This window comes from Puccinia triticina, chromosome 8A (assembly GCF_026914185.1).
Source record: "Puccinia triticina chromosome 8A, complete sequence".
NCBI lineage: Eukaryota > Fungi > Basidiomycota > Pucciniomycetes > Pucciniales > Pucciniaceae > Puccinia > Puccinia triticina.
The window spans coordinates 2,795,828-2,867,605 of record NC_070565.1 but is presented as its reverse complement, the minus strand read 5'-3'; the positions used below and the strand labels follow the sequence as shown (position 1 = coordinate 2,867,605).

Here is a 71,778-nt window from a genome sequence, read left to right as displayed (position 1 = left end):
CATAATCTGAATCAAAACAAGGATAATTCTTAAGATGAAAAAGTTATAAAGTAATTTAGGTGTAATAGAGTAGAAAAGGCAGACTTTAGGCTAGCTGCTCTGGCTTTAATTTCAACACACATTAAGTGCTCTGGTCCTGCAAGCTCTAAATTTTATTGTGGAGCAGACTTATAGCAGCACTGGAGAAGAAAAAAAAGCTGTATCATTTCAATTTCCATCAAGTTACTATTTCTTTCCCCATCTCTGAACAGATGGGGAAACTGCACCACCTAGACAACTACACGGCTTCCTTTGTAATCAATTGGAATCTAGGCCCACCCATGAGGCAGCCTTTTGGTACACAACGCTCAAGCCTCACAAAGGGAAATCTACATCCATAATGCACGAAACAAAATTTCATTGCATCAAAAGAACTTGTCAGACCATACTTGGGTCTACCACTTCCATTGGCCTTGGCCTCCAGACATTGATTTGCGGCAAAATTTACGGATAGTTTTTGGGGGAAGGGTGTTTGGACAGATGGAACAAGCAATAGCTTTTTTTTGGGTTGGGCACAGTTATACTTACAGCAAAGGACACTGTCAAGGTAAATTTTATATGAAGTGGTATTTTATTGGGGAGGAGGGCTGCACAGATGGGGCTCTTGGGGAAATCACATATGAGACGGCACAGAGAAACTGCTGTGGGTGAAGAAAACATAGCAACATGCTATATGAGCAGTCAGGGAATGGGGGAGGGTGTGGGTTGGGTGTGGAGGCTTGATTGTTCATATTGTGGCAGCAAATTTACTTGTTTCTGCTGGACAGTAAGTTTGAAAAATTTCAAAAGCTGTCTGGGTGGGGAGCCAAGGGGTCTGGCCCTCAGGGGTGGAGATGATATGATTTGATTGAGACAGAGAAGCTAGCATGGATCACACTTCTTGAAAACTCAAAAAACCCTGTAGCCCCAGCTCTGGCACTGCTTAAAAAGCACTGTTGAAGTCCAACCTGTGGGTGAAAGCCAGGGCTGGGCCCCCAGGGAAGGGGCTACACTACTTCTGGGTGTTAGTAATGGCACAGTCTGTGGTGACGGTCTGATGACAGAGGTCTATAGTTGTTGGCAGGGCATCCTGATGACGCGGATGGGACACTGAAGTCTTGCTGGGTCACAGGTGTGTAGTGGAGCTGCTGTTGTGACTGGGGACGCCCCAATAAGTGTCATACTAAATTAAATAAGTCCCTCTCTATGTGGAGGGGGGATACTGTCCCGCAGGGACCCTCCAAAGGAGAGACTTAACCCCACGGCCTGAGAGAATTTCATGATGGAAATTTCAAACTTGTTGTAGCAGCACTATTTCTCATTGGGTGATTAGTTAACAGGTAGACAAAAGATGTGGAAGATCATGGAGAATCTTGCCACATATTTTTCAGTTTTTTTGGGGCCTTGGGCCTGAGGGGCACTCAACTTGCATTGTTATGACACTATTGGGTGTGCTTCATCCTGCATTACACATCTTGCACCATACACAATCCAAAACTACTGATATTACAAAGGAGATTGAAGAATAAAGGAGAAGGGTTGGGGATAAATGAGGATAGTAGTAAGTAAGTAGATGAGGACAGCTCAGGTGGTTCCAGAAATGAAAACTAGAAGGAAAAGTTTCCAGAGACAAGTGTGAGAGGTTGATTATGAAAAACTGCCCATCAAAAGTTGAAATGCTCTCAGTCCGCGGGGTCGACATAGCACGTAAGTCCCTCCGTTGGAGGTTGCTTTGCTCCCCTGAGGAGGAAATTAGCTAAGCTTTAGCGTCAGAGGTGAGACGCCAGGACTCCCAGTCACAGGTGCGCCCAATTGGGTCGTACGACGCCATGGCCAATGTCACGTACTCGTGGCAGTCCCGCTGTTTACCCTGGTTGTATATATTCGGATGAGCATGCGGTTGCCCCTGTAATGATCTGCGCAGTATGTTTTGTGCCGTCCTGGGGTTGTCTTGCGAAGTGCTCTTGGGACGGCGTAGTGCACCGGTGGTATAGGTGTATCTGCTTTGATGAAAACATCTTTCAGCACCGCCACTGAGATAAAGCTACCACGCGTCAACTCATCTCGACGAGACTCTTGAATGTACGACCTGCTTGACGATTTTGTTCGGCCCGGTCCAGAATTGAATATATGGACCCGCTCTGCCCATCGAAAGGTCAATCCACCGAGAAGAAACTCACCACAGGGAAGTACGTACTTTGAAAAACCAACAAAAAGATGCTTGCGCAACGGTACTGAACCCGGGTTCCTTGAGTCAAACCAAGTTACAACCAACCAAGCTTGATTAGCTCAAGGCGCTGTGTCATTGAGAGCAGATGCATACGTGGCACACTGATTAAGGGGAAAACATCCAATGGCAAAAGAGCCCCGCAAAGGAAGTCATCCCGGATATCAAAACGAGTTTCTTCAATTCAAAGCAACATGTCTTAGGTCGATTCCAATACATACCAAGTACCAACCAAGTTAGCGATGTGTCAAAGAAAGGTGATACTGCGCATACATGGCTGAGCAAGAGCACCGGCCGGAGCAGATGAAAAATCTTACCGGAGACAACCAGTTTCCTCCAGAAAGAATTTGATTTACGTACAAGATTAGAGCAAAAGCGAGAGCCATATGACGTGGAGGTTCATCTTGATTGAGGGTATAGATAAAAATTGGTACAAGTTTGATGTGGTTTCATTGAAGAGAAGAATTAGGCGCAGGCGGTTCACGCACAATATCCTCTGCAAAAGATCAAGAGCACATGACGACAAACCCGCTGACACTACCTGTAACCTCATGCTATGACCAAGAAGAGTACTTTTAGATTATAAATAGCGGTATTTTCTGACGGTCCTCTTCTTCCCATCACCCTCATCAGCCATTCATCTGCTCGTATCTCAAAACTTAAACATACAATCTTCAATCCATAGCCACCATTAGCCATGTTGTTAACCAAAGTCCTTGTTAGTCTTCAGCTCTTACATTACTATAATGCTTCAGCACTTCCAGTCTCGGGCTCCACACATCTTGTCAAGAGAATGGAAAAAGTTAGAGTTGCTGAAGTCAGTCCAACCAGAGAAGCCGTAGAAAGCTCGGTTCAACGTAATTTTAATTGTTTATCCAGCCTTTTTCTCCCAAGTTTCTTTAGTTTTTGATGTTGATAATAATACTTGTTTGTTTTTGGATGTAGGAGAAGCAATTATTGGTGAACATGGGAAACTTCCAGATGAGAAGTTGGGCCTAACAGAAAAGAGTATGTGCTTTGAATTGTGGCAAATAATGTTTGTTACATCCAAGTTCATGGCAGCTAACTCTTCATCTGTTAAATTCAATCCATCAGCTGATGGAGACACCAGGAAACCTTTTGACAAATCAATGGTGTATGGGAGATCTGATGACATAGAACCTGACTTGGAAGATTATTTCAAGAAGGATGGATTTAGATATAAAGGTCAAGAATCATGCTTTACTATCAGACTCTGTTTAAAACTGATAGCTGACACCATGTCACTTTTTGAACTACTAAAAATTTGACTTTAATGTTGTAGTATTTTCAAATTTCAATCAAGGTCTTACTGATATAATTGTAAGAGCAATACTTGAATATTCAGAAAAGGCCAGAGACAATGAAGGTTTGTGATTTCAATATTGGTGAACAATGTTCTTTACATCAAAGTAAATAGCAACTAACTCTTTATCTGATGTGTCAAATCTATTTGATCCAGAAATGGAAAACACTGTAAAATACACCAACCAGTTACACAGCTATCTCAAAAAATATGGTGAAACATATGAGCAAAAAGTCATACCCTTGAGGTTGGGTAAGGAGTGATCTTCTTTGGGGGAAATTTGTTTGCAACTAATATTTGAAATTTTGCTCTTTTTAATGTTTGTGCCAATTGAAATTTTATTAAAATTCAGCTAAGCAAGCTGAATTAGAAGCAATTAAGAACTCAAGCCAAAGACTTGAGGGAAATACTAGTAAACCTTTTGACAAATCAACAGTGTATGGGAGACCTGATGACATAGAACCTGACTTGGAAGATCATTTCAAAAAGGATGAATTTAGATATAAAGGTCAAGAATAATGCTTTAATATCTGGCTTTGTTTAAAACTGATAGCTGACACCATGTCACTTTTTGAACTACTAAAAATTTGACTTTAATGTTGTAGTATTTTCAAATTTCAATCAAGGTCTTACTGATATAATTGTAAGAGCAATACTTGAATATTCAGAAAAGGCCAGAGACAATGAAGGTTTGTGATTTGAACATTGGTTGACAATGTTTCTTACATCAAAGTAAATAGCAACTAACTCTTTATCTGATGTGTCAAATCTATTTGATCCAGAAATGGAAAACACTGTAAAATACACCGACCAGTTACACAGCTATCTCAAATAATATGGTGAAACATATGAGCAAAAAGTCATACCCTTGAGGTTGGGTAAGGAGTGATCTTCTTTGGGATAAATTTGATTGCAACTGATATTTGAAATTTTGCTCTTTTGAATGTTTGTAATTGCACCAATTGAAATTTTATTCAACTGCAGCTAAGAAAGCTGAATTGGAAGCAATTAAGAATTCAAGCCATGGACTTGAGGGCAATAAAAAAAGGGGTGAGTTAATTTTACATGGTATGTTTTACACCCGTCCGTCCATGCAAAAAATACCCATGTAAAATTGCATTTGACCATGTCCAAAACCAATTTTACATAGATTGATGGTAAACTACCCCATGTAAACACGTGCCGTGTAACACACGGCCTGCAAAACTCGCTCTGGTCGCGCTGAGGCCATACTTTCACAGCCTGAGAGTTTACATGCCCTGTAAGGAGGCATGTAAATCCGCCAAAGCCTGCAGGATAAATTAATTTTACATACTATGCCTTACATCCCCCAGCATCCTCAACGTCTGGATCATCATGCCCATGCACACCCAGGATCAGGATATCGAGTCATCAACCAACTACCCCTCCCTCCGAATGTGGCAGCACAGTCTCACTGACACCGCCAACCGCCCGCGCATCACCCCCTTTGAGCTATGGATCACACCAGCCGCCGCCGCCGCCGCCGCCAACCTCTCATCGCCATGGGCCCCCTCAAGAATGCACCTCTTTCAACATGGTCGCTCACCATCCCCTCTCCCTCACGGCCAAACCTCCATTCCATCATATCTCAATCCACTACCCCCCCTTCCCCCCACCCTTGCTTCACAATCCCTCATTAATCCTACAAGCTATGGCCCGTAAAGCACGCATCAAGCAGGAACCCGTTCCGCTTTCAACCAACCCGCTGCAAGATCCTGCCTCACCGCCGCCACGAGACCCTGTCCCACCGCCGCCACAAGATCCCGTCCTACCAACGATGTCCAATCTTCCAAGATGGCACCTGTGTCTCTCAATCCGGGGAGACGGCCGATACAATTCTAGCGATGCGCTACTGCCTCGAGCGGGGCGCGTTGGATGTGGGAGTGGTCGACGTGGTGGGCTCAACAATTTCGCGCAAGACGCATTGCGGGCTCCACATCAACGCCGGCCCGGAGATTGGAGTGGCGTCGACCAAGGCCTACACCTCCCAGTACATTGCCTTGGTCATGATGAGCATCCAGCTCCCTGTCCTTCTTTAGTTTTTTTTCTATGATAGCGCTGATTGTAACTGTTGAGCAGGCATTCCGAAGGTATCTTGCCCGGAGAATTGAAGCATGGCCCATTGGCTCTGATTGACGAGAAGTAAGCCATTGAACAGAACGCTCAGGCAAGAAGATGGGAGAGACTGACTTTGCACCATTTCCTGCTGTCCCCGAAAGCATGCCGGTGCTCCTGATCATGACCAAGGACTCTCTCTACCCGAAGGTCCAATTGGCACTCCAACAACTCACCACCCGCAAAGGCTCGCCGATTGTGATCGCCAACAAGGGCGACACCGGCTTGATTGCCGCCGACTCCACCCGGATCTTGCGAGTTCCCCAAACAGTGGACTACTTACAGGGCCTCTTAGACTTGACCATCATTCCAATGCAGTTGCTCAGCTACCGCATCACTATGTACATGCCCTATTTCTCTTGTTCTTTCCACTCCCCCCGCAACGATCTGCTTCTCTTTTTGCGCGGCGCTTCAAAGCTTGAGAGGTGTCGACGTCGACTTCCGTAAGCTTCTCTTCCCCTCAATAAGAGTTCCGTTCTTTTTTTTCAGATTGCTTACCTGCCTCTCTTCCCCATTAGCCCAAAACTTGGTCAAGAGTATTACTGTCAAATAGAGCAGCCAATCAGCCAAAAACAATAACACTGCGAGAAATTTGTGTTTTTACACCCGAATAAAAAAGAGAAAACAGCACTGAAACTTCATCAACGACCCGCAGGAAGAATCAAAGGAAGCCGGTGAAGTGATTGGCTTGTTGTCGTGTTTTATTTTCTTATTTTCTGCCACAAGTAAGTGGCTTGTTGCGGTGTTTTTCTTTATATTCTGCTGCAAGTCCATATTTTTCTTGTCCTGTAAACTCGTAGTGTTGTGCAAGGGGGCAAAATGTAAGCAACTTGGGCCAATTTTTCCCACTTGTGCTTTATTTCATAAGTTTCTGAAGTACAATGTTTTTGTGCACCGTGTAAAATTGAATGTTGAGTGTAATCTTGTTAATTTTACATTGGATTCTTTTACATTGTTTGTGAGGTGTAAGGCTGGTGGGGGTAATTATAATTGTCTGGTTCTGATTTGCAAGATTCACATGGTGAAAATTTACATTGGCATGAGAATGTAAAGAAAAGCATGTAATTTCCTCCCTTGCGTGCCCTCAGGTGCACTTTTACATGGCATGCTTTACATTTCATCTTTAACGTGGTGGCTATTTTGGTTGTGTACATGTAAAATTGGTTCACGGGCTTGACATAAATGGGATTTTACATTGCACATGCAATGTGAAACATACAATGTAAAAATCAACATCCCCATAAAAAAATCTTAAAAAAAGAAGGTTGGTGATTTGAATCTCAGTGAATAATATTAAATGCTGACAAAAATTGATCATTCTTGATTTAGCCAAAGTCATGTATAAACCTGCATACTTTCTGGACCAAATTCTGGCATTCAGAAGGTCTAGATAAAGGATAATTCAGAGTTTTGCCTTCAAAATCCCACTGGATGATGGTTTTCACATCCGTTTGCATTTTCACTGAATGCTTATCTCATCCCTCAAATTCAAGAAGAATGGAAATATAGATATTCATCCTCACTATTGTGAGAATTTCAATCAAAATAAATAAAAATGATTGAATTCTTGATAATACTACTCTCCTGCTTGATTTCCTGTCAAATGCTACATTTTTGTATCATATTATAGATATCATTGGCCTTGTCTTTCATCTTAAAGTGTAGATGGATGAAAAACTTGGTTATACTCCTGTTTCATCTTCCAAAGCAAAGGCTACCTTAAGTTGTCACTACACATTTCCCCTTCTTCCCTGTTTGTTTCCCCATTTTTTTTTTTAAAAAAAATATAACAACTTGATTTTGATTTCCTTCTACAGTTGCACCCATTTTAGATCCTATGACCAGTTTTGTTTCCACAAAGGTTTAATTTGCAAACAATATTCAAACAGGTTGATTGCCTCATCTGTTGCAAATAAAAAGCTTCTTATCTTATCTACAGAAACCAATGAGTAATGATTTTTAGAGACTGTAAAATGAAGATGTGTCTGGTGAGAGTCGAACTCACGACCTCAGCTATGCTGACACACATACCAGAGTGCTGCCTTTAATAACTAGGCTACAGACGCTTGTGGCTGACAGCTGGGTGGTTGGTTGGTAGTGGTCATGGGTCGATCCAACAGCCCTCCATACTGTGGTGATACATCATGGTAGCAGACTAACAGACAACTCAACACCCCCCCCTTGCTACATGCAAGGCTGAAACGCTGCGCTGCGCTACAAAAAAGCGGTCTTTTAGCGCAGCGCAGCGGGGAACCGCTGCGCGGTCAGCCCAAAAAGCGGTAGCGCAGCGTCAGTCCCGCTGCGCTACCGCTGCGCTACCGCTGCGCTACCGCTGCGCTACCGCTGCGCTACCGCTGCGCTACCGCTGCGCTACCGCTGCGCTACCGCTGCGCTACCGCTGAAAATAGCGGGGGCCCGCTTTTTCCCCAACGCAAAAAGCGGTAGCGCAGCGGGCGGGGCCGCTCCTTTCAGCGCCGCGCAGCGGCCACCAAAACAGCTGCGCTCTGCGCTGCGCTGCGCTTTTTTGGCTGGCAGCGGGGCAGTGCTACGCGGCCAGCTCAAAAAGCGGTAGCGCAGCAATGGTTCCGCTGCGCTACCGCTGAAAGTAGCGGGTCCCCGCTTCTTGCCAGACCCAAAAAGCGGTAGCGCAGCGGGCGGGGCCGCTACTTTCAGCGCAGCGCAGCGGCCACCAAAACCGCTGCGCTTCACGCTGCGCTGCGCTTTCACCCTTGCTACATGATGGGAAGTGGGGATTGAACCCAAGAGAGAGTGGGAATGAGACCCAGGAAAGATGATCAGTGTAGGGATTGAACCCGTGATCTAGATGTAGGCTTATAGGGGTTTGTGTGGTCTTACAAGTAAGCATTCACAAATTCATCAAGTCTCTATTGTAAGCGAGTTGCGCTCAGGTAGCTCTGGGCTCATAACCTGTAGAGACTGTAAAATGAAGATGTGTCTGGTGAGAGTCGAACTCACAACCTCAGCTATGCTGAGACACATACTAGAGTGCTGCCTTTACCAACTAGGCTACAGACGCTTGTGGCTGCCAGCTGGGTGGTTGGTTGGTAGTGCTCATGGGTCAATCCAACAGCCCTCCATACTGTGGTGATACATCATGGTAGCAGACTAACAGACAACTCAACATGATTTTCTTCACGACTTTGCTTTTTGGATGAATTTCAATCACAGAAAAGAAAGAGAGTGCTTCAAAAATTTAGATGATAATATTAACAGTGATACATCTGCAGAATGCAATCTTAATGACATTTCCCATTTTATCAGGTTAACCATGGCATCTCTGGATAACCTGGGTTGTTCCAGCACATTTTGGAATAAACAATTCCTTTTCAGAGATGAGTTTATACAGAATTGTGTCCAAGGGAATTAACACCTAATTCTTTGGTTTCATTTGTGTAACACAAGTTTTCACATGTCATGTGGTCAAAAATTGCCCGCAAAAAAGAGTGGCACAAAGTCTTTTTTGAATTGGACGTGAATACTTGATGTTTAAGTGCAGGAAATTGGACTATCAAACAAGAGCTGGCCTGTGCGCCCAGGTTGGGTACCTATCTGAATTCTCACCCAGACTCAACACGCGCACCCGCATCTGGCACATGAAAGAAAATATGGAAGTTTCAATCCAGGAGGGCACATACATTCAAAATCAATTGGATCATTCTTCAAGTTTTCCATTTCACCTTCCAACCAATAGGGAGGCTCACAGTGGAAACTTGTGGAACTTTGGAGTCCATTTTAAGGTGTATATGAAAAATTCAAGATTCCGATTTACCATAAACAATTTAGAGATGGCAATTGGGTACCCGCTGGCAGGTACCCGGCACCCGCTGCGCACCTGCCAGGTGGTGCCGGGTGCGGTGCCCGGTGTCAGGTTTTGATGAAAAAAAGCCCCGGTACCCGCCGGTCGTACCCGCGGAACCCGCCACAGGCGCACGACTTTGCTCGGGGATCAGGGCCTCGGGCGGCCAGTACACCCGGGGAGTACCTCCACGCGGGACTGACCCGGAATTGTTGAGGATTCCACGGCTGACCCTTGCAGGGGGCGGACCAGCGGCTGTCAGACTCCTGTCAGTCCACACGCCCACATGGGCCACACCAAGATTTGTGAGGGTGGCCTTGCCGGAATCATCTTGTGGATTCCACGCAAGCCACAGGCATTCCGTGGAGGCGGCAAGCTCTCCTCACCTTATAAACAACACTAGAGGGTCTGTGGCCTGCCATGGCTGCCCCAGCTTCTGACTGGAGCATTGTGTCACTCCTTGGCGAGCTTGGGTCAACTGGTACTATGTAGCTGAACTGAAAGCTGCCCCCCACAGGGTAGCAGCTGCTGCATTATCATGGATAAAAAAACAGATGAGAAGAGCAAAAGACACAATTTTACAACAGGAAAAAAGGATAAAACAATACAAGGAGAGGGGTGGGGGAATGAGATGAAGGATTGAAATGTTGGACAGATCGACATCCTTCAGGGCAGCCGGATGTAAGCCTGTTTGTAGTGACATTTGTGCCGCGCCTTGCATGGCTTTCAAAAATGGCGGCTGATGGACCAAGTCAACTAAATCTGATACCCTCACAGCTGAGCTAAACAGGACGGTACCTTGAGCAGCTAATTCCAATGCCTCGACCCTGGGGAGACACATCATGACTCCTTTATCAATTGCTTCAAGTATTACCAATGGGAAAGCAGGTTCAGAGGCAGAAAGAAAATCAGCACTGCTTCAATCCAACTTGCAAAGCTGTGTAAGGGTAGGAATTACTTGACACGGAGTATTTGGCATTGCTCTGACTACGCAAGTACTGGACAGTACGAGTGATTGAAGCTGACTTGTGGTTGTACTGGCCAGGATGGAAATCAGCAGTTTTTCAGACAATGCTTCCTGGGTGCACCCAAAACATCCCCAGCCATCTGGGTTTTGCAGCTCCCTTGGTAGAAAATGTGGTGGTTAAGTGATCCATTCCAAAAGTGAAATAAGATAAAATCATTTTATGAGCAAAGCACCTCCCCAAGAATTATCACATTGGATTTGGCCACTCAGAGACTTGGACATTGATATCTTCTCTGCCTAGCTCTAGCCAACAATTTTTCAACTTCCGGGCTGATTCAGGTTGCAAAACGCATGTAATAAAATGGTTTGGGATGGAGTCCTCCGGGGAAGGCACATGATCAATTTCTGCCTGGTTTTTTTCAAGATCTATGGAGAGAGCCGGGGTTTGGAGTGCAACTTGCCTGGTCCTAGTCAGGAGGTGGTTGAGGAAGGTCAAGGAGGGCTTGCAGCGGGTTGAGAGGAGGCTGTTGGTTTTTGGGGGCGGGCTCAGTGGTTTTTTTCTGATCAGGCACGGAGGAGTTAAGCAGAGACTGTACAGGAAGAGGGGGAGGGAGTTCAGAGGAGGGGAAGGAGGAGGAGGAGGTAGGGGAGGGCAGGCTTATACTCTGGAGGAGGTGGCATTATGATAATGGGAGGAGAATCAAGGAACTTGGATGAATGGGAGGAGAATTGAGGACCTTGGATGCATATTCAGTCAAAGAAAACCTAACCGGGTTGAGCATGATGAGACCAACAATGAACAGTCATGACCACATACAAGCATGTTTAAGAGCATGATCCTGCCTGGTCAGAGCAGCCGTGGAAAGCACATAGAAAATAAGTGAAATTGTGGTTTCCACAATCACAGAAATGTGTGCTCATGGACTCCACCGGGAGTCCATGACCTAGCGTGGAATCCATGCAGTTTTCCCATCTGAAGGATGAGGAATTCACACCTCTTTCCTTTTCCGACGGGGTGCCCACAATTGCTGTGGCACTTTGAATTCCCCGTTGATTTCACCAATCTGGTGCGACCCGTCGGATCCACACAGCCGCGCGCTAAGAAGTACCCCCGGCATGTACTGGCGATCAAGAGAGAACATACACTCTCCCAAGGGTCAATACCAGCGATTGAAAGAGCACATACACTTTCTCAATAGCCAGTACTGGCCCTCAGGAGAGTGTATGTGCTCTCTCAATCGCTGGTACTGGCCGCCCCAGGCCCAGTACTAGCCATCGAGGGGGTTTAGGAGGTGGGCTCTCCCAATGGCCAATACCAGCCATTGGGAGAGCTTAGGCTTGCACGCAGCTCTCCCAATGGCTGATACTGGGAATCCAAGGAAACTTGGGTCTCCTGATGTGAGCGGGTACCGCTGGTACATACACCGCCAGACGCCCGCCCGGCAATGCCAGGTGCTTGTTTTGGGCTGAAAATTGACCCGGTACCCCCGGGGTCCCAATTGCCATCTATAATCAACATGATATAATTTAAATCTTGTCATAATTTTAAATTTTTGGTCAGAAAGTCCTTGAAGTTACATCCAAATTTCAATTGTGAACCCCCCCCCCCCCCCTAATGGTGGGGGGCTAAACTAATTTCAGTCAGTATTTTAGTGTAGCTTAGCGGAGATAAACTATCAGTGACACATTTCTCCATTAACAGTCGGTGATTACCCGCTCCCACCAACACTGCAACATCTATGCTGCGCGCAGCAGGTTTGGGCACACTTTGCTAGCGCTGTTAGAGCATCCGCATTGGTGCGGGTATAACTCAAGGAGTAACAGATCTGCTTACTCCCAGATTAGCATTAATCTGGGCCGTCAACCGCATCTGTGTGGGCTAAAAATAGGGGCAAGTATGGTGTATGCATGTAAGAATTGGCTATATGTATAAGCTGATTAGTCATATTACTTAAAAGCCGATTCAGACACTGCAAGAAAAGGTCAAGCAACTGCAAACAGTTGACATGCGGGTTACTGCTATTGAACTGCTGTTCTAGCTCCACCCAAACACACATAAGCTTTTTCTGCACAGTCACTGTGCATTGAAGCTTGGTCAACTGTAAGCCTTGACAAAGGCTTGTGTAATACCACAAGCTTGCTTTGAGTTCTTGCATCTCAACTGCTTGCAGTGGGAGTTCCGTGGGAAAGCTGTCTAAGCTTATCTTTAGAACACAATACAGGATAGTTTCTATAATTAGCTTGTCTGCAATATTCTGAAACAAATCAGTTTCTGGCACCTGTAGTACCCTAGTCATTACAATTCACCTACAGCTTATGTAAGCTGTGTTTGTTTCATACTTTTGGGTGAGGAGGGGTGTCTGCATGCAATTCTCACTCCCAGGATTAGCAAGGAGTAAATTTACTCCTCCTTAGTCCAAATTGGACTTAGGATGTAAACGGGTTGGGTTTGGGCCCAAAAAACGTGCCCAAATCCAACCCAACGTTTGTCTTGGGTCAGAATTGGAAATAGGCTGTAAAAATCCAAACCCAACTTGGAGTAGAGAATGTCAATCGGTACCTGTGGCAGGTACCTAGTACCGCTTGGGGGGTACCGCCCGCACCCGCCCCGCACCCGTGAGGCGGTGCCGGGTGCGGTACTAGGTATGTGCTTTTGGCCATAAAGCGGTGCAGTACCCAGGTACCACCCATCACCATGGTCCCGCTGCCGCAGCCGGGTAGCCTGTGAAACTTTCAGACATGAAGATGTCACCAAAGCAGGACCAGATGTCCAGAAATAGTCCATATACCCCTGCTTTGCCCAGCCAAGGGTATATCACCAATCAGCAATAACCATGGCTCCAACCCGCAAAAAACATAAGAACCAATCATCTTGAGCATCTTCAACCCACAATAATCCAACCGATAATCAAACAGATGAAGGAAATCCAAGTCAAGCTTCCACCAAAGATGACAATACCAATGCTTGAGCCAGCACCCAGCCACCATCTGGAGCAAGTCGTATAATCACCGATGAGGAGGAATTAAGTGAGAGCAGTCAATTATTTACATTATATCCTAATCAATTCTGACCAACAACTATTTACATGTAGAACGAGCTAAAAAGATTGCTTTAAACTCCATTAGCTCAAGCTATGGTCAGCATGAGATGCCCAAGCTTTCCAATCAATTGGACAAGCATGGCCGACGGATTATTGCCTATCCTTGCAAGCTGTAAGCCATTTGTATTCATCTCAACCCTTCAAAATATTACATAACTGAATTTGAGCTTCAGATGCGGCACAAAGATCAATCATCCCACCTCAGACTCCTCTTGCAGCAATCTGAACAAGCACACATCAATTTGCCTTTGCAAACACCAGTAAATTAAATCAACACATTCATTGGCTGGTCTAGGAATTAAAGGCACCGGGGAAATCATTCCAAAGGAGGTAAGCCTACATTTCTTTTTTTTTCAGATTGTATAGTGACCAATTAAAATCCCAGGTTCCCCAACTCTGCGCAATATGGTGCGCCAAGGCCGCTAGACCATTCTTGGCACTTGTGGATGCTAGCCACAAAGCAATCCTCCATCCCACGGTCATCAAACATTTACCAAGGCCGCATGACGTTTGTAGGGATATTCACTTACTTTACTCGGCAATACAACAAAATTACCATGATTCTTTAAACGTGAGGTTACCTTTTTTATATAAATTCTTGATTGTTCAACTGTGCAATGGATCAAACTGAATCCTTTTAAACTGTTCAATCTTTAGGCTCACAAAGGAGTGTTATATCTTGGTATTGATGCATGGCAATCACCCAACGGATTTGATATCCTCGGCACGGTGATCTACCGATTAGTAGAAGGCAGAAGCGGTGATATGAAGCTGAAGGCTATGCCTCTTGACTTTCTTTGGCTGTCTTGTAGCCACACTTGTCAGTACTTGGCCAAGACGGTCGCTTTAGTTGTGGAAAAATTTGGAATTAAGGACAAGGTGAGAGGTTTCCTTGAGTTGTTTACTATGATTGCATTTTTTGCTTTCTTTGATACTGAAAACACAATATCTTATTGAGATATGTGGTCTTGTGAGCAACAACGCCAAAAATAACGAAGTAATGGTGAGGGAGCTCAAGAAGCTTCAGTGGCCTCGTTTTAGAGGCAAGGCCAATTGGATACGCTGTTTTGTGCATATCCTTAACCTGATTGTGTAGAGACCGTAAAATGAAGATGTGTCTGGTGAGAGTCAAAATCACGACCTCAGCTATTCTGAGACACATACTAGAGTGCTGCCTTTACCAACTAGCACTACGGGCAAACAGCTGTTGCTGCGGCCTGCAGCGTCACCCAGACGTTGCATGCGGGTTTTGATTTGTATGCAACGTCATCCGGAGCAACAGATTTCCCGCATGCAACGACAGCAGATGAATGGAAACGTCATCCGGAGCGACAGATGTCCCGCATGCAACAACAGCAGATGAATGGAAACGTCATCACGCATACATACACATGCAAGACACTTGTTTGTCGCTTGTGGCAGTGCACATCCACCTCCCATTCAACCTTCATGTTCCTTTCAACATCCTTTATGTATGTAACATCTCACCACACCTACTCATTGTCATGTCCGTTCTCCAAAAATTCTAGTGTATGCCCCTACCTCAACAGACTATAAAACCTCAACTATTCCTGTGTCCGTTCCCGCTCATCTCTCATCCAAATCATCCAATTCTTCCACATCTCTTCATAACCCTAAACTTGCTTTACTCCAACCTCAGTATGGATTCTTCTCACAACGCTTGGGCCTCTTCAACCTCTGTCCCTCCAACTGTCCGTCGTACCAAAAAAAAAAGTTCAACCACTGCCGACAACAGCCAAGCAGCGCTTATTGAGAAACTTGCCCGGGAGATCAAAACCCTCAAAACCAACCTCAACTTGAAAAAGTCCGCCTCGAAGTCAAAGGGCAAGTCTCCTGCAAACTCTGCCGCCCATGATTCCGGCCCGTCCTCCAGCTCTGCCCCGGCTGCCAAGACAAAGGCCCCAGCGCCAACGACCCCAAAAAGAAACCAGCGAGCCACTTCGGCCCCGTTCAAATTCATGGGGCCGCCGAAACCCCGCAAGTCAATTCCTGAGACACCTGCCGCCAAACCTTCCCCCAAGAGACACCCTCAACAAATGCAAACGGGCGACTTTCCTGCAGCCTTCGGACCAACTAAGGTATGAATCTTTTTCTCTTGTCACCCCACATTTCATCGCCAGCTTACTGGCTTGAAATTTTGAAGACTGCATTATTTGTACACATCAAGATTCTCTGGGACCTCCTCAAGCAGGACTTGGTTCCTCGGCCCCCCGAATTAAGCACCCTGGAAGGATTTTACCGACGCTTCAGACGAGCCGAGCAGATCGAAGAGGCCGTCCGATCTGGCTCTGCAAGCCGAGACGTTACCCAAGTCCTATGCTTGAGAGATGCTCAGGGTGGTCGCATCCAATACAGAAAATTGATCATCCACCTCGGAAGCAATTTTGTTTGCTATGCTCAAGGAATCTTGGCTCAGTTGGGCTTAAGTGTCTGGTGCCCCAACTTGGACGAAGACTCGGCTTCCCTCTACAATGCAGCACATCGAATTGCTGCCCTGACGACATTCACCAAGCTTGCAGCGACTCCAGCTTATGCTTATCTTAAAATCAATCCGGTCATGGCTCAAGATATGACTCTACTCGTTCGTGCATACAACCATTTCGTCCATTATCTCCAGGCCGAAAAGTACAAAAAGGAAATGAAGGAGGAAGGAAAGGTTGCTCAAGAAGCAAACAACAAGAAATTTAACAAGAACCGCGAAAGAGTACGTGAATTATTGTCAAGACTCGGGCCAAGGCCCTGAGCAACTCCAAGACTCGGGCCCAGGCCCTGAGCAAAGGAAGCGCAAGGAACTGAACCCTAACCCCGCAAGGGGGATCGGTGAGTCCGCGCGACCCCCAGGCGCATGCATATGCATGACGCTCCTCTCAGGCAGTAGGATCAGGCTAACGCTAAATCCTCTGCTCCCCTCTAGCCACGTCATCAACAGACGAAGCGCCCAAGCGACCCAAGCAAACCCAAACCTTCTCAAGGTGAGTAGGTAAGCTGGGATCGTCAAAGCTAGGACAGCAATGCTGATGAGAGTACTCTCTATGATACAGCACGCCAGCGTCCGACGCCAACCCAGACCGTTCCGGTTCAAGCCTCAGCGACAGGATCACCAGCCCCTCAAGAGGAGGTAAGTCCTGCGCTGCAGTGCCAAGTCAGGATTGCCAGAAGCTGAACGCTGTCACTTGGACATAGAAATCGGCAGCTCCTGCAATCTCTCAGCTCGGATTGGCTAGTGTTGAGCGCAACGCCTACCGAGTCCCTGTAAGAGAAAAACCTCTCAAGCTTACCCTTAGGAAGCCCAGTCACTGACGCCACTCGCAGTGACCATTTGAACATACAGAAAAATCTGTCTTCAGCCATCAACACGTGGTCCAAGCTGCTCTGCAGCCCTTTTTACTCTCAACTCTTTTCTTTCATATCATTACCAGAGTCGGCCTCTTATCCGCTCTTAGGTAATTGTTGTTTCCCATTATTCTCTCAGTCTCTGTGCCTGACAGATAGACCTCTCACTCATAATGAAATAATCTTAGTTCTGTGAAAAATTTCACAGATTTACAGTCTTGATCTCAGAACTCCTCGACCTCATTTTCACGACTAAGAGCGGATCCGAATGGCCGGCACTCGGCAAACGCCTGCTGCTTCCTCATCAAACGCAAACGCCTCCTCTACCTCCAGCGATGAACGTGATTTGTTCAAATGCCCAACATTCGATGGGAAGAACTTTCCTATCTGGCAGCGAAAGGTCAAGACCTACCTCGCCGTCAAGAGTCTCATGAAGTGCATAGAAGAACCGCTAGCCCCCAATGCATCCGAGCAAGTAAAATTGGAGTACGTTCAAGCCGCCGCCATTATCAGCGGCCATATTGAGGACGATATCTATAACCACATCATCACCAATGAAAATGTCAACGACGCCTTCGCCCTGTGGAAAGAACTCAAAGGCAAATATGCTTCAGCATCGGTGCTCGCCATCTATCACGCATGGCGAAAATGGGAGGATATTCAATACAACAACGATATCAACCGCTACATTACGCAACTTGAATCGATGTTGGCGGAGTTTGCAGCTATGGGATTGGATGTTCCTGGCACTATCCTCAGCTGTACTATCATCGCGCGGATTTCCCGAAAAAGGCCTTCGCTTATGGAAACGTTAATCAGCAACGCCGAAATGCTATCGCATCCGAAGCAGATTATCGCAAAACTGCGGGACATCGCTCATCACAACGCGGTTTCGGCAACTATGAATAGGGAAGAAGAATCAACTGCCGGATCATCCACTGCGCTGGCGACGCAGGCGCAACACTCCGGAAATCGTGGATTAAATCAGCAGAAAAAACGGCGCTTCAATCCACACCCCTGCGCTAACAAGCAACATAACCCTCTCGCCACTTCTCACACCGAGGAGAACTGCTGGACGCTTCACCCCGGTTTATACAAAAAGGCAAGAACTGGTGCTCCTCCGACCGGCCTTGTTACAACGGTTGCGCAAGAGCCTACTCCGTCAGCCAGCATTGCACGCCCGACATTTGGATACTTGACCGGTCCAAATCAAACCAAAGGAAAGCTAAGAATGGTCTTGGACTCGGGAGCGAGCCACCACATGATCAACACTATCGACATGTTTGACACGACGACTCCTGTTCGAATCAGTATTGCTACCGGTAACAAATGGGACCGCAACGAGCTTTTCGCGGTAGCTAAGGGTACAGCCACGCTCAAATTTGACAACGGAGCTGTAATTGTCCTAAAGGATGCCCTCTATGTGCCCAATCTCATTTGCTCAGCTGATGGAGAACTCGGCAGCCATCACACCGGCTCCCTGCGGCTTTGAGGTAAAAATCGACGACCTAGCGGCTCTAGCGATTGACACCTCCAACTCAATCTTCGAGATCATTGGACTGCAGGACCTTCAGGAACAACCAATGGCCAATCTCTCTGAAGCCGCACCGGCGTCGAAACCCAACGATTTCGATCTATGGCACAAGAGGATGGGACACGCTAGCAAGAAGCGAATCGAGTCAATGCTCAATAAACCTTTCTCTACTGAGGCTACAAGAGCTTGCGATGCGTGCATGAAGGGGAAAGTCACCAAACTTCCATACAACGGCCACTTCAAAGCGACTACTGCCCCTCTGGAAACCGTTCACGCTGACCTTGTTGGCCCAATATCGCCAGCCACCAACGGAGGCGCCCGCTACTTCTTAACGCTGGTTGATCAGCATACTGGCTATATCCACACCGAGATCCTCAAGCTCAAGAGTGAAGCACCGGCAGCCATCCTCGAATATAAAACTTTCTTCGAAAAGCAAACCGGAAAATCCATAAAAAAGCTCATTACTGACGGTGGAGGCGAGTTTGTGAGCAAGGCCCTCGGCGAATCCCTCAAGGAAGACGGTATTCAACACACTGTATCGCCCCCGTACACTCCGGAACACAACGGCTTTGCGGAGAGAGCTAACAGAACCATAATCGAAATGACTCGAACTCTAATGCTCCAGGCCAACATGGCTCCAGAGTGGTGGGCTGAGGCGGTGAAAACGGCCACAGCCACAACCAATTGCCTACCCTCACTCTCCAAAAGCCGGGCTTCCCCGATGGAACTGATGTTTCATATCAAGCCAAACATGAAATTCTTTAGGCCGTTCGGCTGTAGGGCCTGGATCGTGAAACCGAAGCAAAACCAAGGCACCAAATTCGACTCCATCGCTTGGGACGGGATTATGCTGGGCTACGACAACGAATTTTCGTCCTACCGCATTTACCGACCTGCGGACAAATCCTTTGTAACCTCCAAGCACGTGTACTTTGATGAATCAACATTTCCAGACTGCCCTGCCTTGAACAAAAGCCTAAATGTCTACGGACTAAACAAGCTTCCTGCTTTTGCTGAATCTGATCCCCTTCCCTTCACCGAGGAGGACGAGCGCGAACATCAGCGCCTCTCTGAGGAAGAAGATCAGGAGGAGTTAGACGATATAACTCAAATTCTCAACGAGTTGGCTCCGGGCCCCAGGATTGACAATGATGAGGATGAGCAGGACGAAGAATCAAACCAAGTTCAAGACCCTGCAGACCAAACTCAGCTTCCACAAGAGCCTCCGATCCCAGCGCAATCTATCAAAGTTATAGGTCCTCGACACCCAACAATAATAACCAGTGACATCGATCCCGCAAACATTTGCAACTATTCTAGGCGACAAGCCTTTAACACAACGGTCACAGCTGAACCCAAGAACCACCGCCAGGTGATGCTGTCGGCAGAATCACTCCACTGGAAAGAGGCGGAGCTGAAAGAAGTCGCTAACATGAAACAACACAACGTGTGGCTGCAAAGACCACGTATACCTGCCGACTCACCAATTCCGGCTACGTGGGCATTCCGTAAGAAGCTCGGTCATGACAATCAAGTCTCCGAGTTCAAAGCGCGAATTTGCGCGCAAGGCTTTCGCCAAACCTACGGGATCAACTTTGAGGCCAGGTACGCCCCAACAAGTCGTCCCTGCTCTCTGAGGCTCCTTCTCTCCTTTGCGGTTGACAACGGTCTAGAAATTCATCAACTCGATGTGCGAAGCGCGTTCTTGACTTGTCCCCTGAACGACAAGGTCACCCTTCTGCCGCCGCCGGGACTAGATCTACCGCCGAACACCGTTCTTGAACTGAAGAAAGCTATTTACGGTCTGCGCCAGGCGCCACTAGTCTGGTACAATCGACTTTCTTCATATCTGAAGACCATAGGCTTCACAGTTTCTGTAGCGGATCCGTGCGTTTTCTTCCGGTGGGGTGTTCAAGGAAGGGAAGATACTCTAGTCTATGCTCATGTTGATGACCTTGTCTTCATAAGCAAGAATCCGACGATTTTCAAAAGGGAGATGGAAGCAGAATTCAGAATCAAGTATATGGGCGAGGCAAAATTCCTGTTAGGAATGAACATCGAGCGCTCGAGTGCCGGGCTTCACATCAATCAAGCCCAATTCATAGAGCGCAAACTAGAGGAGTTTGGGCTCGACAAACTGCATCCAGCCACATGTCCCCTCAATCCGAAAGCCTACTTGAGGCGAGCGACGCAGCAAGAAATTGCAGAGTTTCGGAAAACCGGCATCAACTACCGCGCCCTAATTGGTTCTCTCAATTACTTGAGTGTGCTAACCAGGCCCGACATAGCATACGCCGTTAGTTCGCTCTCTCAGTACCTTGAAAATCCCGGCATCCTCCACTATCAAGCTGCAGTCCAGGTATACCGCTATCTCTCTGGGACCAGGACTCTTGGTCTTACTTACTTAAAAAACACCGACAACACTCTCAAAGCATTTGTCAATGCCGATTGGGGGAACTGCCCTGACACGCGACGATCGTCTACCGGATTTGCCATCTTGGCCGGCACGCACTTGCTAACCTGGAAATCATCAAAGCAGGCGACGGTATCCTTGTCGACTACGGAGGCCGAGTATAAAGCACTCTCGGACCTCGGCAGAGAGCTTGCTTGGCTGTCAAATCTAATCTCAGAGGTGAAGACCCACGAAGAACCGCAAAACATCAAAGTGATGGTTGATAACAGAGGCGCAATTGATCTGGCGAAGAGTGAAACTTCCCAGAATAGTTTCCGCACCAAGCACATGTCTATCAGACTGCACTTCGTCCGGGAACTGGTAGTCCGCCGCCTGATTCAACTCAACTACATTTGAACTGAGGCGAACGCCGCTGATTTTCTCACCAAACCAGTGGGCCGCGTCATCATCCGCAGAGCTCTAGAAGTCATCGGGATCAAGCCCTCTTGTCAGGGCGTGCCTCTATAGTGGCAACGCACTGAATGAAACCGTTGATATAATCAAGGTTTGACGGCTGATCTCAGCTTTCACGACTGTCTGTCGGTGCTTGACTTGGCCGCAGCACAAGGAGAAAAGCCGCGCCTCTGTCTGGAGGGGCTGGTTGAGCGAATACAACCGGAATCTAAGAGATTCGAGAGAGAGTCCTTTCTAGGACGGAGAGAGAGAAAAGGAAGAAAAGGTCGACTTACCGAGACGAAGCGCGGAAAGTCGAGGGATAAGTTGGAAAAAAGAGAAAAGGTGGATCAATGGGCCCCAATCGTTGTAAGTCGGCGTTGGTGGTCGAATACAACAATATTGGTGGGCTTGGTAACTGATCTGGGGGATCCTTCCTGGTAGGAAGGTTCCCCAGTACTTATACCCCATCTGTGCTGGGCTGACTTGTGGTCCGGTCTACCGGACCATCTATCCTCCTGGGAATCTCTAAGGAGGTCCCAGGCGGTGTTCACTCGCTCACTCGAGGTCGATACCCGAGTCCTGAGTCATTCAACATCAATGTGCTCACTCGAGGGCTCCAGGCCCTCTCTTACTTGGTTGCGGGCCGCCCTCGCTTGTGGCGGCCCGAGGGTTGTTGTCGCCTGCACTGTCTGGACTAGTAGGCGGCTGACACTCGCCCCCCCAAAAAAGCACTGCTCTGATCGGAGTAGTGCCAGGATTGCGACGCTTGGCGGCGCGAAACTTTCGCAGCAACACGTCTGCGTTAAGGATAGCGTTCTTCGGCAGCCATTTGTCATGGTCCGCCGACAGCCCTTTAAACCTCGTCAGGTAAAGACGACAGTCTTGACCCTGGATCCTCGTAAGCTTTTCGTCGAGGATCCGGAAAGCAACATTGTCGTCTGTCAGCTCAGGAAGCATATCCGGAACCACAGGAGCAGGAGGCTCGCCATGGTTGCCATCAACCACATACTTCTTGAGCAAACTAACCGGGAACGTAGGATGCTTAAGATCAAATCCTTCCGTCAGAACAACCTCGACGGTGTTTCGCCCGTGCAGAGCTTTAACAAAAAACGGCCCCACAAAGGCGTCCTTCAGCTTGCGGTTGCCACCCAAGTTCTGAAAATTTACGGTTGAGACAAGTACTCTGTCGCCAACACATATGTCATGGTCGCGGTGTGACTTGTCCCACCGTTCCTTGTTATACGCAACGGCCTCCGCCAGGCAGGAGCTGGCTTGCTCTTTGTCTTGCAGCATCATCTCCTGAAACCGTGCAGCAGACGGGTGCAGAGTAACTGCCTTACTAAGGACCAAGTCCCGCGGCATATGCGGAATCCAACCTCGTTCAAGCTCAAACGGCGTCTTACCCGTGCTGGAGTGGACACTGGAATTGTACGCGTGTTCCAACGCTGGTAGCAATGAGACCCAATCGTGGGTATAACCCTCACTATCTTTGAACTGTAGCCCAAACGCGCAGTACCGACGGATCATGTCCTCTAACGTCTGGATCATACGTTCAGCCAGCCCGTCGGTCTGCGGGTGGTAGGCCGTAGAGAACGACAACTTTGTCCCCACAAGCTGGAAGAGACTCTTCCAGAACTCAGAGGTGAACTTGGGGTCGCGATCAGTGATGATGACCTTAGGGCAACCGACATCATGGATAACCGAATTCCAGAACAGAAGCGCAACATCCAGCGCAGTGTTCTCCTTATAGCAAGGCAAGAACCGTGCTTGTTTAGAAAAACGGTCCACAATAACAAGAACGGCGTTAAAGCTGTCCTTACCCCCCGGCGGCAGCGCAGTGACAAAGTCCATATTGATCACTTCCCAGCGCTGTTTAGGCTCCTCGATAGCTTGCAACAAACCAAATCGCCTGCCCGTTGCTTTATTAGCTTTCTGGCAACGGTCACAGCTGGAGCAGAACTTTTCCACACAAACGGTCCATCCCGGCCACCAGGCCAACACTCGCAACCGCTCCACCGTCCTTTCTTTTGAGAAATGGCCTGCTGCAACATTATCGTGACACTCGTGGAGCATAAGGCGTATATGCTCTTCTTCAACCAGAACTAACGCACAATGATTGCCGGTGCGATGGTATAGAAGGCCATCCAAGAGAATAAAACGGCCGGCGTCGAAGTTCGCTTTCCAGGGCTCTTCCAACTGGGAAATCAAATCCGGCTGGGGGTACTTAGACCGAAGAATCCCAACCAGGGCCGCCGTGTTTTTGTTCGCGTCGTAGCTACGCTCGACGGAGTCCCAAAACTCGTCAGATAACCCACTGACACTAATAGCCATGATGGGCACCTCTCGAGTAACCTCTTCTTTGTCGGACGCCGGGTTATCGTTGTCATTCGGCAATGCCCACCTGGACAGCCCATCCGCGTTTTTATGGACCAACCCATCCCTATGCACAATGGTCATTGAACCGCGCCATTCTTGTATAGAAATTTGCCAGCGCATCATGTGCCGACTGGGGGTTTTCATGTTAAGTAGGGACTTCAAGGCGACACAGTCGGTAATTACCGTAAAAACGCAACCGTCCAAGTAATAATACAGCTTCTCCAGTGCCCAGACCAGGCAGAGGCACTCCAGCTGTGAGGCACCGTACTTCTTTTCGGATTCCTTCAGCTGCCGTGATAGAAAGCAAATCGGGCCCTCCTGCTCCTTATCACCTACCATCTGAATCTGGTGAAGCGCCGCGCCAATACCTTCCATACAAGCATCGACGTACAGAAGAAACGGCCGGCGCGAGTCCGGGTGGAACAGAAGTGGCGCCGTGGTAAGAGCAACGCGCAACGCCTTATACGCTTCAATCCGCTCAAGCGTCATCTCAAAAGCTACATTAGGGCTGCAGATTTTGTATAAACAGGAAGCCATAAGGTTGAAGTCTTTGATATGGAGGCGGTAATACCCCGCAAAGCCCAGGAAAGACTGTAGTTCTTTAACAGAAGCAGGAATAGGCTTCAGGAGGACAGCCGCCACACGGTTCTGATCAATTCCTAGTGACAGGCCATTAACAATATGCCCTAACGCCTTCAGTTCCGAAAAACCAAAAGAGCACTTAGTCAGCAAAATTTTCATACCCATCGAAATGACCTTTCGGAGAACAATGCGCAATTTAGTTAAATGCTCCTCCCAAGTATCAGTGAAGACAATGATGTCGTCAATGTAGATAATCAGCCAGAGCTCACTCAGTTCCATACGGAACTCCGTATCCATCATGCGTTGGAAGTGAGATGGCGCGTTCTTTATGCCAAAGGGCATGCGCAGGTACTCATGGATTCCCATATGAGAAATAATGCGCAGGAACTGCCTGCTATCCTTGCTAACAGTGTTCTGGTGGAAGCCCTTCAGAACATCCATGCAGGTAATGTACTTAGCCCCATGCAGCTTAGTCAAAGATTCAGTGATCTTTGGCATCGGGTATCGGTCAGGAGTCGTATAGGAGTTCAGAGCGCGGAAATCGCCTACCAGTCGAGACTTCTCCTTGTTCCATACAATAATTACCGGGGTTGTGATAGAAACCCCCTCATTGGATCCTACTTTGCGTAAAATGCCCATCCTGACCAACAATTCCACATGCTCTTCGATAGCCGCTCTGGTGCGCGGGCTGGCCGGGTAGGGAGACTTACGCAGCGCCAGGGGATAAGGCTTATCCACGGTAAGAGTGATTTCGACCTCATGGCCTTTGATCGACCCAAAAGGCTGGTCTGTTGTAGCAAAGGCCGCTTTGTTTTCCGACAAGGCTCGGAGGAGCTCAGACCGTTGCAGCTCGGTGATCTCGCCACTGATCTTGCAATCCCGTAGAGCCTCTTCTTCAAAGGAGAGCGCCACCTCGTGCTCCGGAGTTATCGACTTGATAGTTTCATCAAAGTCAAAGGTGCGGATCCCAATGGTGAAGCGCCGCTTATCGGAATTCAACAGGGAGATTTTATAATGGGACAAGTAATCATTACCCACAATAAAATACCGTGCAGACATGTTGTCCATTACCACGAACTTCATAACCATTCGCACATTCTGTAATACCAAGCGTATATTAACAACACCCAAAGGAACCAGCGCTCCCGACGCGCTGTGGAATTTTACAGGCTGAATGGGCAATATGAACTTCTCCCACCCGGGACAGAAGCGTGCCAAGTAACCTTTACCGACCACCGAGCGGACCGCGCCACTATCCAGCAGGACCAGACAGTCCTTGTCACAACAAGTCATCTGAACCAAATTGTTCCTACCACGGGACTTGTCGACAGCAGCCGTGCTACTAGAGATAGCCCCAATAATTGGGCCGTCACCCTCATGGTCGCTACCTTGTTCTGTCGCGGGGTCAGCCTCGGGCTCCTCGTCGACACTGTTAACATTCTTGGGACATGTGCGGGAGGCATGACCCGTTCCTTTGCACGAATAACACTTAACATCCGACAAGGGAACCTTACCCTTATCTCCCACCGCACTCGGCGGCTTAGCAGGGGCGGCTGGGGAGGTCGGCGTACTCTTGGGAGGGAAACGGCGACGGCCAAGGCGGGTTTTATCGCAGATGTCCTCCAAGATGTTAATGAAGGAGCTCAGATCTTCATCCGGCTTTTTCATAGCATTCTTGGCCGCGTACTCAACCTCATTGTCCATAAGGTTCAAAAGTTTAAAATTTATGGACTCGTTGTCAATCGTCGGCTCAAAGCAACGGAGCCGATTGTACTGGCGCGTGACCCACTGCGCCGGTGCGGTCTCGCCAGGAATGAACCTGTTGGATGAAAAGGCATTTTGCTTCTTCCGTTTCCATGCGGAGTGACCAAACTTCTTACAAATCTCCGTCCTCCAAAACGCCCAGGTAGTGTCATGGTGAGAAAGCCGCATTGTTTCGTACCACGACAGTGCCGTACCCGTGAGCATTGTGAGGATCTTCAGAACAATGACCTCGTCATCCACGTGGCTGTCCTTATGCGCGGTGTCTATCCACTGCACAAAACGTAGGTGATCATACTCACCTTCCCCCGAGAAGGTAGGCCAATCTGACTTAGCAATTGCCATGTTCAGACGCTTCTTTAATTCAGGGTCAATGCCTCCCTCATCCCGCTGGGGAGGCCGAGCCGAGGGGGCATAGGGGTGAGCATGGGCGAGATGGGGAGGGGCATCGCGGCTAGGAATGGATTTAACAGCCGTTTGGACTGTGTCCGACAGGCTAGAGATCTCTTCCCGCAGGCGGGCTCCTTCCGAGCGGTATTGACTCATTACCCTGTCGATTTTATCATTTAGCTTAAGGAAATCAACACGCTGATTCTCACTCTGTTCCTCCAGCTTTTGTTCAACGTCGCTATTGGCCCGGGACTCTTGCGGCGAGGAGCTTCTCTGCTGGAGACGGTCAAACAGTTTATGCTCGAGTTGAAGGAACTTTTGGTCAAAGTAGCCTGTCCACTGCGGGCTCGGTGGTTCAACCTTAGCAGGGGGAGAATCATGCCGCGGTAGGCGCAATATATGTTGTTCTAATTCAAAGATGCGGGCGTGCAAGCTCTGTACCTCATGTATAAGCTTGTCGTCGCTGTTATCGCGGCTCACAATATCAGAAACCGTGATATCAAGCGCATTCTGCACGAAGGCTTTTATCCTAGATTCCATGCCATCAGTGTCACCACTTCGCTCTCCAAGCCTCAGCTTTTCCACCGTATCTTCCAGCTCATTCACCCGTGCATTCAGGGTTTGGACCAACTCAACATTTCCGGTAACAGAAGCAGCAATAGTATTACTAGTTTGAGACAGACCATGAATAGAAAACTTAACAGACTTAAAATTATCGTGTATAATATCTTTAAGAAGGTGAACATTATTAGACACAGGAGTGGAAACATCTTTGTGTACTGATTTGACTAGGGAGGAAATAGAGGAATTGGTGTGAGACATAACTCGACGGGTATTGCCGTCAACAACTTTCTCGATCTCAGCAAACATCTGCTTGAGTATACCTGTGGCGTCCACCAGAGTTAGTGGCGCTAACGAGGCCCTTGGTTTTGGGTCCGCGACTGATCGATCGCCTGATATCCGCCCTGAATTGTTCGGCTCATGCAAAACAGTTCTTCGTATATTGACGTTCTGTAGTTGCAACGGCCCCTCATGCGACCGTTCTGTCCCGGTCCGTTCTGGCCCGGTCGGGGTCGAGCTGCTTGCTGAGCCGCTCCCTGTGGCCCGTTTGCCGGAGGCGCTGGTGGAGGGGCCTGTTGGCGTACAGAGGCTGCTGGGCGGTTTTGGCCCCGAGTGTGTCGGCTGGGGATGCTTGCCGGGTTGTTCGCTGGGTGGTTTGGCTGTCTGTTTGCCGGGTGGTTTGGGTGGGTCACGTGGGGATTCCATCCCTCCGTCAGAGACAACAGAATTTCCCGGCTGATCAATTGTTTGAGGCTGTTGTGAGTCGTGATGGCTTGGTCCCGCAGGAGTATCATCGCCTCCTGGTTGTTGCCCGCGCGAGCCTCCAGGAACACCTGTTTGAAGCGCAGGTGAGTTTGCAGAAGAAGCTCCGTTGTTGGGTTCCAACCGAGGCGGGCCGCTGCCACATTTAAACTCGCCGGCCGGGACGAGGGAGGGTTTCGCGGACCTAGTAGAGGAGGCATGAGACCCAGTGTTACTGCTGGTCTTCTTAGGAGGGGTCATGGTATTAATTTCGAAAAACTAACCTGCCGGTTTGGTTACAACGATAATGGATTCGACGCTATCCGGAGATTCTCCCCGTACCGTGCTGTTGAGACGGATCGGTTCCCCAAGGGTGAGGATTCTTTCGACTTCCGCCGTGGAGCCTCTATTGGATGTCTCGCGGGATCTGACGTCGTCGATTAACCTGGCAATCGCTGGATGCGCGGGACGACTCGCGGTAGAGAGAGCAGGATCGATGCCAGTGGCCACCGGAGATTCCTGGGTTATCGCAGGGTCCCAATGGGCAGTAGTGGAGGTAGTTGACGGGGGTACAGTATCGGCTGTATTACCGGTTCATCTGAACAATCAATCAAAAAGATCCGCGACCTCGGTGGATCCTACTGGGGGAGCTGCTGGAGGAGCTGAGTTTTGTTGGACTTGTTCTTCCCCGGGGGCAGACGCAGGTCTTGGACGGTTCGACTGAAAAAAACTATGCAAGGAAGTTTGTCGTGAAGACACTAGCAAAACAAGATCCTTGTTAGAGTCGGGGTTTCCTGACTTGCGGGAAAAACTAAAACTTACTACTGTTACTGGTAGAAGTTTTCGCGAGAGAATGGGTTCGATTTTGGGACTCGTGTCTTACGATCGAACCTAGAGAGGGAGAAAAAATCAAATCACACTGGTAAGTGGATAATAATCGAGTATATATAGGCTCAGGAAAAGGAAATTTCCCGATGAGGCCCCCAAATGTCAGGGCGTGCCTCTATAGTGGCAACGCACTGAATGAAACCGTTGATATAATCAAGGTTTGACGGCTGATCTCAGCTGTCACGACTGTCTGTCGGTGCTCGACTTGGCCGCAGCACAAGGAGAAAAGCCGCGCCTCCGTCTGGAGGGGCTGGTTGAGCAAATACAACCGGAATCTAAGAGATTCGAGAGAGAGTCCTTTCTAGGACGGAGAGAGAGAAAAGGAAGAAAAGGTCGAATTACTGAGACGAAGCGCGGAAAGTCAAGGGATAAGTCGGAAAAAAGAGAAAAGGTGGATCAATGGGCCCCAATCGTTGTAAGTCGGCGTTGGTGGTCGAATACAACAATATTGGTGGGCTTGGTAACTGATCTGGGGGATCCTTCCTGGTAGGAAGGTTCCCCAGTACTTATACCCCATCTGTGCTGGGCTGACTTGTGGTCCGGTCTACCGGACCATCTATCCTCCTGGGAATCTCTAAGGAGGTCCCAGGCGGTGTTCACTCGCTCACTCGAGGTTGATACCCGAGTCCTGAGTCATTCAACATCAATGTGCTCACTCGAGGGCTCCAGGCCCTCTCTTACTTGGTTGCGGGCCGCCCTCGCTTGTGGCGGCCCGAGGGTTGTCGTCGCCTGCGCTGTCTGGACTAGTAGGCGGCTGACACCTCTTCTCTGATTGCTTCAACCCTACCGGATCGAAGCACGGTGGGCTGTCAAGACTCGGGCCAAGGCCCTGAGCAACTCCAAGACTCGGGCCCAGGCCCTGAGCAAAGGAAGCGCAAGGAACTGAACCCTAACCCCGCAAGGGGGATCGGTGAGTCCGCGCGACCCCCAGGCGCATGCATATGCATGACGCTCCTCTCAGGCAGTAGGATCAGGCTAACGCTAAATCCTCTGCTCCCCTCTAGCCACGTCATCAACAGACGAAGCGCCCAAGCGACCCAAGCAAACCCAAACCTTCTCAAGGTGAGTAAGTAAGCTGGGATCGTCAAAGCTAGGACAGCAATGCTGATGAGAGTACTCTCTATGATACAGCACGCCAGCGTCCGACGCCAACCCAGACCGTTCCGGTTCAAGCCTCAGCGACAGGATCACCAGCCCCTCAAGAGGAGGTAAGTCCTGCGCTGCAGTGCCAAGTCAGGATTGCCAGAAGCTGACCGCTGTCACTTGGACATAGAAATCGGCAGCTCCTGCAATCTCTCAGCTCGGATTGGCTAGTGTTGAGCGCAACGCCTACCGAGTCCCTGTAAGAGAAAAACCTCTCAAGCTTACCCTTAGGAAGCCCAGTCACTGACGCCACTCGCAGTGACCATTTCAACATACAGAAACATCTGTCTTCAGCCATCAACACGTGGTCCAAGCTGCTCTGCAGCCCTTTTTACTCTCAACTCTTTTCTTTCATATCATTACCAGAGTCGGCCTCTTATCCGCTCTTAGGTAATTGTTGTTTCCCATTATTCTCTCAGTCTCTGTGCCTGACAGATAGACCTCTCACTCATAATGAAATAATCTTAGTTCTGTGAAAAATTTCACAATTATTTCTTCTATTTCCTCAAGAATGTCACTAACTTATTTGGTTTTGTGAGTGATTTAGTTGAGGGACGCGCGCCGCGATTTTGCAATTCTCAACAAATACCCAAAGCGCTATCGTGATATCTTGGAGCCGATCTCGGCCCACAGCAATGACGAGAAAGTATAAGGCAAAGGCTTCTACAAGATAAAGACCTTGCCCTACCGCTCAAACAACGCCAATCGCTTCTTCCAACGATTGGACATTGTCATGATGAAGGCGGCGGAGCAAGATCCTCTAGCGAAGTCAAGTCGGCGCCGGGTTCGTCGATTACGAAGGGTGCCACAGGAGTCGTCTTACAAGGCTGCCCCGAAGGGCTTACCTATTTATTTCTACCACCCTACGTGGTTCAACGATCTGGTCCCTGCCCAACAACACTCGATCCCCGACAGGACCCGCATCGCCTTCCTCCCCAATTCAAGCGAGTCCTTACTCCCTAAAGCCAAGAGACACCCGGATGAAAATTCGGCCGACTCCACCTTCACCAAAAAATATTGGGAAGTTGTGGTCGAGCCGTATGGCCTCTTGAACGTTGAATCCTCTGAGGAAGAGGAGTTTGCGGCGGAGACTCAAGGAGCCGGACAAGACAAGGAAGGCGAGGGAATCGACTTGACTCAGCCAAGCAAGGGTTCCGATTCCGACAACAAGTATCATGTTGAGGGTGACGCTGGTGACCTTTATGACGAGGAGGGGGAAGATGACTCATCTGTGGACCAAAGCAACAGGCATGAAGACGATGACAAGGATGACGGCGATGATGAGGATGACGACAAGTATTATGATAAAGCTCAAGGCGGCGGTGGTCTTGACGGCGATCACGCAATGAACAATATCCCTGAGTGCAAGGAGGAATGGTAATTTTGCTCTCATTGTGACAGCTCTGTTTATGAAGCTTAGGGCAAAAAACCCGTCAAATAAGGGTTTTGGGCCCTAGCACTATAACTGTGCTGATGTAAACACTAGTAATGTAAATTACTAAACTTGTTACGTGGTAATTTGGCCACTACAAGGGTTTTAAACACTCTTTAAAAAGAGGAAGATTTATTATGTAATTAATAATATATAATTATCAATTACAGGGAATAAATTTGGCATAGAAAAGTAGATGGTAAGCGCTTAAACTGATTGGCTGCTTGTCAGAGGCGGTGGTCTTACTGCAACTACTTATAAGGATAAAGCTTTAAATATACTAATAAGGGATTTTTGATGATTTAAAGGGTTTAATCCAGTGGATTTTACGTGCTGGGTATGGTTTATAAGGAAGAGTGGCTACAAATGTAGCAGAGGAGAATATTCACGGCAACTTACAGTTTATGGGCGGTGAATGGTCTGGGGGATCTTTTCCTGAGGGCCAAATAGGCCTCTATTTATAGAGGGGACTTCAGTGGGCGTAAACACTGAGTCCTTTTCTCCCTATGGGAGTATCCAGGGCTGTAGCCGTGAAAAGGGCTTGGCTGTGGGTATTTTAATTGTATTAAAATAGACTAATTTCCCTGACTCTGTCACATGACATGTTTATAACCAATTGTCATGTGAAAGAGCTTCAGTAGAAGTCTACATAATACTTTCACGGGGTATTTTTACACGAGTAATATTACTCATTATTGTACAACAGTTTAATTTTATGTACTTTAATTTTTTTACTAATTTTTTGTATGTAATACTATTTTTGGGCGCTTTCTGTGGCCAATTCTTATTTATACATTTAGTACATGAAGGAATAGGAATAAGGGGGTACTTCAAGTGGGTGACCCCCCTTAACTTATGATGAGGAATCTGATTCTGCAATAATAATTTAATTATTATTATTATTTACTGAGTTATTGCAGTCTTTTGGATACTTGATGTATCTCTAAGGCTGACACATTGCGTATGGGAACAAGGGCTTATCTCCATGGTTTTTTTTATCAAATAGCGTATCCGCATTGTATCAGACCCTCAATTATACATTTTTTTTCATTTTGGGTGATCTCATCCTATCCAGACCAACAGCCTACATTGATTTATCAGAAATATTGAATATACAATGCTGGAGTTTTTCTTTTCTATAGTCTTGTGATTCCAACCCCGTTTCCTCTATCTTCTGTTGATTCTTGATTCCAAATCCTCATGTCAAGTCTTTTCTCACATGTTAAACTGATCCAGTTGTCTTGGTCGTGTGTGCAAGCAATTCAGTCAAAGATTACTGTGAGATGGGTGTCAGCCTCGAGCGTGTTAAGGATGTTCCTCAAAACACGCCATAAGGCCGCAAAAGACCTATGCGAGAGCCATAGCGCTAAAAAGGGAATTAGCTATTCCCGTTAGAGAAAATAGCTTCTTCATTGAGATAGCTAACCGAGCGAGACGCGTTGGTTAGAGATCACTTAAAGGAGGAACCTCCTTGGCTGGAGGATTCCCCAGTTCAGTTTTACCGGATACTCTCGGAATTGAAACTCTACCAAGCCCAAACTATTACGACTCTCGTCGTGATTGGGGCTTTTTCTCTATTTATATTCTCTTTCTTCCTCCCTTCTCCCTTTCTCCCTTTCCTCTCTCTTCATTGCTTCATCTTATATTCCTCCGAGTTGTATCCCTTCCTCCCTTATTTGCCTCTCACACCATTATCTTTGTATCCCTTATTCTTGGTCCACGTCAGTTTGCATTCAGAGGTTAGTCACTTTAGAGACTACCCCTGACAATGGGTCTCTTGAGTTGGTCCGTTGAGAACTTGAAGTCTGCGCTTGAGAAACGGAGGAAATTTGACTCTGCTTGGTGGATATGTGTGCTATGAACACATGTTTGCAGTGGAGATCATGCAAATACAATAAGCATGAAATGTATATACACCAAAGACATTTTCAAAAAGTTTCCCAGGGCTCTGACCCCCGGTCAGAGCATTGGCAGCCAAGTTTTGGAAGAGGTCAAGTCTCCGGGGCTCTGAGTCCTGTGCGCCGTTGGTGAGGATAAAGGAGTGTTAATTTCAAAGGCAAAGATGTGGGTGGAGTGTAGACAAGCGGATCAACGAGGAAAGTGGGGAGCAGGAAGGGAAAGACACAGGTGACGGGAAAGATTACAGAGGTAGCAAGAAACTAGGAAGCTATTTGGAACCGGATATGTTGAGATGGGCATCGTATCCATGCGGAATCAGTGCTATCTCGTTCTGATCAATGGAGAAAGTCCCCTTTTCTAGTAGTCAATACGCCGCAAGGTACACCACATGAGAGGGCACCACCACCTCTTCTTTATCTTGGACCGTCCCCACCACCATTCCAAACAGGAAGAGCAAGTACCGGAACGGCCGAGTTGGAATCGCGTTTGTCGCCTTCGGGTATTGGTTCATAATGGGTGAGACGACCATGAACTCCTTCATCTCCCCCCCCTTGTGCGGATATTTGTAACACTGCTGGACCAGGTAATACTTAATTTGGCCCCCCACCTTTACCACCACACAGTTACAAGGGGCCATTGAGCCAAAAGTCACCCCATTGTAGGTGAGTGATTGTACCGCTTTCACATTTCCAGACAGAATCCAACAGCCCTGTGGTACCGGAAAAGTCTCGCAATCAACCACTGACGTATCGTAACTCAAAACCATGTTGTAGAGCAGCTCGTACCTTGATGATAATAGCCTTATAGGCTTTTTTTGGCGGACCGGCTCTGTGTTTTGCTTGTCTTCGACCTTGGTCAGTTGAGTATAATCCGGATCCGCCATCATGCGTTGTAAGCGACAACCACGGGTTATCATGCTTCGGTGCATTTCATCTACAGCAAAATCAACTCATCAATAAGCTGAGCACAGGATGAATGTAATATGGGACTGACCAATCTTGTTATTAGTGTTAATCTTCTGCAAAAATCCTATGAGGCGCTCGCCCGGGAACTCAGCCACGCCAGCCAATGGGCCCCAAGAAGCCATTTGTTGTGGAATGTGCAGTGAAAAGTGGTGATTTGGTTGGACTTTGACACCTTTGAATAGCCCACCAACCAAATCCAAGTACTTCTTGTAATGCATTTCGAATCGCTTAATGTCCCCCGACTTAAATCTTTGAGCAAATACTACATTGGTACATGCAACAAGGTGAGCTGTATTTTCCAGAACCCGGTACCAATTTGAACGCACATCAAGAGTTCCTACTTCGTCCACGTACATCTCACACAGCACTAAAGGCACAATGAAGACAAAGAGTGCATGCCATTGAGATGCACTTAGTTTTCCGTGTTTCACATCCCCAAGATTGTGAGGTAAATGTGGGACACCGGGCGGTAGTACTACGTGTGACATGCCAGTGCGAAATGTATCAATGTCATTGGCAGAAAAGAAAGTGCCACCAAGACCGCCTTCCAGTAAGATATCTTCGTCATCTTCTGATTTGTCGGACACGTCTTTATTGTCAATCCACATGGCCAATTCAACGGTGTCCATTTTGGCACGCTTTCTGGATTGACTCGCTGATTGTGATTCACACCGGCGATGTTTTTTTGCTTCGGCTGCTGGGACCGACCCAAATCGCCATTGAAATCTCCAGTGACCTTGCAAAATACCTTCAAGCCAATTGTGCATAACACCCAAGACAAGGTGCCGGCTAGGGTCCCAATACACCAGTCGATTTAATTCCGACCATCGGACACCCGTCTTTTTCAAAATCTCCTCTTGTGCTGTTTCGGATTTTGCGTTTTTTGAGTTGGATGCGGAGTGAATTGTTTCTGCTTTCTCTCGTCGTGCGGATAGTTGTAACTGGGAAATTTTTGATTGTAGGGCATGACAGAATGAGCAGAATTTGGTCGCCAAATGAGGAGCATAACCAACAACCTTCTTGGTTGCAAGAACATCCCCGTAGACACACAATAATTTGATGTGAACAAGTCAACCAGCTGGGAATTTGTAAGTTGGGATGACGATACCGGCATCTAGTGTGATTAGTTCGTCCACAATTGAGGTCAAGAGATGGTTGAATGAGTGGGGGTCAGGCGAGTAGGGCCCGGGGGTGATTCCGGCGATACACATGTGGGAAAGCTTGGTGGGAGATTGAGGCAGGAAATTGCAAGGAGCCCAGTTGACTGTACCTTGCCACTGATCTTGTTTCCACGAGGATTGAACCAATCAACAAACAACGACAATCCTAGTTTCAGACTATTTGGTTTGTTCTTCCATTTTGTGTTCATAAAAGCCTCGCCATGTTGTATATTGGAAAAGTAGCCTTGATCCTTGAGGTCTTGATTGGTTTGAATCCAGTCATCAATAGCTTTCTCAGTATCGGGCTTTGACAAAAGCCATGTCATCCAGGTTAAAATACTTTGAGAAAGGTAGACACATCGAGGTGTTCCAACTACACTGGGAGGGAAATTGGGTGGTTTGGAATGATACGCAACATCACCAATGTCTTTATTGCCTTGGTAGATCTTTTTTTTAACAAACAATTCTTCATCACAAGGATTTGAGCTGTTGAATTGTTTGTAGTCGCATCGCCAAGGGCTACTAGGATGGAGATCAAAAAGTTTAAAGCAGACTCGACAGCATATTTTTTTGGAAAGCTGAACATTGAAATCGGCTCTTTGAATTATTGTTCGAGGATTGCTTGGTATTGCCACAACGTCTGGAATCAAATTCGGATGTTTTGCCGCTAGACTGAGAATCTTGATAATCATTTGAATAGCGGTTGTACATTGTTCTTGGCTAACGTTACAGAAGAGATGGAGTCACGTGATGAAAAGGATGAAATAGACTAGAATTTAACCACGGGTAAGAAAAGTGAGCTGTGATTTTGAGGGTTGAGAAAAGAGAGAAACTTACGACCAAGAGGATTGTTTGTCTCAACGATGGAAGAACGTTCACTTGCTGTTTCGGATGGGGGTGAGCTTGAAGAACTGGACGTGATTCCCTGAGATGGCATAGGAATGATTGGCTTTGCTCGGTCAAAATCAGCTAGTCAATGTTTGGCGACGTTTTGGGAAGATAAGTAGCGACCAGGTCTTTGTTGTCCATCTTGGCTGAGGATTTGAAATTTGAGGCATACGGAGCATTCACAGATCTCCATTATTTGTTTCAAGAGGTGGTTGGATGGGATGAGGTCAATAGGTGATGGTTTGGAAGTTGTATGGTGTTGGGGGGTGGCGGTGTGCGGATCAGAATTGTCTACTGTTGTTTTGGGGGAGCAACTGTTGTTGCAGGGGGGGCAATTGACGCTGCGGACTTGGGTTTCACAGGTTGCACGAGTCCAAGTTTGCTTGTGAAACGTCAGGTGACGCTGCAGCGCGCAACGTCAGCTATTTGCCCGTAGTGTAGGCTACAGACGCTTGTGGCTGCCAGCTGGGTGGTTGGTTGGTAGTGCTCATGGGTCAATCCAACAGCCCTCCATACTGTGGTGATACATCATGGTAGCACACTAACAGACAACTCAACACCCCCCCTTGCTACATGATGGGAAGTGGGGATTGAACCCAAGAGAGAGTGGGAATGAGACCCGGGAAAGATGATTAGCGTAGGGATTGAACCCGTGATCTAGATGTAGGCTTATAGGGGTTTGCGTGGTCTTACAAGTAAGCATTCACAAATTCATCAAGTCTCTATTGTAAGCGAGTTGCGCTCAGGTAGCTCTGGGCTCATAACCTGTAGAGACTGTAAAATGAAGATGTGTCTGGTGAGAGTCAAACTCACAACCTCAGCTATGCTGAGACACATACTAGAGTGCTGCCTTTACCAACTAGGCTACAGACGCTTGTGGCTGCCAGCTGGGTGGTTGGTTGGTAGTGCTCATGGGTTGATCCAACAGCCCTCCATACTGTGGTGATACATCATGGTAGCACACTAACAGACAACTCAACAGATTGTTCAGGCCATTCTATGGCCGTTTTGTAACAAGAAGCAAAAAAATACGGGGTCAATGGATGCAGATGTTGAATCCAATGGGTCACAAAGTGGAGAGGATGACGCTGCAGATCAAATCCAAATGTGAGTCTGACTCTCATTCCTCTCTAATGAACCTAATATTTGCTCAATGTTCTTGGATGCTACTCTAGTCTTTCCCGAGGCAAAAAGGATGATTCAACCCTGATACCAGATGAAGATACCAAGGCCAAGGAGGAATCCCTCTGTGCATCAGATGATGACAATTCACTCAGTGAGGGCGGCATCAAAAGAGCTAGTGAAGAAGACGATAATGATAACTATACAACTGATAGTTGCAAAATAACACTGGCTAAGGTGCATAATTGATTTCTCTAGATATTAGGTTGCTTGAATGGTACTTGCTAACACCACCCTCAAAATGGAGGCAATGTGTGCACATTGCCATGCTTATAAAATTGATATTATGTAGGAATTACTAATATGATAGCCTTCAGTTACAATGACATGACTAACTTGTAACTCTGATTTTTCCTTCAGTATAATTTCAAGGTACAATCCACAACTACATTTTTGACTTGAATCCAAGATTTTGCTTTTTTAGATATTTACTAGACAGTATTAATTGTTAAACACTTATTTTTCTTTCCTGCCCAAACCCTGTAATATGTAAACTGATTACAATTTGACAAGGAAGGAGCTGACATGCCCATAGAGTTAAATACCACCCATTAATATTTTGTTGCCAATTTTTAATAATTTATTTCAGTATAACTTTACATGAAAAGAAATGATTTTGTGATTCCAAAATATGTGGCAAGATGAAGCCTCAAATGCCTGTTGGATTATGATCAAGATGAAATGATTTTGGCTGTTGTATTTTGATAAGTATGAAATTCATGCCAGGACTGTAATAGGGTATTATACATAGTCCTGATTTGATGTGTGCTAAAAAGGACAGGCAGGCAATTGTGTCATGAAGTTTAAACTTATCAAGCTACAAATAAAGTTTTATATACATACCTGAACATCTCAAAGAAGCCAAATGTATGTACAACTTAATCTAGCTGTCAATTTTTAAGGAGGATTCAGATCAGCTCACAGAATATTTTGTGAATTTTTAATATCACAGTATGCACTTTGTGTTGTCTTGAAGCCATGTCTATGTATCAGTTTCAGTCACGCTTGCTCATGGAATTAGAATTTCTTCATTTTTTGCTTTGAGATTCACTGACTTTAACCTATGCTTACAAATCAAAAGGAAGCATAGGTTGATGTCATATCACATTTGAGCCAAGAAAATACCACCAGCAAAGTTTCAAACCAATCACCAAGCTTTCAGCCCAAGCTTCACATTGGAACTGAGTCAACCACTCACTTGACCAAAGCTCACCACACAGGTCATCCGAGATGACCGGTTGAAACAAGATATGTATTTTGTCTCTTGTTCTCATCTCTCTCTTATTATCCCTCTATCATTAATCATTACTAAAATTGACTGTTTCTTCTCTTTTGCATCAAAATGAACCCAATCCCAGAGCAAAATACCCAACGCGAAAACCCAACAGACCTCGAATGTCTTGGGACGATTTCCGGTAACTGTGTCATGGTTGATGGCCTTCGGAAATCAATCAAATACGCAAGCCAAACACGAGCCCTCCTTCAAAAAGGAGCCAACAGCATCAATGTTTTTACCTGGCCAGGGGCGCAAGCCGGTCTTGTTGCCGAACCCCTCTCTGGTGTCTTGAGGAAGTTGCTTGTAGGGCCAATTGGCACGGTGTCAACGGAGCTGAATGCCTTTTTATCTCGCAAGACAGACAATCAAAGCTTGCCCGGGACGTCACTGCCAACAGTTATTATGGATTCCACCCTTCTCGCTTCCCCCACCCCCACACCTACTCTGAAAGTAATATTAATGCTGTTTGTCGCTTCTGGACACACTCCTGAGGTACTCAAAATATTTGAAGAAAGCGGGCTGAAAGTCAAAATCATCAAAGGCTACCGTCCAGAAAACTGCTCGGGGATTCCCCATTCTTTGCATCTTGAGGTTGGGCAACGCTTGGCCCTAGCAAAACCTATTCACGGCTGCAAAACAGCCCTCTTGACGCACCAGCAACAAGCCCTGGAGTTCATTCTGGAATTAGAATCCCCAGAATCATCCGCACTTTCTGCCTTTTGGAATTCGTCGACCTGCGCGTGGCTGAAGCAATTATTTGATCATTCAGCAAACACCGGTAAAACAAAGTGTTATATTAATCATAAAAATCAAGGGTCCATCCTTGCCGATGATATGGGGCTCGGAAAAACTTTAACATCCCTGGCGCTCATTGTGACTTTGAAGGATGCGGCTGAATTGTTCGCTAATACAAACGAGCGACATTTGAAGGCAACATTGGTGGTATGCCCCTTATCAACTTTGGCAAATTGGGAGGCCGAGATCTATAAGCACCTGGACCCGAGTCTAACAAAATATGCTGTGTATCACGGAGAAGAACGAAAAAAGTGGACAGCACACATGCTTTGGGGAAACAATATTGTTCTTGTTACTTACGACACTGTAGCCAATCATTACAAGTCCAGGTGTGATGAGCTTTTTGGAACAATCTGGTTTTGAACCATATTGGATGAGGCCCAGTAAGTCGATATAGCAGCTTGGAATTGTGTAGAAAGCATTATTGATTGGTATTTTTTGTGAGTAGTGTGATTCGCGACCAAGCAACCAAGCGAAGCCGGGCCATTTTAGCCTTAGAGTCTCAACAAAAACTCTGCTTGACCGGAACACCGCTGCAAAATCACTTGAGTGACCTGTACACCCTACTTCGATTTATCAGACTGGACCCGTGGTTGAGGGACAAAGTGTGGCAGACATTCATCAAGCCAAACATAAGACAAAAATCAGAGAAGGCAATCCAATTGCTTCAACAGTTTCGTTAAGGAGGCTGAAAACGGATGTGCTCCAATTGCCGCCAAAAGTAGAGGAAAAAGTAGGCCTACCTCTACAAGAACCTTGGGACGAAGATTACCGCCGGCTATATCACGATTTTGCCGAACGGTTTGGAGTAGACAGAGGCAGCGAAAGCTGGGATTCTGCGGAATTTTTTCAGCAACTAACGACACTCTGACTATATTGCGATCATCCAGCATTGGTAGATCAGAGCCAATATGATCTACCAAAGCAGCAAACTTCATGGCACGATAGTCCGAAGATTGTGCATCTTATAGGAGATCTGAAAGCACACTTAAGGTCGGAGCAAGGTGGACAAATTGCGAAGGCGGTGGTTTTTTCTCAGTGGACGCACTTCCTGGGGATGTAAGTGCTACATTTCTTTAGGAAGTTACACCAGGAATGAATAATTTGTTGACAAGGTTTTCATGCAGTGTGGGTGTTGCGCTTGTCAAGAACGGGATAGATTTTGAACAAATAGATGGAACCTGCTCACTACAGCAGCGCGAAAAAGCTTTGGCAAGAATCTGGCAGCAATCCAACGTCCAAGTACTTCTGGCAACAATTGGAGCCTGTGGAGTGGAGATCAACCTGACCTGTACACAAAAGGTGTACTTGATGGTGAGTTGGTATGTATAAAAATGAAACATTGAGCCTCAGGCTGACGATAAACTACTCAAGGAACCCTGTTGGAATCCGAGTGTTGAAAGCCAAGCAACAGATTGGGCATATCGGCTGGGGCAAGTCTGCACCACGAGGATCATTCGTTACTTCATTGAGGGTAGCATTGAAGTCAACATGATCGAGGTATGCACTATCAAATGGAGGTGTAGCATATGCTAATGAAGATCCACATGTTCTAATTTATAGATACAGAAGCGGAAAAAGGAACTGGCACAGTAGGTCATTTCTATTTACATGTCTGATAAAAACTCACACTAATGAGAGTGAATGTACAGTTTGAAATTGGATCAACCGGGCGATAACATCAAGGAGGTGGTATAGATGATGATGGAATCAATTCATCTCAAACGTCAGGAGAACAGTCAGATGGCAGGGAATTTGAGTGCTTCTTCCTGAGTATTCAAGACGTCCTGGGAGACTTTGGTTCTGGATTGGAGGAATGCCGGATCATAGCAGCACCGGGGCAAACCAATTGGGACCGGAGAAACGTTGGATGTGCTGATAGGACTTCGACAACGTAATTCAAGCAATTTAGCCCTATGTAGAATTTGAGGACCTTTTTCCTTGCGCAAACGTTCCACTGTGGCTAAGTATAATTTGTGAGCAAACTCAGTGAGTTGTTGTGAGCGCCATGGTAAATGCATTCAATAGAGGTCCCCGGCGCTGTCTTCTTTGGTGTCAGATGTGCAAGCAGGATCCATGAAGATACGGGTTAAATTTGCAGGAAGAGACAAGGCCACGCAAGTATTGACACGGCGATCGCTGAGCTTGAGATACTTATTATTTATTGAAACAAAAATACAGGGTTAATATATAATACATAACTACTGCAACTTCTGCAAAGTAGACGGACCTGTTTAGTCCTTTTGCTTTGTTTTTCACGGGCCAACTTCAACTCTTGCCAGGCGGGGTTGTGAGATGATTTTCGGAGATCAGCCTGGCGCCCATGAATCCAGCAAAATAAGACCTTTTGGCCATTCGGGATTGTATCGTCAATGGGTGATATGGCGTATTTGTACAGAAGGCCATTATTTTTCGCAAATGTCCAATGCTTCCAGATCATGGTTGCAAACCACTTGTTGTATGGCGAACCTGGGGATTCGTCCCACGCAAAACTGACATGATGGATATTCATCTCGGCAAGATCTTCAGCAAAAAATTGGTGACAAATGACAGGAATACATTTGATTCTCCCTCCGACTTCGAGGTCTGCAATATTTTTCTTGGTGAGGTATGAACAGAACCGGGCAAAAGTTGCATCGTTAGTGCATCCCTCTTTTGAACGCGTCTGGAAGGTGGAAAGTTGGGATTTGGGAGGCAAAGGAGGAAGGTTGCTCTTGGCGGCTTTGACGCCAAGGAGAACCCGGGTGAAGTCATGGAGGGACCGAGCAAATGCAGAATTTGCGGATGGAATGCCGCTTGCAATGAGTTGTGAATGAAGGTGAGTGATGCTGCAAGGCATTAGGCCATTCTTGAGGCTGGAGGGAGGGGTCTTCATCGTGGAAGGTCGGATGATTCGGAGTGAGGGAGGAGGTGGAATGAGTGAGGGTGGGAGATGAGAGAGTGGTTGTGTTGGTAGATAACATCCCAGCTCCTGATGACAAAGGGCCGAAACAATGGGGGTCTACAAAGATTGATTTTTCAGCAAAAACATATCCTTTCTTTGATTAGCACCCTAATAATCCACCTGTCGGGTGCAGGAAGAGGGAGATTTCATGGGCGGAATTGACAGACCTATGGTGCCCATGGACCCGCTAGTCACTTGGACAATCGTCCATGTTAGAATGAATGTGTGAAATACAAAGTTTGGGGCAACTTGGCACTAATTTGATGGGATTCCTGATTGCGTATAGAGTGAACATCCTGAGAGGCTCCCCAACGACTTGGACAATGGTCCAAGTGGATCAAGCTTGGAATTTTGTCAATTGGCTGATTGTTAGGGAGTCCCCTAAGTTATGGAAATCGACTATCCTCTGGGACCCTGTAATACTAGCTGAGGAAAAGCGTCACCGCTAATTGACAGGTTGGACGATTGTCCAAAAGAAAAAATGCAAGGAATGTGCATTTTGAATGCGCTTGATAACTACTCAACGCAAACAGTAGGCCAAATATCTCCTCACACAAGATGAAAAGTGGATCATGGCCTGTTCATCTGCTTGAACTGACGGTATTCAAGCATTTCAACCGGCCGCGTTTGGTGATTTCAGCAGCCAGAGCTCAACTTTGTACCAAATTAAAGTACATATGTAAATGTAGAGGAGCCCGGAAAAATTGCAAGAATGCACTCACTCAAAACCCCGATGTAAACCAGAAGAGCTCATGTCTCCCGGCGAATCAGGCACACATCTCCTACGTGAAGCAATCATTGGTTGAAGGACACTACACCAGGACAAAAATTCCACCACCATTTGTGAGTAGCTCTTTGACCTCTTAGCGCCTTAAAAGAACACCAGAAATAAGAAAAATTGTTATCTCAGTTGATGAAGGTTTGCACCTGTGAAAAATTTGGGTGCGCCCAGAGTATTTATTGGGATGCGAATGGAATAGAACGCATGGGGGTCCCGTTGTCAGATGTCACTTTCCAAAAGCACCAAAGGTTGGCTCAATTGAACGTCCTACTTGGATCTACATCCCCCGGGAATCGCCATCCTACTCCTACTCCACAGGATTGGCCCCTTCTAATGCCATCCGCAATGGCTGTGACAGGATCCCAATTACCAGCACACCATTCCTCTGCCCAGAACAACCAAACAATAGGATCAAGCAGCAATCAGGCTGCCATGTCTCACATCACATCACAATCTGGCACTGATGGTTGAAGCGGTGAGGAAAACAAATCACAGAGAAATCTGTTGGTTGCCCAAGATAACGAGCTAGAGGCGGAGTTCCGATTCATTGATCAACATGCTCTGCATGTTTTGCTTCAAGCCGCTCGGTTCCATTTTGAGGATTACATGAGTGAGGAAGCTTGCGAGAGATTCTTGGCTGATGAGAAAGTGAAGCTTTCTCGCTTGGGGAACAGGTTTTGGTTCCAAACGTCTATCATCTTGAAAAAAATACCCACATCAATGGTTACAGTAACACATTGTCTTGGTCTAGACTGTAGTTTTCAAGAACAGGCCACTTGCCCAAAGTGTTGGACGCTCTACAAATGAATTCCGGATTCTGAAAGTTGGGTGAAACAAAAACTTCACGCCACATTGACTACTTGCTGTACGGCCAAATTCTTCACATCCGCCAGGAGCCTCTCAAAGTCGAATGAAAAGGGCCCTCGGTTGTGTGAAGAGCCAGTTTTCAAGGAATTTGTAGCTTCTGGGAAACCTGTGTGGCGACCAATTAAAAGTTTCTGTTACCAGAGGCTGAAGGACTGGCTGAAGAGGAAGCTTCTTTGTCAGGATTTTGAGGACTTGCTCAAGGCACCTTTGCAGTATGCGCGTCAAGATGGTGTCATGAGGGATATCTGGGACGGGACCGTATGGAAAACTTTCAAGTTCCCCAGCACTGCTTCTGAACCGTACACCAGCACTTCCGGGAACCTTGTTTTCAGCCTCTACGTTGACTGGTTCAATCCCCATGGGAACAAGATAGGTGGGAAGTGTTTGGAGGCTGGCGCAATAGCTTTAGTTTGTCTGAACTTGCCACCGGGCGGACGCTATCTAGAGCAGAATATTTTCCTGTTTGGGATCACTCCGGGCCAGCCCTCAGCAGATCACATATACAACATCCTTCAACCGCTTGTGACGGAGTTCTTGGAATTTGCTAATGGAGTTGTATTTGAAGAAACATCACGCTTTCCCAGTGGACAAACCATCCGCGCCATTATGCTCCCATTGATAGCCGATCTCCCAGCACTGCGGAAGGTGGCCGGATTCGCGTCTCATTCAGCTACTCTGTTCTGTTCTTTGTGTAAGCTCACTCGCCCACAGATCAACAATTTCGATCCATCACAATTTCCCCCCCGGGAGCATGAAGATCACATTGAATGGGCTAGGAAATGGCTTGATAGCCCTGACAGTACGCGCAGGAACGCCATAGTCAAAGAAAAAGGTGTCTGCTACAGTCCGTTGAACAAGTTACCATATTGGAGGCCCCTGGAATACTCAAGTATTGATGTTATGCATGCGTTGATGCTTGGCGTACTGAAAGATCATTCTCTATCCTACCTTGGGTTGGCGGCTGCAGGGAAGAAACATGAGGCCGATCTCAAGAAGTTGCGGAAAATGAAGCCGAGCAAACAAGGTCCCGTGTTTGAGGTGTTACTTCAAATGAGAACTCAAAGCAAAAAATGTCCCGCCGAAGATGACGACCATCCTGCAAAGCGCCGATTGACAATGGAAAATGTTCTAGCCTTGGCCTCAACAAGTGCGGATAAGCTTCCAGCATCAACACCACATTCCAATTTGTCTCGAGGATCACAAGCTTCTGGTGCCAGAATACATCAGTACCTCCTCCGAGGGCGCGTGCACAGCCGACAAGCAAGTGTCTCAAGCCAAGCAACAATAAATCCACGCAAGGACAAGGAAGGTAGCCGAGCATCACGACAATCTCATGGCGAAAGCTTGGCAAGCAAAGTGGACACTCACAACGAGGAGGAAAGCACGCCGGACCAGGAGCTGGATGATCAGATGCCGCATCTGCTAACCAAAGAACTCGAGTGTGTTCGGCGAGCAATTGAGCAGACCTGCTTACCATCATGGGTTGACCGTCTGCCTCTCCAATTAGGTGCCGCAAGTGCAGGCTCCCTGAAGGCAGCCAAATGGGGAATATTGTACACCGTATTTTACCCGCTAGTTTTATTGCCTCTATGGAACTTGTGTGATGCAAACAATGATCAAAAACTCTTAGCGGAAAACTTGGTCAAAATAGTTCACATAACACATTTGCTGAGCCATTGTATGATCACTGCTGCCAATTTAAGCTCAATTTGCAAGGCAATTCCGGAATACAGGAAGCACACTCTTGCAAACTGGCCAAAAGTAAACTCAAAACCCAATATACATATCCTACAACATTTCCCGGAAGTAATCGAGCGCTTTGGCCCACCAGCTGCCTTTGCCGCATGGGCGCAAGAGCGCTTGGACGGACTCCTTGGCAAAACCAAAACCAACAATCATCCGGGTTAGCTCTTTCACTTGGTTCTGTTTTTTTTTTGGCTACATATATTAACATACTGTGCACCGGCTGCAGGGGTGTTGAGCAAGACGTTGCTCCGGCGATGGATTCAGCGGAGTAACTTGAAACGTTTGAGTGAGCTCACTGATAGGGGCGTCAATGGGGACAGGCGGGATTCCAGGACAACAATTGCTCCAACTGCGCTCCCGGGCGGAATATATGCCAGCTGGCTCGATCACCTCAACAAATTCCTTTCATACTAATCCACCAAATGGGTTCCTGAAGCATCAGGAAGTCCTTCAAACAATCGCACCATTTTAAAACCTATAGTGGTTTTGAAGCCAAGCTTTAAGGATGCACAAGATAAGAATTACACAATTGAAAAGGGCCATAAAGGAAACTCGTATGTTCACGTTAGGTTAGGAGGAAATGACTTATTTGGAAGTATCTAAACAATCTTCTCTTCTGAGCAGTTTCCTAACAACACATTTGTACACCTGGCCGTGTTTGCCCAACTTGACGAGAAGGACGCGCATATCAATCCGTACCGGGAAGTCTCAACCCTCCACTACCAACTGCTTGTCAGATCAAACTCTCCTCAAACACTCGTGTTAAACACCAAGGACGTTGTTGGACATGTGGCAGTTTTGTCGAATCCTTCAGGTGTCTTTGGAATAAACACCGAAACCATATCAGTGGCTTTAGTTCATCATTGGGTGAGTGAACCCATGATATAACGACGTCTTATCCTTCTCATTTTCACCGGTGTCAGCTGACGCAAAGGTTTTCACCTCAGGGCGTGACCAGGGATTGACACAATCAAATGGCTCTTTCTCTGCATGTATCCCGGAGCTTGGCACATAAACCTTGGGCTTTTGGACTTGGACGATCGTCCAAGTCTCTACCCCTCACGAGTTGGACAATCTTCCAAGTTTCCACTCCTTCCCACTTGGACGATTGTCCAAGTTCCCAATCCGTCCCACTTGGACAATCGTCCAAGTCCCTATTAGGCTTCCCCTTGCTGTATGTGTCGCAGACAGGTTGATCCACACCCTCCAGCCCTTTTCAAACACTTCCTACTCTCAAACACATGTTTCTTTCTCTCAGCTGCTCCGCCCCACTTCCCCTCTGATGCATTCCCTCTCTACAACCAATCTGTAGAATTGCTACCTCTCAGAAGATCTAAGCGCCCTTGTATTCCTCCCCCGTTTTGTTCCATTTCTACATCTTCCCCAGCGTGGTTCTCAAACTAAATCAATGTTGTAATTTCAATCTATCTAACACCCCCTCCGATCCTCCCCTAGGAACTTGGATATAGATTTACCATTTGGCAATCTCACTGCATGATAAGATGTGCATGGCCCAGCCCATCCTCTACTGTGAAGAGCATCTCCACATGTTTCAGTAGATCCGGTGCGGTGTTTGGTCTTCAGACTGCCACCTGCCAGCCAGCAGGCTTTTGAAAATAAATAAGAGCTCCCCCTGCCTTAATTGATATCCCTGTGCCTTCCCCCATTCAAGCCTCCAGCAAAATTTTCCAACTGATATTCAAGAAAGCTTCTCTATGTGTTCCCACACGGAGTCTTCCAAAAAAAAAAAAGAGATTTGGATGGTTCTTGGGCCAAGCACCTGACCCAATCCCAGAAGGAATGGATGTACGGCGTAATTGATTCCATGAAATCCAAGATCAATACTGAGTTTGAACCAGACAACAACAGGAGGACCCCCCTCAAGAAGGCCCTGGACGACAATCATTTCCTGAGGCACATCAACATTTACTACAATGGTGCAAGACAGGAAGCAATATCCATGGGGTTGAGGGAAGATCAATTCCCCAACCTTTACTCTCTCTGGGTAGCTCGCCGGGCCAAGCTGGGCAGAGGTTAGTCATTCTCCTGAACAAACACCCAGGCACTTCTGACACTCATTTCCAATCAGGAATCCCCGTGAACAAGGAATTCAACATAGTATAATTTTTGGCCGTTCAGAGAGGTGAAATCCCCCGCACCAACAATGGGATTTGATTGAGAGAAGATTTTCCTGAAATATCTATTTACAAACCCTAACATTCAGGCGCCTCACTCCCCATCAATGATAAACATGTATATATACACACAAATGAGATAACTGATGCACTACTATGTACATCTATACCGGGGAAAATATTGGCCATGATTTACCAAATCTTTAAGTTACGTTCAGCCTTCATTGGCCTACATTTCAATAGAAATACACAAAGTCTTGTTATACCTCATACTATCCCCCACTTCCTACGCCGTTGTGAATGTTCAGGTCATCCCAATCGCCATTCACTATTCCCCGTGTTGTCCTTTGACAATCCAGACTCCTCTATCTCCATCCAATGAATCCCTGCTTGTCACACGATTCCCAATCTAGCCCAAATATCCGAATGTCTCAGTGGCAATCACAGAATTGTAGGTTTGAATGACCAACTAGTAACATACCTTCATCCGGCCATTTGAACTTCTGGACCTGAGGAACCTGCCTGGTTGCTGGCCGCCAGTGCCGCCTGTTGAGGCCCGGTTGAATGACTGCTTCCCTGGACCGGGGGGCGAGAATTTGATGCACCAGATGATTTTGCCAACATCTCCGTTGCCAACGGGTCGAGTTCCATGTGTTCGCTTGCGATATGTTCTGCTTGGAATTCACCAACTTCTTGTAAATAGTTATCCCCATATGTGTTGCGGGGGAAACAATTCGGTACAGTTTGCTCAATGCGTTCTTCAGCGGTAGGGCTTCGGGTGTCTTTGCGGTCCAGCAGGCCTTTCACCAACATCTTCTTTTGAGGGGTTTTGGCACGCTGCAATGCAGCGCGGTCAATACAGCGAATTATCTTTTCCAATTGCGCGCTCCGCCAGTATGCTGTGATTTGTCGGGGCAATGAGTTTGCATCGTCTTCTTCAAAGTCTGAGACAGCATCTGGGTCACGAAGTAAATGCCCCAGGATCTTCTTTGCGGGGTAGAGGGATAGGAAGGTGTCCGCCCGGAGGTTGGCAATCTGATATATGTAAAGCAAAAAACTTGCAATTAGTCATGTTGTTCCAAACGGGTCATGAAGACAAATGGATTGTATCTATCTTACCTTTCTCTTTGTAGATCAAATATACTGGGCGCGCTTCCTCAGTGCAACGACGTCCGCTGGGGTGACCTGAGCCTTCACCCGAGTCAATCCTTGATTGCCAACCCACTCGAAAAATCGCGTCTTGATTCCCGGGATCACTGATTCGAGCACATCAACATTAATGTGTTTTGCCCAGGGCAGCCAGTGCCGCACCGTAATGCCAACCGTCACAGCATTCCACACGCTATCTTGTGCAAATCGTGCGTTCCAGTCAAAGGTGAAACGGGGAAATCCGTTCTTGGCTAGATCCACTTCCATATCCCTCTTCACATGTATGGAGACTGCCAAGGTTGCAGCAAAGGGCAAAAGTCGGAACGCAACAGGTACGAGGCGGGTTTTAAGATGATCGATCTCCGTCTTGCGGATGAGTTTGATTTCCTGTTCATTTGCGTTTGGGTTCTTCTTTGTTACTTCTTCCAATTGCTTACTAAAAGCCTCCTTGCGGCGCTCTCTCCAGGTGTCCCAAGAGGCGAGCTTCACTTCAGTTACAGAATCCGGCAGCTCATGTGGCTTAGCGTTGGGTGGTAGCCCCATCATGGCCCGGGTGAAAGTTTGAAGACTACGTATCACTTTGTCCCGATGATGAGGCTTCTTGTCAGCTGCCTGAGTAATGATCCTTGACAAATTCTGATTGGTTTGTCGGTCCTGAGTGCGGCTCTTGATGGTCCGTCGGCGACGGTTGCTGCCTTCAGCTAGGGTCTCCAAGGGAACCTCTGTAAAGATACATAATACCAAATTCGCCAATTAGATGTCATTTCTTCCAGTATGGACTTATATCTCCAGAGAAATAATCACTCACCTCCCGCGGGTCTCTCCTCAGGAGTGTTGTCACCGGTAGACGTGAACAAAAACTCGTCAACATCCATGATGATAATCGCAGGGGTTTAAACTAACCGGCCAGAAAGGTGAATCTAAATAAGTATGGAATAGAATGTGGCCAATGGAAAGTCAAGGACCGAGGTGGTTTTGAAGTTTGATCACTCAAGAAGGGAAGTTGAAGGATACAGCTACCCGGAGGAAGCAAGGAAAAGTGTTGACTTTGGAGACTTGGTGTTGTGGCTTGATCCAGTGATGTTTCAGCTCAACCACAAAACCTTTCCTAAAAGGCTGCCACAAAGGCCCCCCAACTTCCAATGACTACATGGCCCCCCATGAACATCCTTTTACCTTGAAGCCAATCCTTGTATGTACATATGTAAGTTTCATTGCAGCAATGCACATCACCTTCCTAATTTTCTGCCATTCTCTGTTTGCACATTTCTTTCCCAGTGGACCGCCGCGGCCATCTTGTGTACATACATAATACATAATCTATCCAATTACAATAACAGTCTGGCCACTGCCAACGGCGGTGGTTGAATGAGAACAACACAATTGACATTCCATACCACCTGCAATCATTGGTTGGGACATCTCATCGTCGTTGGACTGTGCCATTACATAGGGTGGTCCCACCTCTTGGATATGTAGCTTGTAAACTTGAAGTATCCATGTAAAAAAAGTGTAAATAAAGAGAAATACCAAAAAGGGGTTTTTTTTTCTCAGTTGACCTGAGGAGGTCACCATTTACATTTAATGCATATCACATAAATCTCCGTGAACAATCAACTTTTTTTCTGGCACAAAACACCGGGCTCAAAAATGACCAGTTGACTTGAATGGATCAGCCAGCCACTGATTGCGCCGCAACACATCCCCCCCCCCCCCCCCCCCGTTGTCGCAAGAACTGACAAACCCCACGCAAATGACACCTGCCACTTTGGACGATTGTCCAAAACAAAAAACGCCACAAAACCATAATAAGCCACATATCAGTAACATTAACCTGCGGAATTGACTCTTTCTCAGTATGTCCACTCTTGTCCATTGGGAGCGCTTCTATCAAAGACGACCGGTTGAGTAATCCTTCCCTGTTGGGCTTTTGGGGCCCCTCCGTGCCCCAAAAGATCATCCCAATCAGCATCTTGGGTCAAGGCAGAATTGCAAAATCAACCTGCTTGCTTCGACTGAATGACTGCCCCATTGGATTGCAGGATTGACTCGGGTGATTGGTCCCGTTGATGGCAGGCTTAACTTGGATGATTGTCCAAGTGGAACCTGTTGAACATTCTTTGAGGTCACCATTTGGGCGGGATATGTATTGCGTATGGAGGAGTCCTCCACGCATACGTACATACAACCCTCATCCTGACACCAACCGGATGATCCAAGGGGTGAATTCACGTTTCATCATCAATGTTGCGGCCCGCTGGCGTCACCTTACTTATGTACATGCATTACATACATCAGCATTTCAACATTTGGATCCATACCAATAACAAGATCCAGAACGCCTGCACGTGGCATTTGCCCCATTATTTGGATTCACCTTGCACCCGCCTATGCACATATGTACATACATATAATTATGTTTATTACGGAAAAAGTTGCAATTGACCATGTAAGGGCATACAGCTGCTACTGCTTGACCTGCTTGCAAGTGATTGCCAGCACTCCTCCCCCCACTTCAACCAACTAATCTTCATTTTTGGCCTTTCTTGTACTTAGGTTCGGCCATCAACACGCTCCCATGCCATCTCCTGCCGCCTTTTTTTATTGGCCCATCCCTTTTCCCAGTGTCCAACAAGCTCATCGCCTTTCATCGTTCTTCTTGGATCGGGAACTGTATGTATATGTATGTCTCACCTCCTTTCTAAATTTCGCGCTTGTTGCCAATTCACACCTTTTAGTTAAACTTCTCTTCTTTGCTGACAACATAATCTCCTTAGATAGCTCAGGATTGGTTCATAAACTCGCCGCCGGTCGTCCTTTCATAGCCCCAAAGCCTATTTTCCTTTAAACTTTGTATTCAATCCGGCACAATCATGAATGTTTTGCAGGTCTTGTCCTCATCTGTCCGAGCGTTATTGGCTGTGCAATCATCAAGCTGCAACGCATCTGCCTTCAAAGCTCACCGGCCCCTCCAGCACCACCTGCTTGATAGGTATTTAGGTCTCACACCTTTGTCCCTCCTCCACATCTTTCCCCCTCTCCATTCAACTTCCCCAGACTTTTCCGCCCCCACATTTTTCTTGTCCACTCTGACACGGAACTAATCAACCCTTCCTTAAAATCAGATTGATCTTTTGCCCCCCAGCCTCATCTCTATGGATTCCACTTCCGACCCCCTGCTCCGCCCAAACGAATCTCTCCCACCAAATGAGCCTGCTGCCGATGGCCAGCAAGAAGCTGGGGATTCCGATTTTACTAGTGGTATGTACATATAATACATTGTTATGTGCTTCCCTAAAACTTACCTCATTCCTGATTCCTGATCGCGTAGCTTTAGATACACTCAGAGGACCGGCCCCTTCACTTGAAGCGTACGCCAATTACAAGGCTTTTTCCCAACCTACCACCAGGGCAGCTTTGGGGGCACTCCCTAGAGAGTGCCTCACCATGAATTATTTTCATAACTTGGCACAATATCTACTACAACATATGTATAATCAAACATGAAATGATATGTAACTATACATAAAGTATCCAAAACTTGACTGGAAGTCATCTACAACTCCATTGGAATTAAACTGGAACAAAACAGTACAACATCTCTGTAACCACTTTATAACTCAAGTGGAACAATGCATCCATTAGGGTGGTGTAGTGCAGTTCCACTAAAAATAAGTGTAGTGTAGCAGAATTGATCTACTTTTGTGCTAACCCTAGGCAGGCAGGCCGCTAAAAAGTGCCCGCAATCATGCACTACAGCACTTTTTGAGTCATTTTGGCCTTTTTTGCCGCTAAAGGTGCTGTAGCATAGCAGGGGTAGTGGCCGCTAACACTACAGAAAAAAAGGGCAACAGTTGGTGCAGATCTGCCAACACTAAGTAGCCCTGTAGTGTAGTGTAGCTTAGAGAACATTGTTGGTAGAAAGTTTAAGCAAGTTTCATTTTAATGGCAGACACTCATCACAATATCATACACAAGTCCAGTGTAATTCTGACTAAATTTTGATTTCCTGCTGCTACCCAGAGCACTAAAGAAGTGGTTCAAAGATTTTTTTCCTCCGGAGCTGCAGAGGAAAAATGGGTGATGACTTCTGGACATGGTGGGTAGGTACGGTACGGTTATTGGTAACATGCTAATATTGTAACATTTTTTTTGTTTCTTAATTTTACCCTTAGCTGTAACAAAAGTGCATTAAAATATTGCAACTTGGAGAAACTTGTTATTTGACGTCCATGACAATATCTGCCGGTAAAGAGGGGAAGATATTTTAAATTTCCTTAGTAATAGGCGGCAATTTGCCCCTCTTTATCTTGTTATCCAGCGGTTAATGTGTTACGTTACTAGCAATGCAAGTAACACATTAGATATTCTGGCCTGTTAGAATACGGCCCCAGGATTTGAACCAGTTTTTACTGATACCAATAATTCCTGACTGTAGTAACGGCAAGTGTTACACCACGCGGATAACAGCGGTTATCATAGTGTATTGTAACTTAAACTACCCATTTTTGCTGCTGGGTTTTGCTTTTCTTACCTAAATTAATCCTGGTGTGTTGCTGTGGTGTCCTAGCCCTCCAGTTGTCACCTTATTGTACGCGCGAACAATAGGGTGACATTGGCGAAATGCAAAACAGATTCATATGCATATGCATCTGGAATTTTCAAAAACATAAACAACAACACAACTGAGCGGCCGATTTGTGTAACGCTGTTGGTTCCTCTATACAAAATCTGGCAAATAAAAGCCAGTCTTGACTTCAACCAGTTTTCTGCCCCTTTTACATGATATTCTAGCCATTTTCTGAGGTAAATTCAAGGAAACTCCCATCACATTAAAGGAATAATTTCCTTCCAGTTGTCACCCCATTGTACGCGCGTACAATAGGGTGACATTGGCGAAATGTAAAACAGGTCCATGTGCATATGCATGTGGACATTGCAAAAGCAAAATCTAAGAAGCTGATCTATGTGAAGCAGTCGTAAACTCTGGATGAACTCTGGAACAGGAAAGGCAATCTTGACTTCAACTAGTTTTCTGCCTCTTTTACATAATATTCTAGCCATTTTTTGAATGGAATTCCAGGAAAATCCAATCAATCTGAGGGAACTATTGTACTCCAGTTGTCACCCCATTGTACGCGCGTACATTAGGGTGACATTCGCGAAATTTAAAACAGTTCCATGTGCATATGCATCTGGAAATTGCAAAAACAAGAACAAAAACACAACTGAGTGGCTGATCTACGTGAAGGGGTTGTGACCTCAGATGAACTGTGGAACAGCAAAGCCAGTCTTGAGTTCAACCGTTCTTCCACCCCTTTTGCATACTATTCTAGCCATTTTTTGGTGAATTTCTAGGAAACTCCTATCACTTTGAGGGAATCATTTATATAAACTACTTTTGATAAAGTACATGAAGAATTCATTTCATCCACATGTTTTGGATTGATGTCACATCTCAAATTTCAAAATATAACAATGGGGCCAAAGAAGTTGTCATGTCACATGCAATGGCGGGTAGGTACAGTATGGATATCAGTAACATACCAATAATGTAACAATATTTTGTTTTTACCACTACCACTAACATAACAGAAGTGTGCTACAATATCAAACCTCAGGTAGCTTTATTTTTTTTGCATTATTTACAATATTGGGCGGCGCAGAGGGGCAGATATTGGAAAATTTATTGGAAAGAGGGGGCCATTTAAGCCTCTGTATTGTGTTACTCAGTGGTTAACGTGTTGATAGTAAAGTCAGCCTGAAAAAATTTACCCCTTTAAAATGTGGTCCCAGGCTTAAAAGTTGTTGTTACTAATACCAATACCAACTGAGCATAGTAAAAGCAAGTGTTACACTACACAGATAAAGGCACCTATTTTACTGTATTGAAACAACCAATTTTTTCACATTCATGAGGCTAGCAGTTACTGCACCACTCTGTAGCTGTCTTGTAAAAATGGTGGGTAAATACAGGGTAATTTAGCATTAGGGTGGCAGTGCTAACCACAACTTTTCCTTTGCAGTGTTACCATTCTGCCACCCCTGCTAAGCTATTTTATGCTCTGAAACAGTCCTTGCAGCGGAAAAAAAGTCTAAAAATCTGCTAAATAGTGCTGTAGCGCATCGTAAAAGGCGCTTGTTTGTGTCCTTTGCGCGTAGCTTCAGCACAGAGATGGTTCAATTCTGCTACTTGACACCAATTTGTAGCGGAATTGTAATACTCTAAGGTGAAAATAGCTGGTAAAGAATTGCTTTTAGCTGATAACAGAGAGGTTTTTAATTCACAGTTCCTTTGAAGATGTGATATCTATCTGCAAAGGGATTTCACACCACAGTAAAAAGAATTTGGGGATGCAAGAGTTGATTTGGAAATGTAAAACATGGGTTAGGATTGTAATGAAATTGACTTCAATATGAATTCAATTTAGTTGAATGATAGTTCACATTGAATAGTTACATATCAATCCAAATTAGATTGGCCTATTGTTATTGCCAAGTAATGAAACAATTCAAACATCAGATAGTAAGGAATTCCGCCTCAGTTCAGACAAAAACTAGCACCAAATTCAGCTGTGGCACTCCTTGGGGATTGCCCCCAAAGCTTCCCTGGTGTACGCTCCTTCGCAGTGAGAGACGGCAAGCGGGAAAGAAGGAGTTTGTGACGAGTTGCACCAAGCTCAAGGAGATATTGGAGCAGGCTTTGGGCCTTTCAGAGTCCATTCCTGTTCCTCCGGCTACAATCATTTCTGGAATCCGAGAGATTCAAGAGCAGTGCCAAAAAAGAAAGCGAGGTGAATCATTCTTAATCTCATCACATGCATACCACCGCACTCACTCCCCAAATTTCCCAGACGTCAACAAAGGGAAGCCAATACCTCCTGAGGATTTGATCGATCTGACCAACAAGACCGACGACGAGGATGCTGATCAATCCAACCAAGCAACCTCGGGGTCCAAACCATTCCGCAAACGTCCGTGCGCAGAGGCCAATAAATTTTTGTTACAACAGCCAAGTTCCCAGCAGTGCCCGCTTGGCCAATCCATTCCAGATCTATCTGGTCCTTCCAAAGATGCCGATGCCAATGATGCCCAGTCACCCAAGGGACAAATCTGTAAGTTTTCATCCTCCTTCCCCTTTATCATCATCACAGCGTTAAGTGTGTTTATTTCAGCCGATTTGGCGGCATTGGCGCCCCACCAAGATACCACCCATACCCCTCTTGAACCTGCCGCCTCCTCAACCGTGGCCGCACCAACATCAAACAGGCAAGAGCTTGCCAACCCTCACCCATCAGCCACCTCAACCAGTGAGAAGTTTGACGCAAATCTGACCATACAACACTCCACGGGCTCGAGCCCTGCCACCAATACGCCCTTACCACCGTCAACTGCGCCTCAGGACCACCCATCTCAGTCTCTTAGCGCAACAATTTCTCTGGCCGGACCGACAATCACCCCGGTCAATCCCAGCAAGATACCGCCTGTGCTTAAACCACCAGCTCCCCCCATGATCACTCTCCTCAAATCCACCACAAACACAGGCTCAACTTCCGATTCCCCTACTGCTTCACATGAAAAATCCAGCCCCGCTACATCAAAACCCTCGGACCAGCTCAATCAAGAACAAGCAAATTTCAATTTTAACAAGGTTCAACTACTGATTTCACCATCAGCAGTGTAGTAACCACCCTTAATAGGGGGTCCACGTTGTGGTACACAAAAATGTGAAAAATCAAAAGTTTTTCTTGTGTACATACAGAAGGCCTCAAGGTACCATCCATTCAACACCATAAATGGACTCCAAGGCTAAATTAACCCCTATTCTCCACTGGAAGCATCACTGGAGCCCCACTACACTGGAAGTTAGACCCCTTGGACAACCTGTAGCACCCAGTCAACCACCTGTCAGGCGCCTCAAGTCACATTCCCCGCACCATTCTATCCCCACTACATATATTTGGTTTGGGTTTGTTTGTTATGTACATGACATCATGCAGCACTACCCCTGCAGGCTGTGCCCCTTCAACTGAATGGTTCCCCACATTCTAGTTCCTTCTAACTCCACTTTGTTTGGTCTTATTGCATCACCTGATCATTCCCTGCACAGCTTATGCACCCCTTGCATAAATTATGACATCATCTGGCACAGCCCCTCCTCATGTATGCACCCCTTGCATAAATTGTACACAGCCACTCCCTCTTAACTCCCTCATGTTGTACAGTCCAGGCCAGCTAAAATACCTCACTCAGGGGCTGCCCTGGAGCCAAAATCCCTCACATTTGTCTAGATAAGGAGCTCTCTTCCCCTCCCCCCCCCCCCCCCATTTGTAGTTCCTCAGTTTATTACTCATCAAGTTTTATACTCACCCATCACCCAAAACACTTACGTACCCACTCAAACCTCTTACTTACATATAACAACTCTTACATACTGAATAACATCCTTTTTTATACTGTGTCACGAGAAACTTATCTTGAGCTAACCACTCCTATCACTTATTAAAACTTGCCAATCTTACCTTGGTGGGTCTTGTAGCTGGTAGTATAGAAGGGCAGAGCTTGCACCTCCTTCATCCCCTTCTCCATTCAGCAAAAGGGTTTCACAACCACTTTTGAGTCTTACAACGTAAGCCTCATTTTGGGGAAATTCCATAGATTTTTTGACTGCTTATGCAGTCTACCTGCATAAACCTCAAAAGATTTGTCCTTATGCACAGTGGGTGTGCTGAAGGTTTTGGCACCAAATTTTTCATTGCAGAAGCTCAGGTCACAGATCTGAAGTCATAGGATTGGCTAAAGGGGTAGAAAATAAGTTCCCAAGAATGATTATGAAAGAAAAAAATGGAAAAAAGAAAAGTGTTAAACTTTTCCAATTTAATGAAAATTGATCATAATCTTTTTCATTGTTCAAACCAAAGAGAGAGAATTAGAAAGAACAGTATGGCATGTGATAGATATGGCCACAGTTCCCCGCAATGGGTGTGGGTATTCCCCCCCCCCCCCCCCGTAAATTTTTGCAATTTTGGACACCTGTTTTCGGGACACAGCACCCACTGGCAGGTACTTGCAGTACTCCAAAAAGGTACTGGTGGTAATCCCAACAGGTACCCCCCAAACCTTCACCCTTGATATGTCATAGCCGCTTGCCGGTTTTGAGGGTAGTGTACATGCATACATGCTCAATGAATGGTCATGGAGAGGGTTATGTGCCCTCTCATCAAACAGTCTGTGCTGGTCATCAAGAGTTTTGTGCGCCCTCTCAGCAATTTGTCTGCACTGGCCATCAAGAGGGCTGTGTACCCCCTTAGAAAATGGTCTGCACTGGTCATTGAGAGGTTTGTGTGCCCTCTGAGCAAACAGTCTGCACCAGTCATTGAGAGGGTTTTGTACCCTCTCAGCTACCAGTCTGTGCCAGTCATCCAGAGTGTTGTGTACCTTCTCAGCAAGTGGCCTGCACCGGTCATCTCATATGCTCTCAATGACCCTTGTGGTATGCCAAATCTGTTTCAAGTATCAAATTACATAAAGTCATGGTATACTGTATGAGAAGGAGGCATATTCTTGGATTGATTATTTCACAATTATATTCTACAGGTTATTTAACCCCTAGTCACTCACTTGAACCACTAGGCTAGCTCCACTCAGTCAAAAGTTATTTGGGATTACACTGTTTTTGATAGAACATAATCAAATACTATAGAATTATATTTGGTAGTACATAGTATAGATTAAATACAAGTACATAGTTAGGGTGTAGTTTATACAGGCATACACATGTACCCCTGTATGGTCACATGACATCATCAGTCACATATTGGATCACACGTTTATCACATGGCTCACCAGCTAAAATCCCTTGATAGAAGCTTCCATGCAGCAAAAATCCCTCAAAGGAGAAGTCACACCAGCATATATTCCTCAGCTGACTTTCCCACCAGCAAAAATCCCTCACATTTTACTATATAAGGAGCATGTTTTCCCCCCTCAGTTTCAGCAAGCCACTCAGGCAATCCTAACCAGAACACACATCTTGCTTAGAGCTTCTGTCACAAATCCTAGGGAGTCCAGTAGTGTGATCTCAATCAAGTTGCCCATGAACATCTTTCATACCTCAGAGGATATATAAGTAGTCAAGTAGCAAGCATCACCACCTTGTGCTCTTAACAAGTCAAAGTGATCTTAACCCATTTGTGCTCTTAACTGAAGGTTAAGGAGGAGGGCAAAGACACTTTGAATACTTCACAATTGCCATCAGTTTTCTCTCAAAGCTCACATCATCTCAGTCATCCGTATTTCACTCATAAAAACATAGGGGGTTACTAAACGTACCCGGGTATTTCCGCGTTTGTACCCGGTTTTTGCGTACCCCCTTTTCCGTGTACGTACCCGGTTTTTTTCTATTCATTTCTGTGCAACGCAAATAGGCTTAAAATTCATCTAAAATCCTGAAAAGAATTATGACACATTCAAAATTTCAAAAAAGCAACTTTAAATGATTTAATTAATTTTTTGCATACCCCCTTTTCCCCAGTGTGTACTAAGGGAATATCTTTTTTGTTACATGTACCAGGGTTCCAAAAAATTGAGGGAACATTTAAACATGCATTAGAAGCTTCCTTTGAAATTTTTGAGAGAAAAAAATAGGTATGTGGCGGGTACATGGTGTGCTTAGTAGAAAAATGACTGCTACATGTATAACTTTTTTGTTACACATTTAAAGAGTCTAAAAATTTCAAAAATGTTTCTATGGTGTATATTCTGTGCTCCATTAAATTTATAGCAATGGGGTAAACACCAAACATGAGATATAGGGGGGCCGGGCAGCCTTAATAGGAACAATCTGCCTAATTATTGAACATTTTTTTTGATAAATTTCCCAGAAGTCTAGAGACTTGAGGGGTTACATAATGATGCATATTCTCTGCGCTCTGAAACTTTTGGCAATATTGGTACCTCAGAACATGAAATATAAGGGGTGTGTGGTAGTCATATTGCCTTACTGCGCACCCCTTATATCTGATGTTCTGAGGTACCAATATTGCCAAAAGTTTCAGAGCGCAGAGAATATGCATCATTCTATAACCCCTGCATTCCTTAGACTTCTGGTAAATTTATCAAAAAAGATATTCAATAATTAGCCAGATTGCTCCTATTAAGGCTGCCCGCCCCCCCTATATCTCATGTTTGGTGTTTACCCCAGTGCTATAAATTTAACGGCGCACAGAATATACATCATAAAAACATTTCTGAAATTTTTAGACTCTTTAAATTTGTAACAAAAAAGTTATACATGTAGCAGTCATTTTTCTACTAAGCACACCATGTACCCGCCACGTACCTATTTTTTTCTCTCAAAAATTTCAAAGGAAGCTTCTAATGCATGTTTAAATGTTCCCTCAATTTTTTGGAACCCTGGTACATGTAACAAAAAAGATATTCCCTTAGTACACACTGGGGAAAAGGGGGTATGCAAAAAATTAATTAAATCATTTAAAGTTGCTTTTTTGAAATTTTGAATGTGTCATAATTCTTTTCAGGATTTTAGATGAATTTTAAGCCTATTTGCGTTGCACAGAAATGAGTAGAAAAAAAACGGGTACGCACGCGGAAAAGGGGGTACGCAAAAACCGGGTACAAACGCAGAAAAACCGGGTACGTTTAGTAACCCCCAAAACATATAAACCCATATAAAACATATCTCACCTTTCTACTCATTTCCACTATCTGACTTCAGGCTGCCATAATCACTCCCAATCCACTATCCATACCAATACCACTAAAAGAAAAAAAAAACATTTCCACTGAATTTGAGTTTGATCTAGGTCTGATAAGAGACTGCTACACATATTTTTCTCTATCATTAGTTTGCCACAACAATAAAATTAATTTGTTGTGATAGCTCTTGTGTAGTATCATAGAGGGGCAGGTCTTTCAAACCACCTGTAACAGTTGTAAAGCTTCATACATACTTGAAATATCATAACTGCTATTTCCCCCTCACAGAACTGCCACCCGTCCCAAAGGAGTTCTCACACCGTTTGACACCAGTAATCAAGGGGGTAGAGAGTACACTACCAAATAAACCCTGATGGCTGGCATAGACCAGCCATCAAGGGGCTGACAATGGTGGTTACCTGTCTCAGTCTGGGACCAGTATTTTTTCAGCCCAAATTGCATACCCAGACCCGTACACAGCACACACAGAAAGTTACCTGAGGGCATTCAAAGGGACCTGACAATGGGTGCTGGCCCCTGTGCTCTCTTATTTTCTCTCTTTTGTTTGAACAATAATAAAGATTCTGCTAAATTTGCATTGAATTGGATAATTTTCGCACTTTTCTTTTGTTCATAATCATTCTTTGGAACTCATTTTCCACCCCTGTAGCCAGTCCAATGACTTCATGTCTGTGGCCTGAGATTCTCCAATTAAAAATGGTACAGTTGCGCAAGGCATTCCACTGTACCTTTTTTTTCTGGGTCCGGACAGTTGGGGGTCAATTGTTTGGCAAAAAAATTTATGGGTGGGCTTTTTTGGGTGAGGATACCCCTCAATCAACAGTTTTGGATTGGATTATGGGGTTTCCAGCAGCAATCTGTCATGATGTAGTGGTTAGATATCCCCTTTGGTCAGTTTGAGTGATTGTGGGTTTGACCCCGTGTGTTGACAGTTGATGTCTTGGTTTGCCACTGCTATGAGTGGTGCCTTTTGGCTTGTGGTTATGGGGTTAGAAAATCAATCTATGAGTTGATGGGGCTTTGTACAGGCCACATGCCAACCCATAAGTCCATAAATATGGGTATACACAGGTGGGTCCAATCAGTCCGAGTGACATTTCAAGAAAAAAAAAAGAACGGCTGGGCAGAAGCCTCAGCCAAGATATCTCTGGAATGCCCTTGGTCTGAAATGCACAAAAATGTGTTCAGGTTGTGGTTTGAGCCCATGGGCTTGACAACTTAAGGGCCCGCGTGCAAAATGTAAATTTTGCAGGTGCGCCAGCACAGCTTATTGCCTTGCGCAAATGTATTCTGGGCAACATGAACACCCCTGCTGGTTTGCCTTGCTTATGCAAAGCCATCTGCTGCATACTCATTTTGGGGGGGTTCATGATTGAATTTTATTGAACTTTAGAGCCAAATTTAAGGCCTTTATGAACAAAATTTTGAAATTTTGGGAAAATGCACAGCAGCAGGTGATGCTGATCAATTGGAGCAACTAATCAATTTTTTTAAAAAATGTTCATAAACACCTTAAAATGTGTCCCAAAGTTTTGTCAATTTCAATTGTGAACCCCCCTTGAGCTGCATGAGCAGCCCTCCATTTTTTAGCAAGATTCAATGGCTGATTTCCAAGTTGGCCCCTGTACTGAAACCCCCTATGCTGCTAGATATCTCCAGATATTTGGGTGATTGAATTTGGGAGTATTTTCTCAGTCTGACCAAGGCCTATGGATGTGTACCTATTTTGGTGATTGACATGGCATAAGTCTAAACAAAAGAAGTATGTTTGAAGGGTAAGACTGGGTTTAGTCATCTACACATGGACTTGATTTTGGCGGTGATGTATGTACCCTTCAACGCGCATCCTTTTTAAACGTTCATCTGGAACCTATGGGCATTGGGCAGTGTGCATAGAAAAGCTCATGAATTTTGGAATAATCGGGATCATTGTTTGGGATGTAGATAGAACAGTTGCCAAACATCAATGCGAGAAAAGTTCATGTAAAAATAGGCCCGGATGTCTTCAGGCCTTCAGGCATTTTTGCTCCATACATGTAATGTTCTTCGGCACGTCTCGGATGTGAGGAGATGTAAGGATACATAATGGAGGACTTCCCGCCGATCTGGAAACCCAGATTTTCCCAGATTTCGCAGGGAAATCTGGGCAGATCTAGGATTTGGGAAGATCGAGCCCAGATTTCCCCGCAATATCTGGAAAAATCTGGGTTCCCAGATTGACGGGAAGTCCTCCAATGTCATAATCCCGGGTGCCTTTTGAGATCCGACCGGACCAAGACCGGCGGCATGCCAACTCGGCTATCATACGGGGTAGGGCTTTAACGCGTTAAAGACTAAAGCTGGTGGACGGGCATGAAATATTCACGATGTTTGCCCTGGCGAACGCCGCTAGATGAGTGTTTGGCTGGCCTGGCGCCGCACCCACAAACATATTTATATACCCATGATACCCGCTACCTCAATCATAGCAATCATCCTACAAGCCTACAAAGAGTTTTTTATACATAAATACTTGCGAATATAGAGACACAGCCGCACTCATCGCCTCCTGCTTCCACATTTTGACGGAGCAATTGCAACTTGGCCGAGCTGTTCGGTGAGTTGAACTTGTCCCCACCCTGCCACTTGTCCCCTGATTCTATGTAGATGTCTCCGTGAGCGGGCCGATCTTTTCAGTTCCATGATCCATCGGAATAAAACGACAGATGAATTATTGATTTATTTGCTCGCAGAGTTGAAGACATACAGTTTAGGCAGACAAAACAACTCAATTTTAGGCCCCACTTATCCCTAAATGCATACACATTAGTTGCGGCTCCTGGCGCAGATCGGGGTTTCATGAAGTATTGAAAATACATACAATTCGAATTCCTAGCTCTTCCAAGCTACCCTCGATCACTTTTTGAATCGTTGGTTGGAACATACATAGCTGGCACTTTGGCGCGATCTATAACGATACCCCGCACAAATTATACAACGAACGCTTCGATATCCGCTGAACCCGTTACCTCAGGATCAATCTTTCAATCGAAAATTACCCCACCATGCCTCTCACGAGCAAGATAAATTTAGAAGTTGGGGCCCGAACCTGGTGAGTGGTTTTTTCTGTTTTTGGACGCGTTTGTCTTCATCGTTCCCTTGTTTCCACGTGTTTTATTTTGGCTTGTTTGGTATCGTTCAAGAAACTAAATAGTATTGTGACACCTATGCTGACCGTCTTGTTGATCCTGGCCACTTTATATATACATGACCCGATCGAATGACGGAACTCCTACAATACCAGGCGATTCAACTCAGGGGATCCTATCTCAGGCGAGATACCGAAGAGGGGTGGCTATTTCGAAACCGTACCGCGTGCTGGACGGACCAAGTCGAAAGCTTCCTCAACTGTTTCTTCGGCTGCTTGTTCAACGCAGCCTGAACTCAAAGCTGAGCCGCCGGTCGAAGTTGCACTTCCAGAACCGGGTCCGTCTGAAGAAGCTGTCAGGATTGAAGTCAGTTTTGGGTATATAATGCCTATCTGTATTCAACTGGCTATTGGAAATCTCACATTTATCCTTGGCAGCTCGAAAAACGGATCCTCGCTGAAGAGAAATTGAAAATCGAAGAGATGAACCGCCAAGCCCAACAAACCCTTGAGCACGCCGAAATGATAAGACAACAAGTCACAGAAGCGCAAGAACTCAATGCCATGGCAGCTGAAAAGGCACGCAGACCAGCGCTTTTCTTTCTGGCTTGCTTTCCTTTGTCCTCTATTTCTCGCTGAGTCACATAAACGCGGAAATCACTCGTTTTTTAACGATATTTTGTAAAACAGGAAGCTCAGCAGAGACTTGCACATCAGCAGGCGATTGAGGAAGAAAAACAACAAATGCGCTTCGAGGCTGATCGGAAACTGCAGGAGTTACGCGAAGAGGCGGCTGTAGTTAAGCAAAAGTACGAGGCAGAGGTAATGATTTTCGTCATCTTGTTGCTCTGTTTCTAGTATACCTATCTTTCTGATTGTAACATCATTTTTATCGGTATCCTCTGCACAAACGCATAGCTGGCTCTTTGGAAAGAGCGCCAAGAACGCACGTTAGTATTAGAGAGCGAGGCCGAAGCAAGAGCCAAGGCGCGAGAGGCTGCAGAAGAAGCCAGAGCCCAGCGCGAACGTGAGCTTATCCAAGAGCGCACCGATGTCTTGGAACGATTGAAGCAAGAAGCGATTGAAGATTACAAACGGACGCACGAAGAGCTCAGACGCGCTCAAGAACAACAACTGCGCAAAGAGTTGGAAGACGCAAGGCAAAAGATTCTAGAAGAAAGCGCTGCCCGGAAAGCTTCTCTTGAAGCAGAAAGAGAGGCCACGCTCCTGAAAGTGAAGGAAGAAGCCCAGCTTGAATATCAGAAACAACTCGATTCTCATCTTCAACTTGGAAAAGAAACTGCCGAGGCACTGAAAGAAGCCTCAGCCAAAGCAGGTTTGCTGCCCTACCTTCATGTTTACTCAGAAACGTCTTCCTTGCTCATTGAGTTTGATCTTTCATCTTCTTTGGTATCTTCTCCTTCCCCTAGCCGAAGAATTCAAAGCACAATCGCAAGAAGCCATCAAGAACCTGCGTAGTATTGCCATTTCCAGCTGCCCGCGCTCTGAAAGATCAGCTCCTCAAAAATCATCCGCCGGTAAAACTTCGTCTCCCAATCCAACCTTGGATTCCAAAACATCGGCTTCCAATAAGGTCCGACGCGACAGGCCTGCAGATCCACAAGTTCAACGAAGCTCGTCCGAGGAGGAAAACCTCAAAAAACGGGAAGCTATGCGTCAAAGATTACTGATGGGAGTCTTTACCCCCAACGCCCATCGGGTTCACGAGTGGGGTCTTCGATCAGCTCCTGCGCCTTTTCCCGTCGCTGCGCCTTCGCCATCAACATGGGGTCAGTTTGAGTCGCTTGGCTTTTTTTTACGGTCAAAATGGTAGTAATTCTTGCTCAGCTCCTGACGTAATTTACAGGATCGCCTTCGAACCGGCAGCGTGCAAAGTACGTTCAGGGCAAAATAATCCGCATTGATTTTTTTCTCCACTAACTCAACTATCTCAGTTCCGTGGGACAGGTGAACTTGAGCACTCCGTTCATTCCAGGCTCGGCCCTGGTTTCCCATCTCAACCCCCAGCAGATTGCACCCTTGCGAGGTGGCTACAACCACGACCTATATTCTCGATCAAACACCTTGCATCCCTCACGTGCAGACCTCTACGGCAATCATTCATCGGCACGAATGCCGGCTATTGTTCATGCGTCGCCCGCACCATCCGCTGTGCCCACCAATAGCCAACGTGATCAGTGGGGAGCTTCAAATAACACACATGATAACTGGGGGGGCTCGACCAAGAAACATGATCCGATTAAAAACGCTCATCAAGTACTGAACAAAGAAGTCTACAAACGTGAGCAACCGTCCAAAGTTGAACAGCTACCTTTTCAATATACTGGCGGCTCGAAAGAACTCTATTACCCTCATAGTGATTTCGCACTGCCTGTAACGTAAATATTTTTCCTTCTATTTTTAGGGTTTTCTGAATCTCGCAATGCCAGATGTGTTATCTTAAACTGATAAACTTTGCACAAAATTCCCCCTTCAGCACAATGTCAACCATACGCGGATACACAGTCGCCGCTGTCTATGGCTTTGTGAGTGGGGTGGCAATCAGAAACTGTAAGTGTCTTGGTCAATCTCATCTACCGATGTACCTTAATCACCCTCCTCATCTCTGTTTTCGTTCGATTCATTGATTCTGATCATCGACAACGGTTGCAAATCAAAAGCCACGAAGGAGCTGAATGAGAACACACTCGCGGAGGAACGGGAACGAGCGACCTTGGCTATGTGGCAGCAGGCTGAACGGATTAAGGGCGCTAATTTTGTGCTTGGTCTCAAATTTCAAAATAACCCCCTCTCTATTTCGTTGACCGAGGTAAGGTCTTTTTGTTTCTCATCGTAATAGATGAATTTTTTAACCCGTTCAATATGATTCTATTTGGATAGATTGTAGCTTTGGGAACAGTGAGTCAAGAGTTTCTTCGCGGTCTATTCGTGAATCTTCAGGTGATTTTGGCGTGCTGATTTCACTAAGTCTCTGGCCAGGCTGTTCGTATGGAGGCTTCTGGTCCGAACATAGTACCTAATCCTGATGACCAAAACGCAAAGCCCAATGCATTGCCTTCAAATAAAGCGGGAAAAGGTACAAAGGGTACAGGAGTGCCAGCGGGAGGACCCCAAAATGCGAAAAATAAGAACAACGGCAAACGACCCGATGGGCGCACAGTTCAAGCAAGCGAGGACTCGGTGGGCAATGGTGGCTGGGATCAACCGGTCGTCCAGGCTCAAACCAGCGATCCAGTAGACGAAAGTGCTGAAAATTCTCAAAACGAATGGGGAGGAGGTTGGGAAGCAGAAAGCGGGCAGAAGAAAAATGGGAAAAAGGAGGACCAGCAATCCGGATGGTCAACAGGGTGGGATGCAAAAACCGACGATGCGCAAAAAACGAAAAAGGGGAAAAATCAGAACCAAGGTCCGAAAAACGAGCCTGCGGCTGATCCATCAACGGGATGGGGGGGCGACTGGAATCAGACATCTGAAGGACAGGACGACAATGATAATGAGGTCACCAACTCGGATAGTTGGGGAGGTGGGCATGTGACTCAAAAAGGTCAGAATGGTAACAAAGCTAACAAGGGTGCAGGAGGTCAATCTCAGAAGAAGGGAAAGCAAACTCGAGATAGTTCCGAGAAACAGACTTCGGCTCCGGCTGACAATCCGACGAAGCAGGGTAAGCAACAGACAAATTCTCAGAACCAACTCGACAAACCAACTAGGTTTGCACCCGATGATTATGATCCGAGTACAGGGGCTCAGTTTCAAGTCGGCTACGGCCGTATGAATCCGGGTCCCAATCACATGGCCTCGTCCCTATCCCCGAACCTGCCGGTTGTAAATTCCAGCCAGCCTTGGCCGCACGCAGGCCCTCCGGGGCATGGCTACGGCGACCCGCGGGCCATGTACCACTATCGACCAGGTCCTGGCTATGAGCAAGACTATTGGAACCGACGTGGCCCGGGATTTGATTTCCATCCAATGTATCACCACTACCCTCCTTTGCCTATGCCCGCAACTGTCCCATCACCGCAATATCCATACGGAAGCAGTCAACGGCCCCCAATGCAGCTAGAATGGCGCGAAGGCGACAGTGGACACGGTTACCAGACTCGGGCTAATGTAAGAGATCAAAACCACGACGGCGATCATCATGCTTCAAAAAGTCCGAATAAACCCAGCAGCAATGGATGGAACTCAGCCGCCCAACCCAAAACCGACCACAATGCAGGGTGGGACAGCTCCAACAAACAGAACTCCAAATCTTGGGGCGACTCATCAAATGGCGAAAATCAAGCCTCTCAGACCAATCTCAATAAGAATCCGAATGCAAAGGGCAAGGGCAAGGCTCCAAATCAATCGTCGAAGAAAGCACCTCCTCCACCACAGGACAGCAATTCAGTAGGTCATCCCAATTCAAACTCTTACCCTTTAATCATGTGTTTACCACATTTTTGTTTGTTTGTTCACAGTGGGATAACTGGGCGGGCAACGAAGGATGCAGTATGTCTCAGTAGATTTTCTTTCTGTTGGTATCCGATCAGCGTGTTGAACTCATTAAACATTTCTCTCAACTAAAAAAAAGGTAATGATGATAAAAATGAAGATACAAATGTGAGTAAAAATTCTTTGACCAGCCCCAGCTGTTAATCGGGATTTTAACAAAAAAAAATATACAGGATAATCAAGAATCGCAAGGTGGTTGGAATACCAGCCAAGGCAAGAAGGATGGTGGGAAGAGGGCTACAAATTCAGCTAACCAACCACAAAAGGTAATATATTCAGCCAATTGACATCCCCGAACAACAACTGACAAGATCTTGGGGTAAATCTGTAGGGTTCTCAGAACCAGAACGGCAAATCGAAATCTAGGATGCGATCCCCACCGCCAGCATCAGCCTCATCCTCGCCAGACAACGACGAAACTGAAGATGGAGACGGGCTGGCAATGGGAATATTTAATTTGATGTCCGCTAATCATTATCACCCTCCTAAACTATCCAATTCAGTTTATTCATCTCTTCCTGTCCGCATGCTCTTTTTTTTCTGGTTTACTTACGAACTGCACGCTTCTTCCTTCTTTTGCCTCCCCTTTTTATAAACTGCTCGGCTTGCAACATCACCATCGACGAAAAACACCATGACGCGGTTCCCAAAAATTTTTCTCGCCGTGTTGGTTGGTGCTTGATGTATTAAAATACGCACCCGATCAACCTCGTGGTTTTGATTGGCCGCTTTAATTCACGGAACCCGGACTCCTGCCTCGGGATTTTTTATTCCACAATGAACTTGACAATTGGTAAACTGATGAAACAGGGGTTTCTGATGGAATATGGGATCACTCGCATCATTAAGGATGCTGACCGTTAGAAATCAAGGACAAAACCACCACATTTGGACAAGACTTATCTTTCTATATTGCTCGTTTTCTAAACTCACTTTTGTCTTTTCTCTTGGGAATCATTGTTTTCTTTTTCTTGTTTGCGGGCAAAGTTCACCACAAGCAAACTCTTCTGCATATACCCAGAGCGACGAGCTGTGTGTGACCAAAAAGGGAGACGGCGGAAGGTATCCTGTGTGAATAGAAAGGCTGACCACGTTTGCATGCTATTGCCAACTCTATTGGCCTCGCGGAATCGGGATCCAACCTCGAAAGTCAATGAAGCAAATGTCCATCACGGGAGGAAGTAGCCAAGCCGGGGTGAACTTCGGAAGCGGCAGATACGTCAACTTGAACAACAGCATTGAAGAATCTGCGACCCAGGAGGATCACAGGCATGCTTATGACTACGGGGGACACAAGGAGCCGGAAGATTATTTTCAGGCCGAAGAGTTTGCAAAAGCGGATGATGGTCGTCATCAGAGTGATCAAAATAATTGGCCGTGGTAGATGTAGTCGCTTTCCTATATATACGTCTCAATTACATGTCTTATACATCACTCAGTTGTACTTTTATATCGCTACCTCAAACAAAAAACAATCAAAATCCGAATAATTGTCCACTTTTTTGTAAGGTTCATTAAACACAAGAAGCCCAAGAAGCACGTCGTTCTTTTGAGTTCCAATTTTACATCGGCTAGTTGGCAGTGGCATGGCACTCGTCATCAAACCCTTCTGTGCTTGATGCACGCGTTCCTTTTTTTTCCTCGGAATCTCTTGACACAAATACAATCAGGATATTATTAGACCAGCAAGAGTATGCATTAACTTTTGGCCGCCCATTGAACAGGACGCTTTAAGGCTCTTGCGCATGGCATAGCCACATGCACCAGGAAACAGTCGAGTGTTTTCATACCAACAATTGCTCTGCATGATCCCTGAATCAACTCTCATGGTCTTTTCGGGTGTTCAAAAAGCAACAGATTCTGGATGTGTGGCACGTTTAATCATTTTCACTGGCATTGAGAATCCATTTAACAAACCTGGTTTGAATCCAGACCATTCCTCCACAAAGCTAACAAAAAGCGCATTCCAGTCACCAAACCGGTTCGGCACTGGACAGTTTTACATACAGAAATGGCCGGAATAGAAAAAAAAACAGCCGGGTGATTCGGTGTCCACCCGGATAGATAAAGTCGGATACGGGGATGGGCAGCCGTCCCGAACCCCAGGTTACACCTTTATCAGGACCGCAACCAGGAATTCCTTCAGTTGTGCTTGAAGATCGAGGCACCGGAAGCTGCTAGAAATACAAATCCTGGCACGAAGGCTGATTAAGGAGGCCGTTGACAGGGTTCTTCAGCCTGAGCAGAAAGCCGGATGACTGCGCGTTCTGGACGAGATCGGGCGCGTCGTCAACCGGTGAGCGAAATCGACCCCATACACGCGGGTGACAGCTTGGATTCCGCTGAGTCAAGAAAGCGATCAGGTCCGCCAAGCCTTTCTGAAACTTTTAGTGGCCTTGGCCAGCCATCGATAGAACTGCGTATTGCGGGGAGGCAAACGTTCGGAATAGTCTCTCGCGCCTTATGGACCAGTTTCAGTGTCACGCAGTCCTGTGCTCTGCCAATCCGTGTTCGGGACGGGTTCCGAGAACACATGGGATTCGAATCCCTAAGGCTAGATTCAACCATCCACTGGCCTACTGGATGGGCGAACCCCCGAGGAAGTGGGGCCGGGAGCTGCTCGGGGTGTCTAATAGACAATTGATATATAGCAACTTCGGTTGGCGTTGTGAGAAGAACATTGCTCTTGTGGCCGTCAATTCTCAGCAACAGTCGCAGTGACATGTTTGATCTCAGCGTTATCGGTCGCAGTTTCCTTTGATGTGGCTGTATTCAGCGTCATGGACTGAAGACACTGACATAGTGCTCCCTGCTGGTTTTCAATGGAGATGGGCACAGCGTCTCGTTCACCCGTCGTAGCCCGTCGTCCGGGCAGGCTTCCATGTGTATCGATACAGTATACAGCCATATGTATGTAGTACAATATGTTTTAGTCTCCTACACCATGAATCCATCCCACCCAACGTCCCGCTTAAGGAGTTCGAGGAAACCAGAAACATCTCAGCTCGTACAAAGTGGTAACCCGTCCCTATAGTTCTCAGTGAGGAGGATGGTGGTTATTATAGCTGAAACTTAACGCCTTCGTCGAACTCACAACAAGCACAAACTGGGTCCAAATCTCTTCCAGCATAAGCACACAATCGCAAAGCTCAACCCGACTACAACAGCCACCATCAGCATCAGACGGATCGCTTTTGTCATTATTTTTACTTGTACATACTCCACGCTTCCGCGTTGGACCTGTTCTAGTTGCCCTACTCGCTACTCTCATTCGCCCCCTGGCACCTCTCGGCTCTATAGCGTCTTCAACCATTTTTAAAATCTTCACTTGCTCAGCTCCAAGCGGGATCAGTGGTCAGTAATACAGATTCAAACCAGTTTTCATCTTTTCTTCTTGCCATCGGTATAGA

General features: G+C 46.3%; 7 protein-coding genes across 7 annotated transcripts; 6 read left to right on the top strand and 1 right to left on the bottom strand.

Moving 5' to 3' along the window:
* Nucleotides 1-5,124: 5,124 nt before the first annotated feature.
* PtA15_8A262 (uncharacterized protein) lies at nt 5,125-6,284 on the top strand (the record flags this gene model as incomplete). Its single annotated transcript, XM_053171673.1, has 5 exons — nt 5,125-5,127; nt 5,240-5,580; nt 5,670-5,732; nt 5,810-6,148; nt 6,224-6,284. The coding sequence occupies 5 exons, from the start codon at nt 5,125-5,127 to the stop codon at nt 6,282-6,284; spliced, it is 807 nt and encodes a 268-aa protein (XP_053022913.1).
* Nucleotides 6,285-15,251: 8,967 nt separating this feature from the next.
* On the top strand, nt 15,252-31,149 carry PtA15_8A261 (uncharacterized protein; the record flags this gene model as incomplete). The annotated part of the gene is made up of 4 exons (XM_053171672.1): nt 15,252-15,689; nt 15,755-16,315; nt 30,316-30,414; nt 30,445-31,149. The coding sequence occupies 4 exons, from the start codon at nt 15,252-15,254 to the stop codon at nt 31,147-31,149; spliced, it is 1,803 nt and encodes a 600-aa protein (XP_053022912.1).
* A 2,314-nt stretch (nt 31,150-33,463) lies between these two features.
* On the bottom strand, nt 33,464-34,693 carry PtA15_8A260 (uncharacterized protein; the record flags this gene model as incomplete). The annotated part of the gene is made up of 2 exons (XM_053171671.1): nt 33,464-34,032; nt 34,093-34,693. 2 exons carry the CDS (start codon nt 34,691-34,693, stop codon nt 33,464-33,466), a joined length of 1,170 nt encoding a protein of 389 aa, XP_053022911.1.
* A 16,047-nt stretch (nt 34,694-50,740) lies between these two features.
* PtA15_8A259 (uncharacterized protein) lies at nt 50,741-51,100 on the top strand (the record flags this gene model as incomplete). Its single annotated transcript, XM_053171669.1, has 3 exons — nt 50,741-50,765; nt 50,845-50,964; nt 51,030-51,100. The coding sequence occupies 3 exons, from the start codon at nt 50,741-50,743 to the stop codon at nt 51,098-51,100; spliced, it is 216 nt and encodes a 71-aa protein (XP_053022910.1).
* A 4,960-nt stretch (nt 51,101-56,060) lies between these two features.
* On the top strand, nt 56,061-56,671 carry PtA15_8A258 (uncharacterized protein; the record flags this gene model as incomplete). The annotated part of the gene is made up of 2 exons (XM_053171668.1): nt 56,061-56,082; nt 56,163-56,671. 2 exons carry the CDS (start codon nt 56,061-56,063, stop codon nt 56,669-56,671), a joined length of 531 nt encoding a protein of 176 aa, XP_053022909.1.
* Nucleotides 56,672-63,770: 7,099 nt separating this feature from the next.
* Nucleotides 63,771-68,963, top strand: PtA15_8A257 (uncharacterized protein; the record flags this gene model as incomplete). Its single annotated transcript, XM_053171667.1, has 16 exons — nt 63,771-63,817; nt 64,010-64,220; nt 64,292-64,432; nt 64,544-64,675; nt 64,772-65,189; nt 65,284-65,643; nt 65,721-65,748; nt 65,809-66,252; nt 66,351-66,424; nt 66,535-66,683; nt 66,755-66,772; nt 66,854-68,263; nt 68,335-68,365; nt 68,448-68,476; nt 68,542-68,634; nt 68,700-68,963. 16 exons carry the CDS (start codon nt 63,771-63,773, stop codon nt 68,961-68,963), a joined length of 3,849 nt encoding a protein of 1,282 aa, XP_053022908.1.
* A 558-nt stretch (nt 68,964-69,521) lies between these two features.
* PtA15_8A256 (uncharacterized protein) lies at nt 69,522-69,752 on the top strand (the record flags this gene model as incomplete). The annotated part of the gene is made up of 1 exon (XM_053171666.1): nt 69,522-69,752. One exon carries the CDS (start codon nt 69,522-69,524, stop codon nt 69,750-69,752), a length of 231 nt encoding a protein of 76 aa, XP_053022907.1.
* Between the last annotated feature and the right edge of the window lie 2,026 nt (nt 69,753-71,778).